General features: G+C 43.4%; 3 protein-coding genes across 10 annotated transcripts in view; 1 reads left to right on the top strand and 2 right to left on the bottom strand.

Annotated features, from left to right (window-relative positions):
* The first annotated feature begins 10,404 nt into the window (after positions 1-10,404).
* RBM15 (RNA binding motif protein 15) lies at positions 10,405-18,130 on the top strand. Of its 2 annotated transcripts, none has more exons than XM_066246409.1 (2): positions 10,405-13,826; positions 17,769-18,130. In XM_066246409.1, exons 1-2 carry the CDS (start codon positions 10,973-10,975, stop codon positions 17,807-17,809), a joined length of 2,895 nt encoding a protein of 964 aa, XP_066102506.1. In that variant the 5' UTR covers positions 10,405-10,972; the 3' UTR covers positions 17,810-18,130. The 2 variants fall into 2 exon arrangements, with proteins under 2 accessions (XP_066102506.1, XP_066102507.1); XM_066246410.1 differs by having other exon boundaries at positions 17,764-18,130.
* A 13,826-nt stretch (positions 18,131-31,956) lies between these two features.
* On the bottom strand, positions 31,957-61,982 carry SLC16A4 (solute carrier family 16 member 4). 6 transcript variants are annotated; one of them, XM_066247162.1, is made up of 11 exons: positions 61,797-61,982; positions 59,923-60,049; positions 52,694-52,826; positions 51,858-52,001; positions 51,534-51,695; positions 49,210-49,728; positions 46,808-47,019; positions 45,332-45,425; positions 42,322-42,614; positions 34,342-34,523; positions 32,115-32,250 (listed from the first exon to the last, which is right to left on the bottom strand). In XM_066247162.1, exons 2-10 carry the CDS (start codon positions 60,007-60,009, stop codon positions 34,377-34,379), a joined length of 1,791 nt encoding a protein of 596 aa, XP_066103259.1. In that variant the 5' UTR covers positions 60,010-60,049; positions 61,797-61,982; the 3' UTR covers positions 32,115-32,250; positions 34,342-34,376. The 6 variants fall into 6 exon arrangements, 5 of the variants coding, with proteins under 5 accessions (XP_066103261.1, XP_066103260.1, XP_066103259.1 ...); XM_066247163.1 differs by lacking the exon at positions 34,342-34,523 and having other exon boundaries at positions 32,040-32,250; XR_010727515.1 differs by lacking the exon at positions 42,322-42,614 and having other exon boundaries at positions 32,124-32,250; positions 61,797-61,980.
* A 5,899-nt stretch (positions 61,983-67,881) lies between these two features.
* Positions 67,882-70,632, bottom strand: part of LAMTOR5 (late endosomal/lysosomal adaptor, MAPK and MTOR activator 5) — a 3,864-nt gene continuing 1,113 nt past the window's right edge. The window contains exons 3-4 of one of the 2 annotated variants that reach the window (XM_066247306.1): positions 68,744-68,861; positions 67,882-68,198 (exon numbers count right to left, since the gene is read on the bottom strand). In XM_066247306.1, the coding sequence (XP_066103403.1) occupies positions 68,081-68,198; positions 68,744-68,861 (236 nt within the window). In that variant the 3' untranslated portion in view covers positions 67,882-68,080. The remainder of the gene's footprint in view (positions 68,199-68,743; positions 68,862-70,632) is intronic. The other variant, XM_066247307.1, reaches the window with a different exon arrangement.

The following is a 70,632-nucleotide window of genomic DNA, read 5'->3' as shown; positions in this document are numbered from 1 at the left end:
AGCTTCTGCCTGGTTCTCTTGGAATGAAGCCAGATGCTGTGTAGAAGTCGGACAACCCTCAGATGACTCTGCTGGAAAGGCCATGGGGAGATGACAGCTGATGGCAACTGCCAACCATGTGAGTGATCCCATCTTGGATAACCAGCCCGGATGAGATCACTGAAGTTCCAGCCAACATCTGAATGCAACAACGCAAGAGACCATAAGCTTTAATTGTCAGGAGAGCCGTTCTCAGATTCCTGATCTGGGATTGTTTCAAGCTGTTAAGCGCTGGGGAACAGGCTTCATTAGCTGGAAAGATATATGTAAAAAATATACTGCTCAAAAAAAAAAAAAAAATATATATATATATATACACTGCTCACAAAAAATAGGGGATATTTCAAAGTGAATATGAAGCAATAAAATATCTCCTAATTTTGTGAGCAGTATATTTACATATATAAAATATCCCTATAGCTATATATCTCTGTTTCCTATTAGTTTAATTTCTCTGGAGAAATTAGTCATGGAGAACTCTGACTAATAACAGGTGGAGCTCAAAAATTTATATTTTTGGAAAAAAATTTTTTAAAAATTTTTATTGATTGATTTCAACAAGAGAGAGGGAGAGAGAGAGGAATATTGAGCTATTCCTATATGTGCCCTGAGTGGGGATCAAACCAGCAACCACTATACTTCAGGACAATGCTCTAACAAACTGAGCTATCCAGCCAGGGCAGAGTTTGCTTTTTAAAATGAAATCCCCGGGTCATTTTATTGAGGCACTGATCGATAAACTGTAACCTACAAGATGCAATTCGTCACAACCCAAGATTACAGCCCCTCTCTTGTTAAACATAAAAACCTTACTACTACCCTCAAGAGGACATTTTTTTTTTGCTGCAGAATTTCGTATCCTCTTTATCTATCAACTTTTCTAGTTTGCTCTTCAATTCCTATAATTTATATTATAAAAACAATCATGTTATTCTCATTTTGATAAACATATAAAATTAAAGTTCTAAATTAATAATTTGTCATATGCTCTTTAAATATGCATATGCATAACATTTATAAATTAAATTTCTCTCTCAGATAAATGTTACCCCCATCACTACCCCTTCCACGCCCCCAGAGAATCTGATTCCTGCCCCACTGAGCTGAACACCATGACTACCACCCAGTGGTAGTCAACCTGGTCCCTACTGCCCACTAGTGGGCATTCCAGCTTTCATGGTAGGTGGTAGCGGAGCAACCAAAGTATAAATAAAAAGATAGATTTAACTATAGTAAGTTGTTTTATAAAGATTTATTCTGCCAAACAGCGAAAATCCTACATAAAGTACTTGGTAAGTAATTATTATGATATGCTTTAACTTGCTGTAACTTTGCTTTATAAATTTTATAAAGTAAAGTTACTTCCCTACTTTATAAATCACCATGACTGTGGAACCGGTGGGCGGTTAGAAAATTTTACTACTAACAGAGATACAAAAGTGGGCGGTAGGTATAAAAAGGTAAACTACCCCTGCTTTAGCCAGTAGGGCTACCTGAACATTCCCTAGTCACACTAGTCTCTCTGCCTAGCAGGCTTTTTGTTCTTTTGATAAGTATTTATTGAAATTCAGCACGTGCCAGACACTGTGTTATGCAATATATCCCCTGCTTCCAGAGAGAAGCAACTGATTCTTTGTCTGAGGGGCACAGCCCCTGAGTATGCACTTCTGTCGCAGCCTCGTGGTTCCATGACATGTCAGTTGTCTCTTCCACGAACCGTGAGGCTTCTCAGGCCAAGGATTCTCTCTTGTTCATCTCTGTATCAGTCACTGGCACCGTGCCCGATCCACTAGGAACTCAGTTAATGTTGATGAATGAGTTCATAAGCGAACGATGATAGCCTGGTGTCTGGCACGTCACAGATGATCAATAAATATTGGTCAAAATGCAATGGAATTGAAAGTGCAGGGCACAGAAACAAGGGCAGAGAGAATTTTGAGAAGGAGGGCTTGTTGAACACGCAAAAGGGGACCAACAGATCAAAGAGGGGGAACACTGTGGGAGGTGGGGGGGAGGAGAAGAAAACATTGGCATTGACAAAGAGAAAGTTAATGTGACATCCTAGCCATTGACAAAATGTTTACCACAAAACCAGTAAGCGAAGGTCAGTCTTTACCTCACCCTCAGTGTTGGTGGTACGTCTTTAAATCCAGTAGTTGAGTAAAAACTCCTTTGATCCCTGAGGTTTATTATGCCACTAATTCACTAGTTAGCCAGTTAAAATGCCACACATTAGCTATCAAGCTTAAATGTCTTCTTCTCACACTTAAATTTGAAGTTTGACTATACAATTATCCTTTTGACAAAAAGATGGCACCACTAGCTGAGGTGTGGTCATCTCGGCTACTTTCTGCCTCCGGTTGGTCCTTGAACATAATGTGCATTTATCAGGTCACAAATGGTGTGAGTCGAGTCCAGCCTTCAGCCAATGGGGCAGCTTCTATTTGGGACTCATGGAATTGTCTATACCGTTTGTTTTAAAGTTTTAAAATTTTCCCCATCAAAGTAGGTACCTGTTCACAACAAAGGAGGAAGGAATGGATATTGGTTAGGCACCAGATAGTAGGTAAGATGACTTCAAATCAAGTGCTTTTCATAGACTGGAAAAAAGGACACATATTCCTTTTCTTAAATATGTGTAAGATATATTGGGCCTTTCAACCTCAGTGTCCTTGCCTGAAAAAAGAAATAGAGGATTATAAGCTACTTACCTCTTGGGGTTGTTGTGAGAATAAACTAATATGAGGAAAGTTTCAGCAAAGGGCCTGGGATGTGGTATGTGCTCAGTAAAGGCTGGCTTTTATTTTTATTATCTACTGATGAATGGGCTGTTCAATATGATGTGTTTGTTCAGATTTCTACTTGTAGGAAGGAGAGGCTCTGGCTGGAGAGCCGTGTGATTTCCAACAACCGGGCTCATACAGAATACAGGGGACGGCATCTCACATTGGCAATCAGTGGACCTGTACTGAGTCCCACGCCTAGCAGATTTAAGTGCCCGATTGAGAAAGTCACAGAACACAGAATGATAGGACCATGTCGATTGTGTCTAGAAATCTAGGACTCCAGAACCGGGAGACGGAGCTTTTCCCTTTGACTCTACTGCCTTGTTCTTTAAAACAAAACAAGCAAACACCATTAGCAATCACAACAAACCGGAATAAAAGACATGCAAAAGTTCTCATGAAATTACAAAAATTTTCTTTAAAAGAACAAATAAGAAAATAAAAATTAAAAATGTTGCTGAAGGAAATAAGATCTAATTAAGTGACAAGGTATCCCTGTTCACTTGAAAGGAAGACTTAATTTCACAAAGCTGTTACTTTTCCCTAAATTAACTCATAGATTTAATGAAACCCCAATCATAGCTGTTCATGGAAATTGATAGATTGATTCTAAATTCTATAAGAAGCCCTGTACAGAATAGCTCAGTTGGTTAGAGCGTCGTCCGGAAGCACAGAGGTTCCTGGTTTGATCCCCAGTCAGGGCACTTACAGGAACAGATCAATCAAAGTTCCTGTCTCTGTCTCTTTCTCTCAAATCAGTAAATAAAAATTAAAAAGAAAATATATGAGGGAGAACATTACTACTATAAGTGAAAAGACATGGTGAGTTGGGGGAAGTGAAGAGGATGTCTTAGGATACAAAAGTGCTGACTACACAAGGTTGTTAAACATAACTTTATTTAAATTAAGAATTTCTGTTTATTAAAACACGTCCTAAACTAAGTGAACAAACATTTGCCATATACCCTGCAAAAGATAAGAATTAAGACTATATGACCAGGGGTCCCCAAACTTTTTACACAGGGGGCCAGTTCACTGTCCCTCAGACCATTGGAGGGCCGGACTATAAAAAAAACTATGAACAAATACCTATGCACACTGCACATATCTTATTTTAAAGTAAAAAAAAAAAAGGGAACAAATACAATATTTAAAATAAAGAACAAGTAAATTTAAATCAACAAACTGACCAGTATTTCAATGGGAACTATGCTCCTCTCACTGACCACCAATGAAAGAGGTGCCCCTTCCGGAAGTGTGGTGGGGGCCGGATAAATGGCCTCAGGGGGCCGCATGCGGCCCGGGGGCCATAGTTTGGGGACCCCTGCTATATGACTATGAGACACATATGAGAAAGAGCTATTTTAAGAGATAAGCAAATGATATTAAGAGATACTTCATAGATGACAAAACGTATATTGCCAGTAAACTTATAAAGAGGTACATGACCTCACTAGTAATTAGGAGGGAAATAAAACAGCAAAACCACAGAGAGATACTATTTGACACCCATTTGTTTGACCAAAAAAAAAAAAGAGGTTACAAAATGCCAATGACATAGATCAATAAGATCTCTTATGTATTGTTAATGAGACTGTACATTGATTTTAAAAACACTTTAGAAAACAGTTTGGCATTATCCTGAAAAAGTGACCATTCAATATATACTTAAATGAAGTAATTCCACTCCTTGGTATCCCCTCCCCCCACCTCCCTATCCTATCCCACAGAAATCTTGCTTGCGTGCCTCAGGACACATGAATTAGAATCTTCACATAATAGCACAAAAACAGGAAAGGATCCGTATGCCCATGATACGAAGACTGCATTTATAAATGGTGGTTTATTCAATACAATGGAATATTTCACAGCAAAAGAAATAAACTAGAGCTACCTATGATAACATGAAAGAATATAGTAACATTATGTGTGACAAATGGGAGTCTCAGAAGATTGCAAATACTATATTGTTCAAATATAAATGTATACAAGGGAGGAGCACTTAGGTAGATGTAAATTACTGATAACGTTCTGTTTCTTGGATTGTATGGTATATGTAGTAGGCATTGAATTTATTGGGGTGACACTGGTTAATAAAATTACATAGGTTTCAGGGGTACAATTCCATAACACATCATTTCACTGCAGTGCACGTTCACCACCCCAAGTCAAGTCTCCTTCCATCCCCAGTGATCCCCACTTCACTCTTTTACCTGCCCCGCCCCTCTTTCCCTCCCATAATCATCACACTGTTTTCACTATGTTCTTGATAAATAAATGAAAAGTTTAAAGGCCCATGGATGAACTTTTGATTGTGTGTTATGAACTAAGGATTACAATAATCCAATTCTATGTACTCAAGTGCAAAGAGAAAGTGTCTTAGCAATAACATACACTTACATAGTGCTCACCACATACCAGGCACTGTCCTAAGCTCTGCACATGTTTTATCCCACGTAATCCTTCCTGTGAAGAGATTGTGCTATTTCCTGGTTTCACAGACAAGAAATTCAAGGCCCAGAGAGATTAATAGCAGAGGCCCATAGCAGAGCTGGGATTTTAATCTAGGTTGGCTGGCTCCAGAGTCCATCCTCTTAATCATTGCCCTTTCAGATGTCTGGATAAATGAAAGAGATCATTATACAGTGTGTCCGTAAAGTCATGGTGCACTTTTGACCGGTCACAGGAAAGCAACAAAAGACGATAGAAATGTGAAATCTGCACCAAATAAAAGGAAAACTCTCCCAGTTTCATACCTATTCAGTGCAGTTTGATGTGGGCTCACACACAGATTTTTTAGGGCTCCTTAGGTAGCTATCCCGTATAGCCTCTACAGACTCATCACTGACTGATGGCCTACCAGAATGGGGTTTCTCCACCAAACTGCTGGTTTCCTTCAACTGCTTATCCCACCGAGTAATGTTATTCCTATGTGGTGGCGCTTCGTTATAAACGCACCGATATTCATGTTGCACTTTGGTCACGGATTCGAATTTAGCGAGCCACAGAACACACTGAACTTTCCTCTGTACCGTCCACATCTCGACTGGCATGGCCGTGGGCTGCTCCGCTGTATACACGGTGTTACGTCATCATCTGCGCACATGCTGCCACATCATCCTACAGAAACTGGGAGGGTTTTCCTTTTATTTGGTGCAGATTTCACATTTCTATCATCTTTTGTTGCTTTCCTGTGACCAGTCAAAAGTGCACCATGACTTTACGGACACACTGTATTAGATCTCAGTGACATAGGAGGACTTATAGCAGAGTGCTTTCTGTAATTTTATATATATATATATATATATATATATATATATATATATATATATATATATTGTGTGTGTGTGTGTGTGTGTGTGTGACAAAGACAGAGAGAGGGCAGATAGGGATAGAGAGACAGGAAGGGAGAGAGAAGAGAAGCATCAATTCTTTGTTGTGGCACCTTAGGTCATTGATTGCTTTCTCACATGTACCTTAACATGGGGCTACAGCAGACCAAGTGACCCCTTGCTCAAGTCAGAGAGCTTGGACTCAAGCCGGTGAGCTTTGCTCAAATCAGATGAGCCTGCGCTCAAGCCAGCAACCTCAGGGTTTCGAACTTGGGTCCTCTGCATCCCAGTCCAGTGCTCTATCCATTGTACCACTACCTCGCCTGGTCAGGGAGCTTTCTGTAATAATATTAAAGAATGAACTGCATGCACAGCTCTGGGGGTACATACTAAAAACTGCTGAATTATACAGTCTAACTGGGTGAACTTTATGGTATAAAAATTATATCTTAATAAGGCTGTTAAAAAAAACTCCACAAACCACAAATAAGTGACTCTATGATGCAAACTGACTCCTAAATGATTGTTGGCTATTTTAGGGATTTATTATATACATGTGAGTAAAATATACACTTTTTATTTTTGCAGACCAAACAAAAAACCTCACTATCAGGAGACCATTAATTTTATGAAGAAATGAACATTTTAATCCACTGTCATAGGTGGGAAATTTTTTTCAGTTCCCAGCTTCAGGCCTTGTTGTATGTGCCAGGAAACTGAATAGCTCTCAGCTCCCAAGATATAGTTGCTATTGCAATTATAATTGTCTCTGTGTGTGTTGAAGATACACAAACAATAAAACCTAGGAAGAGGGTAGGAAGAAGACATTTCATTGAAAACATACTGATATGTCTTTTAATTGCACAGTTTTCTTCCACATGCTTACCTTTCCTTTTTTCTTTAAAATTTAAAACATTTAAAGGAGATAGAGAGCACTTCATATAGAATGCTAGTTGTGGCCACTCTCCCACTGGGCCGTATGTTCTAGGGTCTTTTGAGTTGTACAGCTCTAAGGGGTCAAAACTGACACCAAAATGGGTGATGACCTCTTTTGCTCAACACACTTGTTTCTTTGACAAGGCACTGAAAGAAGAGAGAGCAACATGTTGTTATGGTGTTCAGGGAATCTGTCCTAGCTTAACTGGTTTCATGACTGCTGAAAGATCTTCCTTGCCTGATCAGCTGTCCTCACAACTCTGGCCACAGATCACAAGGCGATCAGGTGAAAATTTGGACTGGGCCTCAACAATTCTATCACCAACACCAGAAGAAGGGTTGAAAGTTCTGGCCCTCTAAACCATGGGTCATTTTTATCCTCTCAGCTCTCTCAAAAGCACATGTGTGAAGTAGGCTGATTCAACCTAAGTAGCTTCAGACTTTAAAGACCACAAAGAAAATGAAAAAATTACTTATTTTAACTATAGCATGGATCAAATTAATATGTCATTAGTTCTGTCACAGACATGTGTGCACGGACACACACACCACAGCCTATATTTTGGCTGTTACTGATCATGGCATCTAGGCATTTTCTGTCTATCCCATTGAACTTAACCACAGACAGGTGTCAATCCCTTAGGCATGCCTTCCTGCTGCAGCCAGCCATGTGCATCCATCGAACTTTCTGATTTTTCTGTTCTTTTTTTGTTTATTTTAATATTTTTAGAGAGAGAGAGCATGCAGGAGAGAGACAGAAACGTCTGTTCTTTTATGTGCCCTGACCAGGGATCGAACCAAAAACTTCTGTGTTTTGGGACAATGCTCTAACCAACCAAGCTATCAGGCCAGGGCTCTTGCTGCTTTTTCAAACGGCAAGCCACTAAGCCCAGCAGAGACTCAGGCACTGCTGCACATCCTGGTAGCAGCTCCCTGAATTCCCTCTTCTACTCCCTATCATGAGATTTGGGGAACAATTCTGAGCTGGTCATTATCTTTTTCTTTGATCAGTGAGTCACCTAACCAGATCATTTAAACCAAAAATAGTCACTCTGGAGCCTAGTTTATTTGCATTGGCTATTACTTTAAGTAATCAGATAAAAGTTCAATTTTGTGTTGTATTAATATTAATATAACCTTGAAATAGATTAAAAAAAAAACTCCCTATATAAAGATTTTTCTTTGAGTGCTTTGTGCTTTTAGAAATAATATGTTGGATTTTTATCACCTAACATCCAGATACTTATCTTTAAATATAATTTCCCACTAAAAGGAACCAGAACTCCTTGGAGGAATGACTGATTCCATGTCTGGGGCAGAAAATGTACCAGATAAGCCTGGAACAAAATCATGAAAAGGTGCATGATGGGGAAGAAAGAGTATAGATGAAACAAGACTGATGAGTTAATATTGAAATTGGGTGGTGGGCATAGAGTTCTTTATAGTATTCTACGTTTGTATATTTTTTACTTTTTCCATAAAAATCGTTTTTGAGGGAAGCTAAGATTTGTTGTCCCACTTATTTATATGTTCATTCATTGATTCTTTTTTTTCTTCTTTTTTTTTTCTGTATTTTTCTGAAGCCGGAGACGGGGTGAGACAGTCAGACAGACTCCCGCATGCCCCCCACCGGGATCCACCTGGCACGCCCACCAGGGGGCGACGCTCTGCCCACCAGGGGGCGTTGCTCTGTTGCGACCAGAGCCACTCTAGCGCCTGGGGCAGAGGCCGAGGAGCCATCCCCAGCGCCCAGGCCATCTTTGCTCCAATGGAACCTCGGCTCTGGGAGGGGAAGAGAGAGACAGAGAGGAAGGAGAGGGGGAGGGGTGGAGAAGCAGATAGGCGCTTTTCCTGTGTGCCCTGGCCGGGAATCGAACCCGGGACTTCTGCCTCATTCATTGATTCTTTTATGTGCCCTGATCAGGGATGGAATCGTAACCTTGGCATATCCAGACAACAATCCAATCATCTGAACTACCCGGCCAGGGCAATACCGTGCATTTTTATGCTTTCATATATTGGGCTTCTTTCAAACTTCTTTGATCTAATCAAGATAAGAGGCACACATCTTCACCTCCTCACAAGATTATTTAGGAAGAGCGCTATGGCTAAGGAGGGCTAAACAAGTTGCAGTCCCTAATCTTAAATTTTCAAGTTTAGGTTTCAGTTTGGGGGAATATTATTGCTACATTGAAAAAGGTGTTTTAAAACATCTGCGCTACTCCATATTGGACCTTGAGGTGTGGCTGAAGTACAAGAATCAGTACAAGAATCCTCAGAACCTCTGCCCGCAGGAAAACTGGCGCGGCTGCAGAAAGCCTTAAGGCTGCGATGAACTCAGCAGGGCCAACCTTTCACCTGCGGTGAGCAGCAGGGCAGAGGCTGGACCCGTTCCAAGCTCGGTATCACCAGCACTCCGCACATGTGCTTATTGTCTATCTAACACAATAAAGATCTCTGGATAGAATGAAAGTACGGGTTTGAAGCGGGTAACGATTGAGGGAGCCCGAAGAGGTGGATTTAGAGACAGCACGGTGGTTGTGTTACTGGTTCTAATATATAATAGCCGGGTGGGGTGGGGGAGGGAGGTGCAAGAGGCCCCAGAATATAATATGCGATATGTGACGCATGTGCTTGGAACAATTTCACTCGATTATTTAGCGGAAGGGCGTGTGTGTGTGTGTGTGTGTGTGTATATTTAAAAACCTCTTAAATGCTACAAAGTCTCAAATCCACGTGACTTCGTGGCACAAAAGAGGAAGCCCACCGACAGGCCAGCGGACGGCTTAGCTGAGAGCGTCGGTCACTCCCCAGTGACCCGCGGTACTGGGGCGGGAACTGCGGGCGCCACGGCGAGCGGGGCTCCGGAGCGAGGGCGCTCTCGGCTGCAGAGCTTCCCGGCTGCGGGGCCCGAGCTCCGGGCGCGGCCTCTGCACCGCCCCGGGGCGTTAACGTGACCGGGCTTTGTGAACTGGGAACTCGGGCCGGCCCGACCCGCGGGCTCCAGGGGCCGCACAGGGAGTGGGGGCTTTTTCTGGCCGTTCCCGGAGGGCCAGAGGGACTACCACAGGGTTCGCTGGGCGCCCCCGAACGGCCTCCAGAAGGATTTGCAGACACCGACAGCCGCAGGAACCGAGTGAGGAGCCCAGAAGTTTCGAGCTCCGAGAGCGGAAGCGCAACAGAGCACGCTGCTGGAACGAACAAATGTTTGCGGGCAGAACGCCGAAAGCTCCAAGAGGCGGAGCGCGATTCCGGTCACCATCTCGCGACGTCTACATGACGTCGCACAGCAATCGCGTGTTCTACTCTTTCACCTTCAGTCCACTCCCCCAGTATGTGGGTCTACCCCTTTAAGGGAATGATGGACAGTTATTGCAACCTATCAACTTCCCTGCCACTATCCAATCAGATTTAAACTTCTCTCAGCCGCCGGAGGAGTTGGAAGAAGGGGACGAAAGAAGGATCGCTCTCTGGCGGGAGATCGCTGTGAGGCGGCGTCTCAGGAGAAAACGCCAGAAAAGATGACTCAACTTCCCAAATAGTGGGTTAAAGAACGGAGTCGGAAATCAATAAAAGGGATGAGGAGGTGGGATCATTGCTTTCAAGGCTCTAGAAGTACCGTTACAGGGCACACTTCATGTCCAATCAACGCCTCCAGACTCTGGGTCAGGTGACCATAGAGTGCGAGAGGCGGAGCGACAGCCTGGCGCGAGGAACCGTTAAGATGGACAACGAAGGTAACCAATGAGGTCCTCCGACTAAGGCGTTGAGAACCCAATAACAGTGGTCGGGCGGGCGCCTTCCCGGAGCGCGGGGAGATGTAAAGACAGACAAGTAGTTTTCCCAATGAGACTGTAGAAGAGAAGAACTACTTGACCAATGGAGACTGCAGGGCGGGATCCTTTGCAGCGACGGAGTCCAAGATGGCGGCATGCGGTTCCGCTGTGTGAAACCAGCGCGGGGCGGAGGGTTAGTCAGCTCCGCGGAGACGACCTCCGACGACCCGCAACAATGAAGGGAAAAGAGCGCTCTCCAGTCAAACCCAAACGCTCCCGTGGCGGCGAGGATTCGACTTCTCGCGGGGAGCGGAGCAAGAAGTTAGGGGGCTCCGGCGGCAGCAATGGGAGCAGCAGCGGCAAGACCGACAGCGGCGGCGGGTCGCGGCGCAGCCTCCACCTCGACAAGTCCAGCAGCCGGGGTGGCAGCCGCGAGTATGACACCGGCGGGGGCAGCTCCAGCAGCCGCCTGCGTAGCTACAGTTCCCCGAGCACTAAAAATTCCTCGGGCGGGGGCGAGGCGCGCAGCAGCTCCCGCGGGGGAGGCGGGGAGTCGCGCTCCTCCGGGGCCGCCTCCTCGGCCGCCGACGGCGGCGAGTACAAGACGCTGAAGATCAGCGAGTTGGGCTCCCAGCTGAGCGACGAGGCGGTGGAGGACGGACTGTTCCACGAGTTCAAACGCTTCGGTGATGTAAGTGTCAAAATCAGCCACCTCTCGGGTTCTGGCAGCGGGGATGAGCGCGTCGCCTTCGTGAACTTCCGGCGGCCGGAGGACGCGCGGGCGGCCAAGCATGCCAGAGGCCGCCTGGTGCTCTACGACCGGCCGCTGAAGATCGAGGCCGTGTACGCGAGCCGGCGCCGCAGTCGCTCCCCCTTAGACAAAGACGCGTACCCGCCGTCCTCCAGCGTGGTGGGGGCCTCTGTAGGGGGACACCGGCACCCGCCCGGAGGAGGAGGGGGCCAGAGGTCCCTTTCCCCCGGCGGGGCAGCCTTGGGATACAGAGACTACCGGTTGCAGCAGCTGGCTCTCGGCCGCCTGCCCCCTCCACCGCCGCCCCCGTTACCCCGCGACCTGGAGAGAGAGCGAGACTACCCGTTCTACGAGAGGGTGCGCCCAGCATACAATCTTGAGCCGAGGGTGGGAGCTGGAGCAGGTGCTGCTCCTTTCAGAGACGTGGATGAGATCTCACCAGAGGATGATCAGCGAGCGAACAGGACGCTTTTCTTGGGCAACCTGGACATCACTGTGACAGAGAGTGACCTGAGAAGGGCTTTTGATCGCTTTGGAGTCATTACAGAAGTGGACATCAAGAGGCCATCTCGGGGCCAGACCAGTACCTATGGTTTTCTCAAATTTGAGAACCTAGACATGTCTCACCGGGCCAAACTAGCAATGTCTGGCAAAATTATAATTCGGAATCCTATCAAAATTGGTTATGGGAAAGCTACACCCACTACCCGCCTCTGGGTAGGTGGCCTGGGACCTTGGGTGCCTCTTGCTGCCCTGGCACGAGAGTTTGACCGATTTGGCACGATCCGCACCATTGACTACCGCAAAGGTGATAGTTGGGCATATATCCAGTATGAAAGCCTGGATGCGGCTCATGCTGCCTGGACCCATATGCGGGGCTTTCCACTTGGTGGGCCAGATCGGCGCCTAAGAGTAGACTTTGCAGACACGGAACATCGGTACCAGCAGCAGTATCTGCAGCCTCTGCCTTTAACTCATTATGAGCTGGTGACAGATGCTTTTGGACATCGGGCACCTGACCCTTTAAGGGGTGCGCGAGATAGGACACCACCCTTACTATACAGAGATCGTGATCGGGATCTGTATACTGACTCTGATTGGGTGCCACCCCCGCCCCCAGTCCGGGAACGCAGCACTCGGTCTGCAGCTACTGCTGTGCCTGCATATGAGCCACTGGACAGCCTGGATCGCAGGCGGGATGGCTGGTCCTTGGACCGGGACAGAAGTGAGCGCGATCTGCCCAGCAGCAGAGACCAGCCTAGGAAGCGAAGGCTGCCTGAGGACAGTGGGGGACGGCATCTGGATCGGTCCCCGGAGAGTGACCGTCCACGGAAACGTCACTGTGCTCCTTCTCCTGACCGTAGTCCAGACTTGGGCAGTAGCCGGGACCGCTACAACAGTGACAATGATCGATCTTCCCGTCTTCTTTTGGAAAGGCCCTCTCCAATCAGAGACAGACGAGGTAGTTTGGAGAAGAGCCAGGGTGACAAGCGAGACCGCAAAAACTCTGCATCAGCCGAACGTGATAGGAAGCACCGGACAGCTGCTCCCACTGAGGGAAAAAGCCCTCTGAAGAAAGAAGACCGGTCTGATGGGAGTGCGGCCAGCACCAGCACTGCTTCGTCCAAGCTGAAGCCTCCTTCCCAGAAACAGGATGGTGGGACAGCCCCTGCAGCAGCAGCGTCTCCCAAGCTCTGTTTGGCCTGGCAGGGCATGCTTCTGTTGAAGAACAGCAACTTTCCTTCCAACATGCATCTGTTGCAGGGTGACCTCCAAGTGGCTAGTAGTCTTCTTGTGGAGGGCTCCAGCGGAGGCAAAGTGGCCCAGCTCAAGATCACTCAGCGTCTTCGTTTGGACCAACCCAAGTTGGATGAAGTAACTCGACGCATCAAAGTGGCAGGGCCCAATGGTTATGCCATTCTTCTGGCTGTGCCTGGAAGTTCTGACAGCAGATCCTCCTCTTCCTCGGCCACATCAGACACTGCCACCTCTACTCAGAGGCCACTTAGGAACCTGGTGTCCTATTTAAAGCAAAAGCAGGCCGCTGGGGTGATCAGCCTTCCTGTGGGGGGCAACAAAGACAAGGAAAACACCGGGGTCCTTCATGCCTTCCCACCCTGTGAGTTCTCCCAGCAGTTCCTGGATTCTCCTGCCAAGGCACTGGCCAAATCTGAAGAAGATTACCTGGTTATGATCATTGTTCGTGGTGCGTCCTAAAGTCCATGTGTAACTTGTATTTACTACTTTGACCTGGTTTCTCTTTTGTGATGTATAATGGGATACAGCATCAGACGAAATTTTCTTTTTAATTAGTTGTTTAGTTGTAGCTTCTTTCTTTTTTACATTTTTATAAACCTCTTTAAAATAGACAACAGTTTAGCTATTAAGTGAAAGGGATGCCCAGAAGGTAGCAGGCAGATGATTTACTTTAATTAGGAGTCCCTACTCTATGAGTAACTTTTCTTCCTCTTCGTTTTTTTTTCTTTTTTAACCTTGAGCTTAAAAAATCCTCAGAGTTACAAAAGCAAAATTGTGAAAAGTCAAAATTTAGAGAAAACAGCCCATTGACTGTATAAAGATGGTAATGCAGATCTAAAAGTGGCTTGATTTCCTGTACCAGAAATGTTATTTGAACAGAAAAATTTGATCAGGGACCTCAAAAATATAAGCTGATAAATTGTATAGCAATGTAATTATTCAGGTATTTGAGTATTTCTCTTAAAATAGACGGTTTATGCCCAGAGAGTGCTTTAACATCTGCATTTTTATTCTTGAGTTCTGTATCCCGTATATGCACTTTTGGTTTGTAGCTGTAACTGTTCAGTAAACATTGAGGAGCATGTTACAAACCATGTCTTAAGCTTACACTAGTATGTAAGAAACGAGTAGGTGCTTTTAAAATCAGAATTCTTTGGTCAGTTATTGGTGTGTGGTGGTGTTTTTACCGACTTTTTCAGAGGTGTAGCTGATATAGTTCTAATTGTGCATATTTCAAAACTTAAGTGTTTTTCATTAAAGATGAGTTTTTGTCTCCATTCAAATTCCTGATTTCAATGATAGAAAGAAGAGTTGCCTGCAGGCTCATAAGTCATCTTTTGTTTCAGTACGCATTAATCAGCCATATCTAGATTGCAGAATTTTTTGAAGTCATTGTGAACTGCCTTTGACATGCTCTTATAAAATTTTGCTTGTATTTTTTCATATTTAAACAGTAGCGATGGCATTACAATATTGAAAATGTTTGAGTATCTGAAATCTTGTGTTGAATATTTTAACTGGTGTCCAACCACAGAATTGAAATGTCAGTGAAGGAAAATCCTTTTTTATTGTTTTATTTCCCAGATGTCTGGAATTAATGTAAAATAATTTAACCCATCCTCACATTTTTTCAAAGCTAAAGATTATATTGATTTCTGGTTCTTACAATAAGGGCTTTTGCTGCGTAACAGTAATGGGAGATTTTTTTTTCTTTTTTCCCAATCTACCCCTTAGCCCCCCCTCTCCTAGTTTCTCAGGTCATTAGAATATTTTTCCCCCTTGATTTAAATGCTGAAGACTTGAGCTAAGACCCTTGATATTTAATTATGATTAGAAACTTTAGGACCTTTTGGATCATGGTCATGTTCCAAATTCTTTGAAAGTGACTTATTGAAAGCCTGGCAGAACCCAACTGTTTTCTTTCTGTTATCAAAGCTGGTAGTTTAAAATAGCATCAATAATAACCCAGGGAAATGTCATGTAATTTTTTTATTTTCCGTTATTACAGGTGTCTAATGCATGTCAGCATGAAAGCCTCATCACTGCTGTCTTTTTTTGTTTTGTTTTTATTATGCATTCATAAATTTTCTTTTTAGCTTTGGAGATTTATTTTTTTTTTAACTGGAAAACTAGCCATTTTTAGAGAATGAAAGTACTAAGAGCACTAAAAGGCCTTTGGTTAGCCTGTGGGGAATATACGAGAAGTCCTGCAGTGAAGTCTTTGGGTGCTTTCTGCTTTTATAAGGCCGAGCTTGGCATAGTAAGATGGTGTTAACACCTGTTTAGAACTGAATGCTAGTGTGCAGGCTATGCATACGTGGGGCCAAAGTACAGTTTGGCTTGATACATTTTTCCAGTTTAAATCTCACTAACCATTAACTTTTGAATATCTTCTGATAAGATGCTGGACAAATAATTGGCTCTTTTAGAAAATGAAGTCTATGACATCTAATTTTATGATAATTCAAAGTGTGTGGTTTTTCTGGGCTTTTTTGTTGTTTTTTGCTTTTTTAGTGACTCTTGCTTCATGTTTTTGTGAATCTTTTTTTGACATTGCAGCTTTTGTTAAATCTGGGAAATTTGTGCTTCCCTGTGTTTGAAACAACGGCTTGATACCATTTCTAAATGTATGTGTTATAAATAACTAATAATGTTTAGTTTGGTGCTTACCTACAGAGTGCCATCATTCAGACGAACTTCTTATTTGTGATGCCCATTCCATTGTGCAGGTTTTTAATATTGGTAAACCGTTGACTTAAACCTTCTGAATGGAATGAAAGCAAAAATCTAAAACTATGTGGTTCTAATGCTCATTAGTCAGAATTTCATAATCTCAGCATTGGGAGTTCTTTGTAACAACCAATATTTTTCTTTTTCTTGTACTTAAAATAATTGCTTGTTTAGTTGATGTTTCTGGAACACGATTCAAATGAATGGAAAGAAATTTTCTTCAGTATATCATTTAATGACTTATTAAGTATTACTGGTGAAAACATGAAGCTAATTAAGACTTTTGGACACCACTTCAAAGCTTATGGAAGATTAAGCAAGCCTCCTAGCCAATTTTTTAATACTATTTTGTTGGTTGTAACTGGGATTCTTAAAAAGAGTTTTCCACCCAAAATTTTAAATTCCTGGTTTAAGATGTATACTTTGACTCTTAACTGAGCATAGATAGACTTCCCTTTAAGAATTACATCTTAAAATGTCCATCCTCTGGCTGGTATAAGCTTTTGTCACATTTTGAAGGTAATATTTTCTGGTCCTTCTTAACTCATCATTTGAGGTACAGTAGTAAAAGGAAGGTGTGTGCTTGTTGCTTTCAGAGTCAAACACTGTAGGTTTATTTAAAAACTTTTATGAGCAGGTTTTCACTGACATAGTTTTTTTGTTTGTTTCTTCAATCCACTTTCTTTAGACAGTGAAATTGCTCATTATGCAGGTATAGCTTGAACTGCAGTTTGGGTCCATATAGGAACCATTCACCAAAAACTCCGTGGTAACAGAATTAGGAAATCCTCTTGAGAAGAGGGCCTTTATGACTTTTCATGTGAAAAAAAATTTTTTGGAGAGTATTTCTGGACGTTTTCTTTCTGTCTGCCACAGTGCACAGTTTTGAGAGAGATAGGACTTAGGTATTAGAGCAAGCAGAAAAGTGAATGTGGCCCTATTAACATTCTGGTGATGGTGATGTCCCAGAGGGGATAAAATGATTTCAGGTAACCACAGTGAACTGTCCAGCTTCATGAAAAGTTTTATATGTGTGATATAAACAGCACTGAAAAGTGAAAGTCCTAAAGTGTTCTTTGGCTGTTTAGCATTGGTTTGTATGAGTGTTTTCTTAAAATAACAGCTGCTGTCTTTGATAACTCAGATGAAGGTGGATTTTTAAATGGCTTTGTATCTTGACCCCTTTTTATAGTAACGGAGCAGTTCCGTATTGCTCCATGTAAATTACAGAATGAAAATAAGGGGGTAAAAGTTGGACTGAATTTCACCTTTTTACAGTTTTTCTTTTTCTTTTTTACGTTATCTTGTAAAATACATCGATTCCAGGTTGATTATGAACTTGCTTTCTTCTGAAATTTCAGTGTGTTTTACTCAGTTACATGAGTGTAAAGGGTATTTTCAGACTTATAATTCTCACTTAATTGCAGTCTTTAAAAAAAAATCCACCCTATTCTACTCGTTTTTTGTCTGTTCATAAAGTAAATTCATTTTAAGATTTGTGCCAGTGGGTGTTGTTGGTGCTTTGTGAAGTCAAGGTGAACTATCCAGCAATGTCCTGTTAATGTTATGTTCCTCTATGATGGCATAGGGAAATGTATGTATTTTCAAATTGTAAGCATTTGTACTGAATAACACCTTTCTTTCCCTCCTGCAAGCAAAGCTGGGGAACAGTGGATGAAGATCCGGAAATCAAAGCTCTAATGGACGGACCTTTTCGAAGAGAAGTTGTGGCTTATGTGGAGTTTACATGGGCCTCCTGATGGAAGAAAGCTAATCTGTTTAGTATTTGTGCATTTTACTAAAAATGGCAGCTTAAAGTTGTGTATCTGCTATTGTGATGCCAATGCCGGTGTTTTAAGTGGAAAAAAATGACCTCTTGCTTTGTGCTGTGTACACAAGATTTCTGGAAAAGTAAAGAAAAACCCTTTTTATGGCTCACACAGCTTAAGAGTAGCTGTCATTCAAACATGCGCTCACAGTTGAGCTGCTTTTGTTTTATTCTAAATAAATTGTTTCTTTTGAGGAAAATGTTTTTCTGCCTGGAAGTGAATTGACGGCAAACCTTTGACCCCTTTGTTTGCAGCCGGGGCGTCACTTGCTGCTGCTCAGATCTTGTATGTCTTGAGCAAGAAGCAGGGAGACCATCACTTTGACTTATCACGGTGTGTCAATTCTGAAGGATCACTAGTGTTACTGTGACCCCCTTTGTTTGCAGTGAAGGGGATCGTTCGCTTCTTGGTCCTCAACTTGATGAGGACATGGTGCTGTTGGCTGGCGCGCAAGAAGCCGGGGCAAGCACCGTAAGCCTCACCACAGTGCACGAGTCGGGGGCTTTGATGGTTGGAAGAGCCGGAGTTGCTGAAATTTAAGTTTTGATTTATTTTGTTCACCCATCACGTTTGACCTTAGTTTCATTTTTAATTTGAAGAAAAGTTTGCAATTGCTTTATCTTGCACTTTTAACATTTGCACCAAATTGCCAAAAGAAGGAGAATGCTCCGTTTGCTTTTTAAATGTTAATGATGATGTTAATAAAGCCTTGGCTGACAGTGGAGGAGCCCCTCCGTCTCCAGGGGCTTCTCACCCGAGGTATGCAGTGATGGGTTTAGTTCTGAATGGATGAAGAGTTCCTGAGAGCTAGCGTGTGTAATTAGAGCCGTTACTTGGTATCTGTGCCTTATTTGACCTGTGGTTCCACATGCCTTGGATGTGCACGCACCGTGACGGTTTCGTAGGTCCGAACGCACACTCAGGCCCAGTCACCTCGGTTGGTAGTACAGATGGTGAGGAAAAAAATGGAGGCATCCTTAAAGAGGAAAAAAAGTGTTTGCCTTTAGTTCCTGCATTGTCCTGCACAGGGGGTCCTGAGCTTTGGAAGCTGTTCCCAGTACAGTAGAACAACTCCCCTGTTTGCAGCAGGAGACTTCGGTGCACAGTGACAACGCTGGAGTTCAAGAGGAAGCCAGCCATGCTGCACCAGAGGCTTCAGACACCATGTTGTTTGCCAGTTGTAAACCTAACTAGTTGCAGACGAAGACTACCTTGAAATGCAGGCTTGTTGGGCTTGTTTTGAATTTTAACCTCGGATGGAAGAGCCCTAGTGCTGTCTGTCTCCAGGCGGGATGATGATTACTTAGGCAACAGGTGATTACCAACAAAGGATGCCACGCTTATACTCTGCAAGGTGGTGTTCCAGTGGCAAACAGCTGTGTAAACTCTTGTAAACAGGTAAGAGGGTCTATAGAGGTCAAAAATGCATTATAATTAATAGGGTGAGGGCTTTTATTGTTGGGGGTATGTTTCTTGGGAAATCTTCGGGCAGTGCGACTGTTACAAGCTAGCTCCCTTCACCAAAGTGTTGTATTTATAAAATTCCAGGCCAGAAATTTTGTGCTATTTTTTTTTTGGAAAAAATTTAATGTGGGAGCCAAAGCATGAAAATCTTGGGTATGGATTTGGGGCCTACGGCCTTGACGTTCTTTAAAATTTTGATGTTTTCCATGACCATGACCTTCACCCTTGGTGATACTGGAAGAATTTCCTGCTTTTAAGCTCCAAGTTAACAAAATTATAATATATAGCCCTGCCCCCTCCCCCCAAGAAACAACTGGGCCACCAGACTAGGAATGATAATTTAGCCAAAATGGTTAATTTTTTTCTTGTCCTACAAAGGTTAATTCTAAATTAGGCCACTTCAACTTTAGGGGCGTGAATAGACAATGTTGACAGTGCTATTGCCATCCTTTTTTCATAGTCCATTCAATCTCCTACCAGCAATCTGAGCCCTTTCTGCTCCCCTGACCAGCCCCCTGACATCAGTCAAGGCTGGGGTTTTGGTAACTTAACACAGCACAGTTTTTTAGTGTATAATGCAATTTAGGTTTTCTTGCTCTATTTTAAATGAGATTGAAAATTTTGAGTAGACTTTTTTTCCCCCAGAAATTATTGTTTATTTCTTTCCAAAGAGGAAAAGTGAATTACAGTAGTTTTTTACAGGTTCTCAATGTGTCTTTTACAAGAGTTTTTAATCATTTGCTTATGAGTTGGCTGCCAGCTAAAACTTTGTCTAAATAATCTCTTACCTACATGTGTTTAAACCTTTTATACCTGTTGGGAATGTCAGTTTCCAGTGTATTTTCTTTCTCTGGCTAGTTTGCATTGAAAGCCCATTAAGTAATTTTTTCAATTATTGAACAAGTATTTTAAATCACTAGCAATTTGAGGAAGATTATATTATACTTCACAAATCTCAATGTGTCTAAGATCCGGGGCTTCCTCTCAGGAATAAGAAGGAAAGGTTGCACCAGGGAATGTTATTTATTTGGATGTGAAACTGTATGCAAAATGGAAAGGTACACAGCGTAACAATTTTGAAATAACTCAAGGATTTTATTTTCAACTACACTGGGAAGGAAAAATTATTGAGTTGACTGTTAGATCTACAGTTCTGGTTTCATAAATTGGAAATTGCCCTTTTGAAATATTTGTGTGGTTTCCCAGTGTCTTTCATAGGGTTCAAGTTTAGGGTTCTACTCTAAAGGAAATTGTTCTGTGAACACCTGTGAATTGACTTGTGTTCGTTTTGGAAAGCCTGGCTGTATTAAAATTCAAAGTAGGGATTACCCTGACTATGGTAAAAAAAAACACCTTGATTTTATAAATTGCCATTTCCGTAGCTTAGGTCACATTGTTGTTTCAAAGTTGTTTATCTGAGGCAATAAATTTAGTGCTTATGCAATAGGATATCTGATCATGGCCTATCTGACCACCACCTATATCTCCCAGCTTACTCTCTAAGTTTCTCAGGTTAAAAGACCCTTTTACTTAATAACTTGAATTTATAACCTAGTTTTAAATTGTTAGCAAAGGAATTTGTTAAATAAGTTCCTTCAAACCTCAGACAAGATTGTTCTTAGCAACCAAGAAGAGATTTTGACCTTGAAGTAAAATGATTTAACATGCTTCTGTCTAAATACTATAATAGTAAGCTTTCAAGTAGGGTGTCTGTGTAATCATTTGAATGCTGATTGTATGTATATTAAGAACTTAGGTGCTGGACATACAGAAGAAAGTATCAAATAGTCCCTCCCTTGTCAGAAACTTATACTTTAATTGGGAAAACTAGATATAAACAGGTAACTAGTTAAATATCAGGGGAAAAATTTTGTTTTAAGATAATTATAGGAAAGCTGTCACAGTCCAATATTTGAGTTGCTTTGCTAATGAATTTTTTATGGGTGATACGGGTATATGAATGAGTACGTGAACAGGTTACTTTAAGCTAGGATGGTCAAGAAAGGCTTTTACAAAAGAATATGTTAGTTGGACAAGGATATGGAATGGGGGAGGGAGTTGGGATTTAGATGTCAGGCCGACAGTCATAAATAACAATGGAGCAGCCTGTTGGACGATGGAAAAGATGCAGGCTGAAGCTTGGAAAACAGTTAAAATGGTTGGGTCAACAAAAATGGAATCCAGGGCAAGCCAGTTTGAAGAGGGCCAGGAGTGAGGATGCATAATCAATTGAGACATAAGGATAAAAAGCAACAGTACTTAAAGTAGCAATCATTAAATACCCCCTTCAGACCAACATTCTGCTGAGTCCTGTCCACACTGTCTCATGTCTCACCACAGACCATAATCTGAGAGCTAGTAAGTAATAGAGCCAGGGTTCTACCCAGGCCTTTGTTGTCACTGTACTGTCATACTTCACTACTCTTTCTGGAGGCTGAGATGGAAGTTAAGCTGCAAACTTGAGAATGTGGGCAGCAGATTTCCGACTAGAGAGTGTATCAGCATCGGTCGTCCTTGGGAAACTTGCCGGCCCTTGCCTCCAGTCCCAGACCTTCTGGGCAGCATGGCACGGGAGTCTTTGTCCTTCTACAAGCTCCCCAGGTCAATTCTGACGTGGCAGTCTATGGTCAGTGGCCACGTGTTGAGCAGCACTGGCCCACAGGGTAGAGTGCTGAAGTAGGTATGTACTTGGTGGTCATGTCGTATTTAAGACAGGGGAAGGGAAGATGGATGGTGCTGGAAAAGAGGCCCAGGTAGGAGAGCTGGAATAGCGTTCTCACTGAAGTTAAGAGGAGGTGCTTCCAGAGGATAAATTCAAAGCTGTCATCGAGACAAGCAGAACAGCACTGTAAGTGCAGTGGAATTTATCACTAAAAGTGTCACTTTAGTAACAGTTTTATAGTCATGTAATTATTTCTCCAAGGAGTTTAGTCTTGCTTAGTATTTAATTTCACCTTATAACAGTCTGTGAAGAGGGCCAGTATTTAGTTCATGAAATGCTAAAGGGATACCAAAAAATTTTTGTGACTTGGCTAAGGGATAACACAGCCAGAAACTGATTGAGAGATCCTTGAGTTTTCAGATGTTAATCTAAAAATAACGTGGCTATAGTCTTAATTTAAATTAAAATTGAATATTAATCTAGGATTGCATGTGTATGTACACATAAGTTGTTTTCCATCAATGAACATCACTTATCTACTACTACCTTTTAATTAGGTTGCCAATAGGATGGAGACTGTGGAATTATAGGACAAGTTGGGTGTATCTTTGACTTGTAAATGATCGAAAGATTTCCTTTTTTGAATGATCTATACTGGGTTGTTGTCGATGAATATAGCTAATTCTTAAAATATTTAGGTGCCTTTTATATAGCCAGCATTATTCTAGATCTTGAGGGAGTATATTGGTGAAGAAAACAAACAAGTGTCCCTTTTAAATGTCCCTTTTTTCATGGAACCTACATTCTGATTGACGAAGGGAGGTAGTAAACTCTTAAGTTAGGGCCTTGCTGTCAGGGACAAAGGGTTTGGACTGTGTTCTAAGTGCTGAATGCAGTGGAAAACCACTGCAGGCTTTGATGTGATTTGATCAAGATTTGCTTACCTGTCTCAGGAAAATAACAAATTTCCTTCAAATGCCATTCAATTATTCCCAAGATCTAGCATAATGCCTGGTATCGAATAGGTGTCCAAATATTTGAAGAATTAATTAGCTACACTAATTAAAGGTAAACCAGTATAGATCATTCAAAATAGGAACTCTAAACCATTTACAAATCAAAGATAGTAAAAGATAAATTAGCATTTCAGATTCTCTGTAAGACTATATATTCTTCAGAGACGAGCAGTGTTCTGTATTTAAATACTGTAATAGACATTTTCTTTCTTCTGCAGGCTCATAACTGTTGGCCACCCCAAGGTTTCAGAGCCATCTCTATCCTAGTACCTCATTTTCTCACCATGTTATTATCTATCTCTGCTTTCAGCAGGCTGTCATGACAGTTTCCACTGCAGTAATAATGTAGTCGTGGTGTGTAGTTTCTGCTGTTAACACTGGCCCTACTTTCTATGTTTTATAACTTGCAGTCAAGCCAAACTTCCTTACTAAAAATCAGTGTAGAGGGTCTTTTTTGTAGAACAGCTGTGATCCTGTGCAAACCAGATACATGTGTTTAGTTTGTAAATGCTGACCTTTCCCAGGTGACAACAGATTTCCTTTTACCCTGGAAAAGGACTCAGTGAAAAAAAATTATGCGTAAGCACGTTAATACATCTGTGTCCCGAGTAGAACTGTCATCACAGGCAGAATGAACACTTTGAGGTGCTACATACACATATATTTGTGTGTATGTTATTTATATACAGAAACACTTCATAAACTAGAAACCTTAACAAGAATTTTTCTTTGTTCTATAGCAGATGTCTTAAACACATTAGAATCACCTATGGAACTTTTTAATACCAATAGCTGAAATACTTTCTCAGTGCTTTATTTAAATAGATCGAGGTCAACTGGGCCTCTGCCGAGTTCCCAGTATTGTTTTTGTTGTTTTCAGTGCCCTCGGTGACTACTGTGTAGCTAGGGTTGAAAACCACTGCTCTACACACCTGCGCATGTGCGTGCGTGCGCGCGCGCACACGTAGCTGAGGTTGAAAACGCTGCTCTACACACGCATACACACCCACACACACACACACCCATCAATCTCTTAAGGACTGTTTGAAAATGAAATCCCCAAACTTTCAGAGTATAATTTGAGTTCAGCGCAGTGGGAATATTGCACAGTCTTCTAGAATCCTTGTTTTTAAAAAGTGTGGTCCTCAGACCAGCAGCACTAGCATCACTTGAGTGTTTGTTAGGAATACAGAATGGCAGGACTCCATCCCTGACCTGTTGAGTGGACCGAGACCCCAGGTGATTTGTATGTATGTACTTTGAAGTTTGAGCAGCACTGCTTAAGACATAGGTGCGTGGATATTCCAGGTCATAAATATGGATGACCTGGCCGGTTGGCTCAGCGGTAGAGCGTCGGCCTGGCGTGCGGGGGACCTGGGTTCAATTCCCGGCCAGGGCACATAGGAGAAGCGCCCATTTGCTTCTCCACCCCCTCCTTCCTCTCTGTCTCTCTCTTCCCCTCCCGCAGCCAAGGCTCCATTGGAGCAAAGATGGCCCGGGCGCTGGGGATGGCTCCTTGGCCTCTGCCCCAGGCGCTAGAGTGGCTCTGGTCCTGGCAGAGCGACGCCCCCTGGTGGGCGGAGCGTTGCCCCTGGTGGGCGTGCCGGGTGGATCCCGGTCGGCGCATGCGGGAGTCTGTCTGACTGTCTCTCCCCGTTTCCAGCTTCAGAAAAATACAAAAAAAAAAAAGAAAAGAAAAAAGAAAAAAATATATGGATGATTAGATTCATCCTTTATGCAGAAATGTCTCAGATTTGTGCATTAATCAATGACATTTACTTTTAACGCATTTAAAAATATTTCAACAAGAAAAAACAGGAACAGAAGAGTTTTTAGGTAGTGAGCTTCTGACAGAACATGACCAGAGGTCTCTGCCACCAGGACGGGGAGGGATCACTACTGTGTTTCCTACTTCATTGGTTCTTGATTATTTTTTATTCTTGCTTTTTTCTCCTGCCTATTCTGTTCTCGTCCACTCTTTTCATTGTGAGATAGAACATGCTACTTTTTATAGCTGCAGATGAGGATATTTGTGACAGTAATGATAGGTTTCCCATAATTTAGAAAATTTAAAGTTCACAGTGACAAATAATATAATAAGTGTTAAGATTCATATATATTAAAAAAAGATTCATATAAACAGGAATGGTCCAATATGAATGCTCAGAGAGTATTCTAATTACAGTATATCATTTTAGATACAGGAATGGTATTTTTAATATGTTTTTACAATAAAAATTTCTAACATATATTCGGCAAGAAACCATGTTGATATAAAATGAAAAGCTGCAGCCAGACTGTTCTCACATCCCACAGCTTTTCAATTTTTAAATCAGTGTATGCTTTTTAGGGGGCTTTTTGTCAAACAGCATTGTCAGTGTCTAGAAAACTTTTCCAGGATTAATTTGTGATTCATAGATTTCTCTTGAGACCTGAGAGGTTTGTTTTTAGTGGAGACTTGCCTATATCACCATCTGTTTCTCCTGAGAAATTTCATTTGTGAAGTTTACCCTTTGTAGTGTTATAATCTTACTGAAAATTCATTCTACAGAAGGAATGAATTCATCTGAACTTTAAAGTTTGGTGGTTGAAAACACTTTATTGCCATGTGTTACATGAGTGGTTTTTTGGTTTCATGTATGGGTTTAAAGGTATTTTGAACCTTCAGAGACACTTTTGCTAATGTTTTCTGCTCCCTAAAGTTTAGAGATGTCTGAAGCCCTTTAGTACAAACATTTTTTTAATACACAGGGTATTGGCTCTACCTCCTCTGCTTTAATAATAGCAAGTAGTAAAGGAGGGAGCATTTCTAAGTACGGTGATTGGTTAAATGTCTTTTTTTTCCTCCTGGGTTTCTTTTTAGGAACTACTGACAATCAGAAACCTATAGCCGGCTTTGGGATACGGCTTTCTTATTCAGCAACTAAAAGATGAGTTCTAATTGGCAGACTTCTGGCACAGGTACTTGTCCTCCTGTTTCTATAGAAACTGGGTTGGAAGTCAGAGCTGCACAAAGGGAAAGGGTAAGTTTCTCTTAAACTCCATATTTATAAACCCATATCTTATTAACTGTGGCCTGGTGTCAGTTTTCACAGAAAGGTATCCATCAGAGAACTAGAGCTTAACTATGAACTTTTAATTTTCACTTGAGTGGAAACTGACATCAAGTCATTAAATATAATAGGAGGGTTTAAATATGGATTCATTTTTCTTGTGACTCTGACTTCACATTTCTTGAAGCAATTAACTCAGAATAATTCTCACTTTCAGTTATTTTGAATTTGGAGGGGTCATAAAATTGATTTTTATCCTTCCAGATCTTATTCTGTGGTACTTTTTAGTATGTTAACATTGAAATATAAAATATGTACAGAAGACATTCTAAAAGTCCATATGAATTTTAAGTCTCTTTGGAGCAAAGTCTGATTCTTTACATTGTAAAACAAGTACTGTACTACTGACCAGTTTTTAGTCTCCCTCCTCTCTTAGCCAAGCAGGATGGGGTCATCTGGGCATAAACATTTGTTCTCTCTAGGCAGACACTCATTATTCGTAGAACCTCAGGCACCTGCCAGTTGGTGAGTCATCTTATTGCTATGGCTTCAGAGGGCTCTGCTGCATTGCTGGGGCATTGAGGCTTGAAGTTGTTTAATCAAGTGTGAAAAACGCTGATCTTCAGGTTGGTGTATGTAAGTGATTTTACTACACTGACTAGTTTCGTGATGTTGGAAGGAAGATAGCATTAACTTTTGTCGTTTAGAATATATTTGTCTCATTTCTATGGTCCTGACATACTACTCTTAAGTACGTTGTTATAGACTTCTTTTTTTTGTTAAATGATCGTTAACTTTGATTGACAGAGACCACAGAATGGGGTATCTTAGCTTTTTATTACCTCAGAGTGTCAGTTTTGTAAAATAGTATAAGAAGTGAAAGTTGGCAGTTTTTCCATAGGGAATGTGAATTTTTACATTTTACTTCACAAGTTAATGCTTGAAAGTAGTCTCACTAAAGATGTACGCTTCCCTTTCCTTAACTGCTGTGTGTCCTGTTCATTTCTGTTTGCTCACTGTGGCTTGAATGAGGCAAAATAGAATTGAATTTGTGATTTTTTTTTTTAGGGAGGAAGGTGGTTAGAAAAAAAGCATGCTTTTGTCTGCATGCTATCAATTATCTAGATGGGTTCTTTGGGCTTTAGTGTAAGGGTGGCCAGCTCATCCTGGTTTTAAAATAGGAAGTCTGAGTCCCAGGAGCTCCCTCATTTCCAGCCAAACCCTGACAGTTGGTCACCCTACCTTAGTTTATTCTCTGCATTTCTAACAAGGTTATTATTGATCATTTTGGAGATTTCACAATATACTATATAATAGCTTCTGTTTGAATGTCCTAAGGGTTAGGTTCCTTTTTTTCTTTTTCTTTTTTTTTTTTAAGAAATGATTATTGGCCCTGGCTGGTTGGCTCAGAGGTAGAGCATTGGCCCTACGTGTGGAAGTCCTGGGTTCAATTCCTGGTCAGGGCACACAGGAGAAGCCACCATCTGCTTTTCCACCTCTTCTACCCCGCCCCCTTCTCCTCCTGCAGCCATGGCTCAAATGAGCAAGTTGGCCCTGGGTGCTGAGGATGGTTCCATGGCCTCACCTCAGGCACTAAAATAGTTTGGTTGCCAAGCAATGGAGCAGCGGCCCCAGATGGGCAAAATATCAGCCCTAGTCAGGGGTTGCTGGGGGGGATCCCGGTCGTGGCGCATGCAGGAGTCTGTCTCTCTGCCTCCCTGGCTCTCACTTGATAATTAAAAAAAAGAAAATGATTGTCATATTTGTCTCTAGGTAATACCAGCTTACCTCTCTCATAGAAGTAAGATGTGAATTTAAAAGTTGATTCCAAGGACTTTTGTTATATTATATTCATTTGTCGGCCCTGGCCGGTTGGCTCAGTGGTCGAGTGTCAGCCTGGCGTGCAGGAGTCCCGGGTTCGATTCCTGGCCAGGGCACACAGGAGAAGCGCCCATCTGCTTCTCCACCCTTCCCCCTCTCCTTCCTCTCTGTCTCTCTTCCCCTCCTGCAGCCATGGCTCCATTGGATTCAAGTTTGCCTAGGTGCTAGAATGGCTCTGATTGCGGCAGAACGATGCCCCAAGATGGGCGGAGCATCGCCCCCTGGTGGGCGTGCTGGGTGGATCCTGGTGGGGTGCATGCGGGAGTCTGTCTGACTGCCTCCCGGTTTCCAACTTAGGAAAGAAAAAAAAAAAGAAAAAAAAATATATATTCATTTGTCTATGTTAGTACCATAGGGGATAAATGTGAGACAGTGGGTTGATATTTGTGGCAAATGAATGGCCAACTGAGGCAAATACTATATGTAGACAGAAAGCCTTTATATAAGTTGGGTCTGGCTTAAGAGAAACCACTTAAGGTTTTTTTTTTTTCCGGTTTTTTTTCTTTCTTTTTTGAAGCTGGAAACGGGGAGAGACAGTCAGACAGACTCCCGCATGCACCCGACCGGGATCCACCCGGCTCGCCCACCAGGGGCTACGCTCTGCCCACCAGGGGGCGATGCTCTGCCCCTCCGGGGCGTCGCTCTGCCGAGACCAGAGCCACTCTAGCGCCTGGGGCAGAGGCCAAGGAGCCATCCTTGCTCCAATGGAGCCTTGGCTGCGGGAGGGGAAGAGAGAGACAGAGAGGAAGGAGGGGGGGAGGGGGGGAGAAGCAAATGGGCGCTTCTCCTATGTGCCCTGGCCGGGAATCAAACCCTGGTCCCCCACACACCAGGCCGACGCTCTACCTCTGAGCCAACCGGCCAGGGCCACTTAAGGTTTTTAAAATGTATTGAGCTTTGGTTTATTATTGAAGTCTTCGGAGAAACCCCTGTTCATGTTTTGCATTATGTCTTTCTTAAAAATAGTAAAAATCAAATATTAATACAGTGTGTTTTTTCACTTAATGAAAAAAGTTGATTTTATAGTTAGGCATGTTTATTCACTAAGGAGCTAATTTTTGCAAATATAGCATCATAAATATTAATATGCCTAGGTTATTTGAAAAGATCACAAAATTATCACTCCATTGAAGTATAATTCTTGTTTGTTTGTTTTTTATTTTAAATTAGAGAGTTACTAAAGAGAATTTGAGGGCCATGAGCTAATGAACACTGGAAATCGGTTTTCAGAATTGGCTCTCCCAAGGACAAGCCTCGTTACTTTAGGCAAATAACTTGGACTTAATTTGCTTTTGTTCCTTATTTATAAAATATAAATAATAATACATTTCTAGCTTCCTCACAGGATTCACATGATGATACTGAGGTGATAGGTGAGAAAGAACTTAAAAGTACTGTAAGGTTATAGAGTTCTAGTATCAGAAATAGTATTTAATGACCTATATGGAAAATCTTTTAACACTGATGGTATGGCATTTTCTTCAGAGTAAGAGCTGCAAGAAATACCCCAACAGTTTTAAATATAACTCAATAACTAGCTGAGAAAGTATATTGAACTTTTATGTTCAAATGATCATAGCTCTACTAAATAAAATATATATTTATATGTATTTCAAGGCTTACCGTTTATTGTAAGTTTGTAATAAATTTATTTATAAAAGCTAGTATCTTCATATTAAGGAACTGGAGTGGCTTGTGCTTAGGCATTACCTTCTTTGGTCAGGTTTGGTGACTATTGGAAGACCTAAAAAGGTTTTTTTTTGTTTTGTTTTGTTTTGTTTTTGTGGCAGAGACAGAGAGAGTCAGAGAGAGGGACAGATAGGGACAGACAGACAGGAAGGGAGAGAGAGATGAGAAGCATCAATTATTTGTTGCGGCACCTTAGATGTTCATTGATTGATTTTTCATAATGTGCCTTGAACGGGGTAGGGGGGGGCTACAGCAGACAGAGTGACCCCTTGCTTGAGCCAGCGACCTTGGGCTCAAGCTGGTGAGCCTTGCTCAAACCAGATGAGCCCGTGCTCAAGCTGGTGACCTCGGGGTCTCAAACCCGGGTCCTCCACATCCCAGTCCGACACTCTATCCACTGCGCCGCTGCCTGGTCAGGTGGAAGACCTAAAAAGTTAATTAGTTTAATAGCTATATTATTATTGCATTATAGCAGATGTGTTTGTTTTGGTTCTTGGGTACTTTGCATTTTCATTTCAGTCTGGATGTTATATTTTATGCCAATTTGAATTAGAACAAATTGATTATAAGATAACAGCTTTCAATTAAATTAGCTTCATGAACTTGGGGTACTGCCAAGAAGCCAGGGTGATCTAGAGAAGAAAGAAAGCATAGTGTTTTGGGTTGGTGTATGTTTGAATTGTGACTCCCCCACTTAACTGGGTGTTTAATTTCTTGGACCATTTATTCATTTGTAATCATTGTATCTGCTGAAGATTAAATTAGATGATATATGAAATGTCCCTATTGCAGTGACTAGTATATTATTAGGTGTTAAAATCAAGTTATTCACTGATCTGTCTCCCCAAACACACATACTGGTATGTCTGAAGCCTGATACTTGTTTTCCTCTTTGCTCCCTCGTGATGTCTTACGGGAAAATGAGAATGGAAATTAGTGTACTATTTTGCTTTTCTTGAAACCCTATATACATCTGGGGTAGTATTTCTAGATAATGGCTTCTAAGAAATGTGTTGACATCTTAAAATATTGCCCAAGAACAGTAGTAAATGAAGGAGGAACATCATGAGTTAATTACAGTGAATACATTAGTTAGAGCAGTGTTCAGCTTCCTATAGTCTACAGATTGTTCAGACTTTTCTTAGCCCACATCACCCAGGTTTGGGGGGACTATTCCATTGAGTATGATGAACATCTCTTGCCTAAGAATCACAAATCAGAATTCCAACTTGGAGTTCTTTAGTTGATTCTGCTTAAAATGTAGTCTGCTTTCATCGGAGAAAAGCACGGTTGCCCTAGGAAGTTAAAAGTCTCCTTTGAAAACTGTTATTGCCCAAAAGGGAAAGGGTGATAGAGCTGAATGGTTCCTGGTAGTTTATTGATTTCTTTTAACATAGAGAGCAGAAGAATGAAAATTAGAAGCTACTGTGTATGAAGGATTTTTTGCCTGATTCAAGTGAACTTGCATTTAATCCACACAATATATCTGCGAGGTAGTTTGGGGATATTATCCTGAGTGTACAGAGGGGAAAATTGGGACTTAGGTGGAATATCATGAGGTCACATGGTAACAAGTGGCAGAGCTGAAATTTATTATTAACTTCAATTGCTGTTTGTGTGTGTGAGAGAAGTGGGGTTTCTGTTGTTGTTGTTTTTTCATATTATCTTAAATCTACAGTGTAGAAAGAATGCTAGATATTTGTATTTAAATATAAACCCTATACATTTTAAATAGGACCAACTACTATTTTTGCGATAACAGATTCAGACCCAGATTAATTTGGCCCAGAGTTGATGCTGCTGTGGAGAATACAGAGATGAATAAAACATCATCCATCTTGTTGATCTTGGAGGCTGATGGAAATGATTGACATGTAAGCTCACGGAGAACTCTGTTAAAAATTAGATGGGGTTCCAGTTGAGAGAAGGAATTAATGCTAGGGAAGGTTTTCCAGAGGGATGGCCTTTGAGGGACTCAGATTGGGAAGGACAGTGAGACTGCCTGGTGGTGGAAAACAAGCCTTTGGGATTGTAGCTGGTGGCAGACTTTGCACAAAGGCACCCTTAATGGGAGGGTGTGACATTTTGGAGCTAAAACAGGCTTTCAGTTTAGGATTTTTCTCTATAGGGAATCAATAGCTACTTTAAAGCAGAAAAGAATGGAAGGATGTTGTATGGCCAGTAGTCATAGCCACCATCATAGCTGCCTGGCCCATGCAGGTTCCCATTTAATTCGGACAGACTGTAATGAAACAACAGAGCCGAGAACTGGTGGGCCATTAGCTTTAATCCTAGCTTGCACCCAGCAGGCAAGAAATATACACAGTGGGAAAACACTTCCCTTTCCATTCAGGGCTCCCAAAGCCACTGACTTATCCGAGTTTCCTAGAATCAAAGGTTTCTAGCTCACCAGCCTTATTCACCTCTGTTCCCCATCTCCTTCTCTCTGCACAAACTGGCTTCTCCTTCAGCACTCTGCCATCTTGGCTGCTTCTCCTCTCCGCCATGTGGCCTTTCTCTGCTCTCCTACAGCATGGGCTCCTCTGCCCTGTTTTATAGTGTAGAAATCAAAACCTTTAATCCAATGTACAAACAGGGAAGTCTCTGATACAAAGTCACTTACCTGAGGCATAATAGGATTCCTCATGAGAGTGCACCACCTCACATCATGCAACATTTAATGGTGTGGGGAAAAGCTTAGTTTTGAAAAGATCTTAGTATTAAAAGGGTGAGAAAGGCTTAGTCTTAAAACTAAGCTTTAGGCTATAATGACCCTGCCTGTCCCCCACACCCAATGCAAACTATAAGCGAGCAAACATATATATCATATTTACAAACTTATTTGACGAACAGATGCAATATCAACAACAATAGCTTGAAAAGGAGTGTTTTGAAGTAGATGCTAAGAGATGTTGCTGTTGCAGAAAATTTTAGGTGTTCTTCCTTCTTAAAAATCAAAGAATAGCCTGACCAGGCAGTGGCGCAGTAGGTGGAGCGTTGGACTGGGATGCAGAGGACCCAGGTTTGGGACCCTGAGGTCGCTGGCTTGAGCACGGCCTCATCTGGTTTGAGCAAAGGCTCACCAGCTTGGACCCAAGGTTGCTGGCTCAACCTGCTATGGCCCCATGGTCAAGGTGCATATGAGGGAGCAATCAATGAACAACTAAGGTGTCGCAATGAAAAGCTGATGATTGATGCTTCTTGTCTCTCTCTGCTCCTGTCTGTCTGTCCCTGTCCATCCCTCTCTGACTCTCTCTCTCTCTCTATCTGTCTCTGTCTCTGTTAAAAAAAAAAAAGTCAAAGAATAAAGGGCTTTCTATTGACATGTAATTGTTTAAGTCACATTATTAATTAGTTAACAGTTATTCCATATTTAAGAAACATCGGCCTGACCAGGTGGTGGCGCAGTGGAAAGAGTGTTGGACTGGGATGTGGAAGGACCCAGGTTCGAGACCCTGAGGTCGCCAGCTTGAGCGCGGGCTCATCTGGCTTGAGCAAAAAGCTCACCAGCTTGGACCCAGGGTCGCTGGCTCCAGCAAGGGGTTACTCGGTCTACTGAAGGCCCGCGGTCAAGGCATATATGAGAAAACAATCAATGATCAATTAAGAAGTTGCAATGTGCAACGAAAAACTAATGATTGATGCTTCTCATCTCTCCATTCCTATCTGTCTGTCCCTCTCTCTGACTCTCTCTGTCTCTGTAAAAAAAAAGAAAAGAAACTTCGTTTAGTTTAAGAGTATCTCCCATTAAAAGCTACGTATTCAACATTCATAAAACTTATAGTTCTAAAGACACATCTAGATATTTTTTTTAAATTTTTTTTATTTATTTATTCATTTTAGAGAGGAGAGGGAGAGACACAGAGAGAGAGAGAGAGAGAGAGAGGGGAGAGACAGAGGGGAGGAGCTGGAAGCATCAACTCCCATATGTGCCTTGACCAGGCAAGCCCAGGGTTTCGAACCGGTGACCTCAGCATTTCCAGGTCGACACTTTATCCACTGTGCCACCACAGGTCAGGCCAACACATCTAGATATTTAGCTGGATTATTTTAGATAATTAGATACAGTGAAAATAATATTGTTTGGATGGGTAGGGATACTAAGATGATCTTGAGGTAAAGGGTAGTTTAGAACAATTATTTTTTATTACATAGCAATCCATGTTTATTATAGAAAATTTAAGAAAAAAAATAATGCAAAGAAAAAGAATACCGCTAATCAATTAGCAAAGATAAACTTTTTGGGTATATAATATTACAGTCATTAAACAAGGTTTTAATATTCAGATTCTAGAGTTCTAGATACCATTGGCTATATTTAATACTTTAAGAAAAAAGGTTGTCTTTACATATTTTATTGACAATTACAGTACAATTGAGAGTTTGGTTAATTTATTATTACAGTACATTCTGATTTTCATTTACTACTTAAGGTAGTGGCTTTAACTGATTAAAATGACAACCTATTAAATACTAACAAATGGGATAATTTAAATTGCTATTATTTCTTTCTTCCCACCAATTAAACATTCTTTATTTGGTTTGCCTTCTTATTGTACAAGGGAGGAAACTGTTCTCTTCTGAGCTTTGTTTTCAGTGAATTATTCCTGTAGGTTTTCTTTTGTTTCCAAGGACTTACTGGTTTAGCTTTTCTTTTGTTATGCTTGCACTTGATTACAGTCCTTTCTCCTCCTGGTCATACTCTGCTTTTCCATCTCTCAGCCAGTGGTACAAAGAAGAAGGAAGCGGAGGAGAGGAAATAGCATGTGCCAGAGAAGTAGAAAGAGCCTGCGTATGTCTGGGTGTGATCATATAACCAACCTGGAAGGAAGGAATGGTTTCTGTTAGCCAGTATACCTTCCCATTAGTCATTCTCAGCCATGAACTGTCCTCAAAGACAGGAGCCTCCTGTACTTACCCATCTGTATTGTGACCCATGGAAGTTAGTCCAGCTCAGTACCTGTCTTACTTTATACTGGTGGAGTTACATCAGTTCCACCTGAGTTAGGGGTTCAATACTGTCGAGGAAAGTCATTCTTTTTTTTAATTCAGTGAGAGGAGGGGAGGCAGAGAGACAGATTCCTGCATGTGCCCCCACTGGGATCCACCCAGCAAGCCCACAGAGGGCGATGTTCTGCCCAGGTGGGGCATTGCTCCATTGCTCAGCAATGGAGCTCTTCTTAGCACCTAAGCTGGAGGCCATGGAGCCATCCTCAGCACCTGGGTCAACTCACTCCAACTGAGCCATGGCTGCAGGGGTGAGGGGTGTAGAAAGAAAAGTGAGAGGGGAAGTGGAGAAGCAGATGGGTGCTTCTCCTGTGTGCCCTGACTAGGAATCAAACCCAGGACATCCACATGCTAGGCAGATGCATGAGCCATCTGGCCAAGGCTGACAAAAGTCATTCTTGACCCAGAACTCATCTTTGATCTTAGAATGGAAGTTGGAGAAAATTAGGGACATGTACCATTTCATTTTATGATGAATCTCATTAGAAGGCCACCATTCTTACAAAGAAAATAATTGTGAACTCCTGATGTTTTTCCAAAGAAAAACAATGAGAGAACTGACCTCACAGACTCCCTAAAAGAGTGTCAGGAACTTTGAGGGGGGGGGGATGTCTACTGGCCATACTTGATAGCTCCCTTTTTAGAGACTGCATATTATGTTTGGAGACACAGACTTACATTATGGCTTTTATATTTAAATCCAGAAAACCCTTAGAAAGTTAAAGCTGTTATTCTGATCATTTATTCAAAATGTTTTGGTGCTGTATGCTAGCATGGTTCTGGGTACTGGGGATGTGAGCAAAATGGAAAGGTCTGCCCTCGTGGAGCTTACATTGTGTCTTGTGATTTTCGGTTCTCTATTGGAACATGACTTCTCAATGTATAGAGTACATCCTTTCCTTTGGTCTGATTGTATATTCTATCTCCTTTCCTCTTTGCTCTCTTTTTTTTGGCTCAGATACAGTCTTTACATTTTTTTAGATTTGTTGTTTCATTAGCTTTATGTTTCCTGGTCTCAATGTAATGAGTGGATGGAATGTTTGATGGCCTCTTAAATTCAGCTAACTTTACTTTTTACTTATTGACTCCTTGTTTGATCAGTGACCTCAGATGTTTCTTAAGCAAAAGAGTGAAATGAAAACAACTAGGACAGGTCCTTGTATTATTTTGACTGTGATTGACCTTTATCTGACCAATCTATCAACTCTTCTAGAACTCTCTAGAAAGGAAGGAGTATGGAAAGCAGCCCCCTTCTATCCCTTGTCATTCTTGCCTTAGTCCCACCAATACAGCAGATTTACCAGTATATACATAACTTGTGAATTATGCGACAGCAGTATTAGAAATAATACTATGGAAAGAGACTAGAAATTCTTGGCTGTGGAGGTAAATAGTGTTGCGAAATGTTAGGAGAGCACAGCTAAAAATAGTGGAAATGGGTTGTTGTCGTTTTTAAGAAGTCCCAGAGGGCCCAAAACAGTTTAAGAGAAAACTGCTTATAAGCCTTCGGGGTTTCACCCACATACTTGGATAGGGAGGTAGTGTTGCAAAAGGTTAGGAGAGCACAGCTAAAGATAGTGAAAGCGGGTTGTTGTCTTGAAGAAATCTGAGAGGGCCCAAAACAGGTTAAGAGAAAACTGCTTCTAAGCCTTTCATTTCACCACATACACACATTTCAAGACAGAATGTTGCTTTAGAAACATTCAAGATTAAAATATGTTTAATAGCCTGACCTGTGGTGGCACAGTGGATAAAGCCTTGACCTGGAATGCTGAGGTTGCTGGTTCAAAACCCTGGGCTTGCCTGGTCAAGGCACATATGGGAGTTGATGCTTCCTGCTCCTCCCCCTTCTCTCTCTCTCTCTCTCTCTCTCTCTCTGTCTCTCCTCTCTGAAATGAATAAATAAAATATGTTTAATATATTTTCTTACCAGGGTGAGGGATTGTGTTGAATATTTTAGAACCGTTTCCATGTATTTCTGTGCAAAATTTAATGAAATCAGGTTTTTAATCTGTTTCTCTTTATACTTGATAATCGATATATTAATATATGTTTTTGTCCTATCTCGAAGACCCAGGTGCCATTCAATAGAATTATAATGTGCAGTTGAGGAATTTTAGGAGTCTTTATAAATAGCAAATATGAGGCGAAATGTAGGATGCAGGACTAGAATGTGTTATTGTCTTATGAAAGTATTAGCTGCTATAATCAGGCTTAGATTTAAGTGGCTCCTAGGTAAGTTAAATTCAGAACTTGTGTTAATATTGAATTATCTACTGTATTTGGTTGGAATAATTAGTCTTTCCCTGCCACCAAAAGGTTAAAGAACACTGTATATTTGGTCTGATTTTGTCAGATCACTGTACTTTTTTGGTAACAGTAGGAAAAGCTGTACAAAGATGTACTTTCAACCCTAAACAGTTTAATACCTTTAAGTGTATATTTTTAAAATATTTTTGATAGTTCAGAAGCCATTGTATTCCAGCTGTTTTCAATGAAAACACACGCACATAAGTTAACATTCAAAAAAGTGAGTTCTTTTTGGTCATTGCAAAAGCATTGTGATTGGCAGAGAAAGTCGTGATTTGGTACCAGCCACAATTCAGGAAAATGTGTGTACATCTGAGTGTCTGCAGCAAGCTAGTGTTTCTTTTTTTTTTTTTTTTGTATTTTTCTGATGCTGGAAACGGGGAGAGACAGTCAGACAGGCTCCCGCATGCGCCCAACAGGGATCCACCCGGCACGCCCACCAGGGGCGAGGCTCTGCCCCAGCTCCGGGGCATGGGTCCGCTGCGACCAGAGCCACTCCAGCACCTGGGGCAGAGGCCAAGGAGCCATCCCCAGCGCCTGGGCCATCTTTGCTCCAATGGAGCCTCGGCTGTGGGAGGGGAAGAGAGAGACAGAGAGGAAGGAGGGGGGGGGGGAGTAGAGAAGCAAATGGGCGCCTCTCCTATGTGCCCTGGCCGGGAATCGAACCCGGGTCCCCCGCACGCCAGGCTGACGCTCCACCGCTGAGCCAACCGGCCAGGGCCAAGCTAGTGTTTCTGTATGCAGCCGACATGGAGAGGTACACAGGCTGTTGGTGCGGCCCTAAGCTGCAGTCCCCTGTGAGCACCTCCTGTGTCTCCAGGCGTCTTGCATGGGATTCACCTGAGACTCATGTTAAGCGTACTTCATCCTGGATGGCACTCAACTGATTCTTAGGCACAAAATATTGTTCTCCAAGTTACTTCCTTATATCTAGAGCTGTAAACCATGTTTTGGGCAGGAATACCTAATGTTTCCTGTGATAATTTAAAACAACTAAGAAGGTAGGGCTCAGCTTTCTTTAATAGTTTTGCAAACCAGTTTTCTTGCTGTCAACACAAAAGGATTTAGAATGATCTGTCAAATTTGATAAGTAATACAGTAATCTAAATTCTTTTTTATTTTATTTTTTTAGAGCGAGAAAGAGACAGACAGGAAGGGAGATTAGAAGCATCAACTTGTGTGGCACTTTAGTTGTTCATTGATTGCTTTCTCATGTGCCTTGACTAGGGGACTACAGCTGAGCCAGTGACCCGTTGCTCAAGCCTGATGAGCCTGTGCTCAAGCCGGCAACTGCGGAGTTTCAAACCTGGGTCTTCAGCATCCCAGGTCGACACTCTATCCACTGCGCCACCGCCTAATCAGGCTAAATTCATTTTTTTTAATGTCAGCATTTTGGAACTATTTAACGTCATTTTATGGGTTAAGCCGTACATGTTTAAAGATGAATTTAACATCCTGTCTAAAACGTATTCATACCTGTGATATCTCAGAACTTGATTGAGCTCAGTTATGAATCCTTTTTATTAGGATTACTACTGTAAGTTTACTGTTGGTCATCTTGTGAAAACTTGAAGTACATCCAGATGGCCCTTAATTCAAAGTCCCTTGATACTAGTTCAAGTTAGTGGCTAAGCATTCAGCAGGTGACTAGCTGGTGTTGAACCAGAACTTGCAGCTGATGGGCTATAGCACAGGGGGCCTTCCAAGGTGTGCCGAGGCAGTGGTATTCTCTCCTCCCTCGGTCCCCAGAGCTGCTGGCTGCTGTTAGCAACCTGTCGCTTTACTTCGGGTGTGCTATACAAGTATTTTCTATATGTGCCATGATGGGAAAATACATATATTTTCAGTAATCTTGGGAAATGTGGTTTAGCACATTTAAACCTCAATGCCTTTTTTATTTTTTATTCAGTGAGAAGAGACAGACTCCTGCATGTGCCCCAACCGGGATCTACCTGGCAAGCCCACTAGGGGTGATACTCTGCTCATCTGGGGCATTGCTCTGTTGCTCAGCAGCTCGTTTCAATCGAGCCATGGCTGCAGAGGGGAAGAGAGAGAGAGATAGAAAAACGAGAGGGCGAAGGGTGGAGAGCAGATGGGTGCTTCTCCTGTGTGCCCTGACTGGGAATCGAACCTGGGACTTCCACATGCCTGGCTGACGCTCTACCGCTGAGCCAACCGGCCAGGGCCTCGGTGCCTTTTAAGACCAGAACTCTCCCAAGGGCCCGTGATGGAGACTTGCAGTAAGATTTATTAGGAATGCTTTAGGCGCTAGCTCTGTGCTGTGCGTTTTATTAAAGGGTTGTGGTCTGTGTTGGGATTTGGGAGCTTGACTCCTTGGCCTTGTAAAGGAATATACTTGCAAGGGAAGGATTAACCCCCTCCTCATTTTTAAACCACACTAAAGAGTTATTTGGATTTATTTTTGATTTTTGTTTTTGTTTTTGTAGGGATTCATCAGTCCTGGAAATAATCAAAATCAAACTCTCTAGGGCAGTGGTTCTCAAACTCTTTGAAGTCGGGGCACATTTAAAATCCTACAAGTAGCCTGACCAGGCGGTGGCGCAGTCGATAGAGCATCGGACTGGGATGTGGAGAACCCAGGTTCGAGACCCCCAAGGTCACCAGCTTGAGCGCAGGCTCATCTGGTTTGAGCAAAAAAGCTCACCAGCTTGGACCCAAGGTCACTGGCTTGAGCAAGGGGTTACTTAGTCTGCTGTAGCCCCACGGTCAAGGCACATATGAGAAAGCAATCAATGAATAACTAAGGTGTCACAATGAAAAACTGATGATTGATGCTTCTCATCTCTTTCCGTTCCTGTCTTTCTGTCCCTATCTATCCCTCTCTCTGACTCTGTCTCTCTAAAAAAAAAAAGTCCTACAAATAATTGTAGGCACACTGTATACAAGTTTCTGAGAAATATGTTATAATAAGTCAAATATTAAAGAAAAATATAAAGTCCAAGAGTGCTTTTATAGTAATTAAATGAAATAAATACAACAAAATTAAATTTATTCTGACATTAAAAAACATTTTTATGTTATTTTTTTTGAGTTATGCTTCTTTAGAATTCATAAAAAAGTTAAAAAAAAACAGCACAAAAGTTCTCTCTCTCTCTCTCTCTCTCTCTATATATATATATATACACACACACACACACACACATTCTTAATAAGATTTAGTACATTTGGCAGGTCCTGGCATGAATGTGTTACGTTTTTTCATTCTTGTGTTTATGAGAAACATGAACCTGATGTGTCCTAGCTATTTCTTCAATGTTTGGGCATATATTTGAAAGGCAAACTCTCATTTCCTCATCAATACATTGAAGAATTCCTCTCTTTTTACTCTTAATTGTGTTGAGTGCAGAAAACCCCCACCATACATATCATCTTAACTTTACACTAAACAAAGGATAGAAGAAACTTGCCTCCAGTCTTTCCGGGAAACATGGGGGGTAGTGTAAACAATCCAGCACCACAGCTTAACAGCCTTTTGCAACCTAATCAGGCAATTGAGGTGGAGGGTTGGGCAGACGGTCAGTTTACAGCCTATTCCCCACACCTCTGTCTCCCAAAACTCTAAACTCCAAAAATCCTGTTGGTTTTTTGGTCCCAACAGGCACATATTTCTCTGGACTACCATAGGGTGCACCTGGAAATCGTCTAGTGCCCTGGCACACACTTTGAGAACCACTGCTCTAGGGCATTGTAGGGAAAATCACTAGGTAAAGAAATGATTACAGGGTTTCCTCTGCCTCTTCAGGGTCTATAATATGTCCCTCGGGAATTAGGGGACAGAGGCCTGCGCTATGCATTCTCACCTGTCCCCCACTGACTCCAGCCTCCAGAGTGATTTAAAGCAGACCAAAGGTTGAGTGTTTTGTTTGTTTGTTTTCTAAATACAATTTCAGGCCATAGAGAAATTCTCAACTGATAGGCTAAGATGACCGATAAATGTAGAGGGTGGTTGAGAACAGGTGGAGTGAGGGCTGAATGGAATATTTGTTTAATGTATCTGAGGTGAGGTGGAAGAGAGGTCGTTTCATCCTCACGAATGAGCTATCATTTCATGAGGAGCTGTTAGTGGGACAGAGCAAGTTTAGAGCGATGAATTTCCATCTAGCCTCTGTCTTTTCTTATAAAACACAGAAAAATAGTGCAGAATTACCAGTTTCACTTCATGGTATTTTGATGAGGTGTGAGATCGGCAAGTAATAGCAAAAGAGAGGTGTAATTAATTATCCTTTAGGAACTACTATAGTTAACTTCAACTTATGCTGGTGTATAATCGACCTAAAATTATGTGGCATTAGAAATGGCTTTTCTGCCTGGCCTCTGGTGGCGCAGTGGATAAAGCACCAACCTGGAACACTGAGGTCCCTGGTTCAAAGCCCCAGGTTCAAAGCTCCGGGCTTACCAGGTCAAGGCACATGTGGGAGTTGATGCTTCCTGCTCCTCCCCCCTTTCTCTCTCTCTGCTCTCTAAAATGAATAAAATCTAAAAAAAAAAAAGAAACAGCTTTCCTTGAATTTGTTGGAGAAAATCACTTCTGTGAAGTACCTCCTGGAGTGAATGAATCTTTAATATAAGGTAAGGTCGTTAGGTTATCAAATACTTGTGTTTTAGGGAGTTTTTAGATGGTAATTTGATTGATTTAAATATATTAGCATTATGCACATTTAAGGTTGGGAATGGGGGTTATGTGGAGGAGAGGGAGGCTGCATTCAGTTTTATTTTATGGACCCTTGGTTTTATTTTTACAAGAAACAGCCTTCAGCATGTTGAGCTCACACGTCAACTGCTTTTGGGTATAAGATTAGGAATTTCCCATGAGTAGCTTTATATCTCTGATTTGTGTGTTGGAGAGTATGATTATATATTTGCTTTTTTTCCCAAGGCACTATTTTTGTATTTCTGTTGCTTCCTGCAGGGTTTACCTTTGTTAATAGGGCCTACTGGAAATATAATAATGTTTTAAAAGAGCAATAGTTTTTATTTTTCCACCACTGTTTTAGTTTCCATCCTGGTGCCAGCGTGTAGATCTAGATGCCAACTACCAGCAAGAAACAGCAGTTGGGTTTGGACAGTGATGACATTTGACCTTCACTTGGGTCTTGGTCACCTGAAGTCGGGAAACCTATAACAGCTCTAAAACTGCCCTCCCCTGCAGCAGGCCATGTTATCTCTATGAATTTGTCACTTAAGTACTGGAAAGCAACAGGAGGGACGGGCTGTGGGCTACCGTGGGTAAGGGTGGCTTGTGGAGGACCTGTGTGTTGTTGGGGAGTAATTTGAAACTTACCCATGTCAGTCCTTGTCGGTGTTGAAACAAAGATTTGATGAGAATTTGGAGTGCACTCCCTCCCAGGAGCACGTCTGCACCTTTCTTCCTCAGCAGTACTCCCTTCCTCAGTCCTAAGGGTCCCTGTGAGACTCGCAAGCAGGGGAGTTCTTCCCGGGCTGACCCTGGCACCTGTCCCCAAGGCTCCTTTGCCTGCTTCCCAGCGAGCTGACAGCAGCCACCGCCAGCCTCTCCTGCTGCTGCTTCTGTCCTAGGCCTTCCTGTTTCACTGTCCCCAGCTTTAATAAACGTACCTCAAAGTTAAAAAATAGAAAATAAAAAATGTTGTTGCTACTATGTTAGTATAATCAACGTTTTAAAAGTTGTATAAATTTCTTGCCCATGTGCCTTATTTACATTTTTTAAAAGAAAAATGTGTAATTTTAAGAAACTTAGTTATGATTTCTATGGGTTTTCTATGCTTATTTTTCCCTTTTTTTTGTTTTATTAAAGTATGCTGTATAAGACTAACTTGTTTTTCTTTTTTATTTCTATACAGGAAGGAGAAAAATATTGTTTAGGTAACCAGTGTTACCATTATTAAAGTGTTTTGACTGTGGATTACTGTGGAAAGTTTTACTGTTTACTGATGCTAATTTAAAATGCCTGTAATCTTTTATAGGAATTTCAACTTTTGCTATTTGGTAATAACAGTCGAACAGGTAAGTAAAAAAAACCAGAGAATCTCAGTTTTGAAGGTCTAAGTTGGTTGAGAATTTAGTATCGTGTAACCAGCAAGCCTGCTGATTTCTTGAAAGCTAAGACAGTAATGGAGCAACTGCCCAGTCCTGTTGCGAACAAGCCTGTCTGTGAATCAGTGTTTCTGACGTTTCTTTGGCAGTTGGTGCTGGAGTCAGAATTTAGAAACAAATGTAATGGCCTCTGTTAAAGTCCTCTGTTGTTTCGCAAGGAGTGAGTTACAGAGGCAGAGGCTTTCCGGAAGCTGCTTCCGCTCATGAAGTGTGCAGCGCAGCGGCGCAGTCAGTGAGAGCCTGGGACGGAGAGGGAAGCCTGACTTATGTACACATCGACCCTCATAATCTTGTTTAAGATTCTGAGAGCGACTTGCAAACTAAAAAATCTACACATAAGCTTTCAGTGGCAGCCTTAACACTTCTTTTGACTTTTTTTAGAACTTATATTTGTAGTTTCCTACATAATATTCTCAGAATTAGCAGGTAGAAAGTTTATCATGAGCTTTCTTTTTCCTCACATATTGTGCTAGGGTATTGTACACTTTGGTTAATAAAAGGCTTGTAAATTTTTTTTTTACTCACAGTAAGAAATGTACTTTACATCACATATTCTTAAAATACATAGGTTTGTGTAAAAAGTTTCACAATAAAGTGATGCAATGTTTTCTAATCTGCTCTGTTGTAGTCGATCCTTTTTCATTAAAAAACAAATAAAAAGATCATGACCCAACCAATTGATTTCAAGACGACCCCCCCACACACAAATATAGCTTTTCCTTTTTAGATAATGGTTGTCACAAAACTTGCCTTGTCTTCTCATATACTGAACTCTGAATATTTTATTTTAAAATATGTACAAAGACACGGAACATAAAATGTCTAGACATGTTGTAGTTTTGTTACTTGCCTTATCATTTGAATAAGATACTCTGCACTGGGGTTTGCTCCCTCTTTATATTTTTGGCTTGTTAGCCTGGAAAGTTCCCAGATATCATTGGACAGCCAGTGAAGAAGGAGCAAAATGGAGAAAAATGCATCAGCAAACTGTATTTGGGCTCTGTTCTCTGTCCCTGGCCTGGCACTAGCCAGAAAGTAGTCCTGCTAGGCATCTCTGGTGTCTGGTCACCTTTTACCAGTCCCTATATAACAATTCTGGCTTGACTTAAATTCCAGCCTGCTCTCCAGTACAGGCTGAGTTTGGCAGTATGTGAAGATGTGTGTCCATACACGCACAGAGGGGTTTGGTTATAGATTTGTATCTAGTTTTCCTTTAGAATAGGTATACCTAAGCTAAACCTCAGAGAGTGGTGCATTTTTTCCTTCCAGTAATAACCTTTGTTATTAGACTTTTTACATTTTCTTTTGCTATGTGCCTTTTCTAAGTCTTGAGTTTATAGAGGTGCAAGCCTAATAGATGTAACTTAATTTTTAAAAAATGATGGTGGGCAAGATCAGATCCTTTTCCTGTCTCACTTCAGGACGGAAGGAGGCCAAAGTAAGTTTTAGGTGGAATTCCTTTTTTTGGGTGATTGGAAATGCTGTAGTAGTTTGTATGTTCAGATATATTGAGAACTAAGGTGTGGAAGACTAAAGTTCAAGTCTGTTCCCTGGAAGTATTTCTGTGTGAGTAAGTCAGCCTTTTAATAGTCTTGGATTCAATGTCCCATTAGGTTAAAAGTGAGTGAAAAACACCACACTTCAGTCTGAAAGCTAACTTAAATGGTCAGAGCTCCCCCAGTTTTTATTCTACTTGTATTTAATGTTCCCCAAAGGCTGCGCCTATCCTGTCCACAGAGCTCTGGCCTTTGGCCTGCCTTCCTCCCACCTTAGCTACAGAGAGAGAATGAAGAATCTCCATCACTCTGACGTAAGAGATGTTGAGAAGTCCTAGACACGGCTAAAGGGCAGAGGGGTCAGGCTTGCAGTTTCAAGCTCTATAAAAGTGGCTCCTGTTTAGGTAAAAATGGCAGTGTTTCTTTTTCTTTTAAGCATTGTAGGTCTTTGGAAATCTGATAAAGCCTGGTTGTCTTCCCAGACAGACAGACATATAGCCCTAGCTCTTAAGACACCCAAGAGAACATAAGAACCTGCTTAATGCACATCTGTTGGGTTAGCCCTCGGATTCTCCTGGCCCTGTGATGGAGTGTGGGGGCTGGTACAGGAATTGCCCAGATACCATCAGTTTGTTTAAACTTGACATCATCATTCCATGTTACTATGTATCAATCATAGGTCAGCGTTTTCTTTCATTGCTCAGAAGATGGCTGAGCTGTTACCTGCTATAGGTGGTCCTGAAAGGATTGCTATCCCAGCAAAGAAGCTGGTAAGTCCCATAAACCTGTGTACGACAGAATTCCCGGACAGGTCCACCTGTAGGGTTAGAGTTCAGTGTTAGCTGCGTTGAGGTTGAAATTCTGTGGAAACCTCTGCCTACAAAGGGACACGTGCTGCTTATGTCATCTCAGACTGTGAATGAAGAGTTGCCTTGAGGGGTGACGTGGAAGGCCTGCCTGACACTGAGGTGGGAGGGACAGGAATTCCACCAGGCAGGCTGTGCTTTCCCCTTGTTAGCAGGGGAGGGGACATGGGGTTTTGCTTTTTCTAGGTGGTTCAGGGTACTTTTTTTCTGAACTTTACTGCTATTCTTTGTTAGGAAGTGGTATTACATTCTAGCCGACAATGGTATTGAATCTACCTGAGTTTGAGTACCAGCCATAGGTTTGTAAGAAATCATGTTAGGAGTTTATTTCAACTTTAGAAAGTGGCTTTTGCCTAAGCCTTGTATAGTATACTACAGCACTTAGGCTAATAGTGACCTGAGGCCAGAACTTGCCCAGGGATTGTGTTCCCAGTATTTTGGGGACCTAGTTTTAAGAACCCAGAAGTTTATATTTCAGTTTCTTTGGGGTCCAGGACTTTAAGTCAGTTGGTAAAAATGGAGAGTTTTTTTTTGTATTTTTCTGAAGCTGGAAACGGGGAGAGACAGTCAGACAGACTCCCGCATGCGCCCGACCGGGATCCACCCGGCACGCCCACCAGGGGCAACGCGCTCTGCCCACCAGGGGGCGATGCTCTGCCCCTCCGGGGCGTCGCTCTGCCGCGACCAGAGCCACTCTAGCCCCTGGGGCAGAGGCCAAGGAGCCATCCCCAGCACCCGGGCCATCTTTGCTCCAATGGAGCCTTGGCTGCGGGAGGGGAAGAGAGAGACAGAGAGGAAGGGGGGGGGGTGGAGAAGCAAATAGGCGCTTCTATGTGCCCTGGCCGGGAATCGAACCCGGGTCCCCCGCACGCCAGGCCGATGCTCTACCGCTGAGCCAACTGGCCAGGGCCGGAGAGTTTTTTTAAATCCCTATTAAGATACATAGACTTTGAACAAGAGAGAGAAGCCACAGTGGGTAGGAAGGCCCCTTTTCTCTCAGGAACTCTTTGATCTTGTCTTAGAAGGTGTCAAGGAAATTTCTGAAGTTGAAGGGACGTGAACAGAAGCCTACCTTGGGAAATTAATGAGCAAAACGAGTCCTGCTGGCCCTCTTTCATTTCTTTCCTGGGCCAGGAGGACAGTCCTCTTGCCATTCCCACCCCCAAGGTAAGATGAATAACTACCGGAATACAGCTACAGGGTTTCTGAGGCCTTTGGTATGATGTTTTAATTACAAAATTAACACAAAGTATGTATTCTCTTCTAGGGAGATGGTTATTAATCCTTGCTTTTCCTACATGGTTTAACAATGTTAATGAGGGTGTCTACTCACCATGATAGGAAGTAACAGTGCCAGGTAGCCCCCGGAGAACATGGCAAAGAAGACGGTGTGGGTCATAAGGAGTGGGAGTGTGGTGGCCAGGGGAGCAAGCAGGTTAGTGACGCCGCAGAGGATGAGGAAAGACACGTAGTAGTGATGCTTTCTGGTCCAGTTTTGGTCAGCAACCCATCCAGAGACAATCTGACTGACTGTCTCAGTGATACCTGGGATAATTTTGAAACGCTCTCATGAAATCCTAATTCCATTTCCCTAGCTCCTCTGGAAAATGTAAATGCCTAAGGCATCTTTTCCTGAGTCATAGTACTTCATCCTGAAGTTAGGACATATGAGGAAAGAAATGGTTTCGTTTGTCTGTCAGTAGATGATACGTTTACCTAAGTATTCCAGATACATCTAATAAAATGCCAGAAAGTTCATACCACCAAGCTGAAGTGCAATTTCTTAAAGACTGGTAGGCGCTCTGGTCAGTGTCTTGGAGAAATCATAGGGTGGAGAATGGAGTATAAATAATAAAGTCTTATGTTTAAATTTTTCCATTGATTTGAGAGAGAAAGGGAGGGGAGGGAGAGAGAAGCATCAACTCATTGTTCACTTTGTTCCATTTAGTTGTGCATTCACTTGTTGCTTCTTATATGTGCCCTGACCAGGGATCAAACCTGTGACCTTGGAGCACTGGGCCAGCACTTGATCCACTGAACCACCTGGCCATGGCCAATAGAGTCTTATGTTTCAAAAAGAGAGAGCCTGACCTGTGGTGGCGCAGTGGATAAAGCATCGACCTGGAATGCTGAGGTCACTGGTTCAAAACCCCAGGCTTGCCTGGTCAAGGCACATATGAGAGTTGATGCTTCCTGCTCCTCCCCCCTTCTCTCTCTCCTCTCTCTCTAAAAATGAATAAATTAAAAAGAGAGAGAGAGAGAGCCTGACCTGTGGTGGTGCAGTGGATAGAGCATTGACCTGGAACGCTGAGTTGCCAGTTTGAAACCTTGGACTTGCCCGGTCAAGGCACATACCGGAAGCAACTACTATGAGTTTATGCTTCCTGCTTCTTCCTTGACCCCTTCTCCTCTCTCTAAAACTCAATAAATATAATTAAAGAAAAAAAGAGATGTTGGAACTCTTATAATTGCATATGAGGTTTTGATAATTAAGTCCTCCTCCAAAACTTATGCTTAATTTGAAAGTATATGGGAAGTCGAGAAATGGAAAATCATATTTTGAACATTAGAGCTATCATGTAACTTTAATAAAATGTAAGAATCACTTTTTTGCTCAATTGCATGATAGAACATTCATATCTGTTATCCTGTTATAGCTAATATAGTGTTTAAATACCAAGAGATTTTCACCAAGAGTAGCATGAGCTACAGTGGTGTTCTACTTTAAATCCGTCCTGCAGTTCAAGCTGCTCCACACACACAAAGGAGATAAAAATACAGAATGAAATACCATGTGTGTATTTTTAGTTACTCCCTAGGATACATATTGAGTCTTCATGTTACATTCTTTTGTTCCATTTGGTAGCCCTAATTTGATCTAAATTGATAACTGACCAGACAGTTTAGTAAAAACATTAGTTTATCTTTTTGTGTGTATGTACATACAATTTATTTGACTGAAGCAGAGGACCTTTGCAGTTGGAAGCGGAGTGCAGTGGGTTTTATGAGGGCTTGGTAAATAGTCTTAAAACAAATAGAGAAAAGTCATGTTGAGCTACTGAGAATTTCCAGATAACTAGAGCAAACCAGTTCCATTCCATTTCTCCCCATTTTTTTTTAGACTTCCTCTTTTGTCAAGTGTGACAAATTCTATGTTCTATATAAAATATCCTGTTTTTATATATTTTTATACTCAACTAAGTGATTAGTTTTATTTTTTAACTTACATTCTAATTTATTTTAAATATCAGCCAGTTCATTAGTGACTAGCCTCAACAGGCATATTGATGTCTTACTATGAGTTCAAGGGGGGAAATACTTAGCTACAGATATTAGTAGAACATTATTGAATGATTACAGCGGGCCAGGCACCATCCTAAACCTTACACGCATTACTTGTTTAATCCTAATAACCTTATTGGGGTAGGTACTATTATCCCTGCATTACAAATGAGGAATTTGAGGCACAGAGAAGGCACATACCTTGCCTAAGGTGACACAGCTTGGAAATACAGAGCAAAAACTTGAACCCGGGAAGTCTAGCTCCAGAGCCAAAGCTTTCAGCCACTGCACTATGCTGACTACCTAGAATTTCTTCTGTTTCTTCGAGTGGCAGTTACCACTAAGCACCAGCTTTTAAAAACAGTATTTTCCAACAAATACTTAATATCTACTGTGTCAGACAGACACCTAGGAAAAACTTTTATGTTTGGGAGGTTAAAGTAGCTTTCTTACCAGCTACGGCAATGAGGTAGGAGGCGTCCATCATGTCAATACTCAGTGTTCTGGCTCTGGCTACCAGGTGCAGAGTAGGGACCACATGTGCCAACTGACTGAAGAGAAGAGACCAGGTAAATATGCAGAAGAAAGGATTCTTCAAAAGTGAGAGATCACAGAGTTTTTGTTTACAGCTCCACAAAGTAGCCTTTTGCTTGAAACGTTCTTCCTTAGTCACTAAGAACAGTCTGTTCCTGTTCAGCCCACTGTTGGCCTCTTCATTTTGATTTTGCAAGTCGATTAAACTTGGGCCTGCTTGTCCAGCCTTCTGCATGGTACTGTCCCTGATTGGAGACTCCAGTGTCTCACTGTAGTGTGAAGTGTCTGTCCCACACACGGCTTCTGGGCCACCTGCGGACAAACTGCTACCTTTCTCTTTCACATCAGAATTGCTCTCGCTGTTGATACGGATGGGTCTCAAGAGCATACTGGAAGGCACCAAATTCAGTATGATCGCTCCAAGTAATAGAAGGGCGCCTAAATAGAGACAAATTGAGAAGTTAAAAATGAATGACCTCTTATTTCACAACACTGTGTTCTTAGGCTTAGAAGAACCCTGCCACTAGCTCTTCATAGAGAAATAATTCCTGGAGATACTGCTTTGTGCATCAATTCTTCGATGCTGCACCTTAGTTGTTCATTGATTGCTTTCTCATGTGCCTTCACTGGGGGACTCCAGCCAAGCCAGTGTCCCTTTGCTCAAGCCAGCGACCTTGGGCTTCAAACAGGATGAACCCGCGCTCAAGCTGGCGACCTCAGGGTTCAAACTTGGGTCCTCCGTGTCCCAGTCCGACACTATCCACTGTGCCACTGCCTGGTCAAGCTGCCCTGCAATTTTACCAAAGTATTTAAATCTGATGGCTTGTTATCCGTACACACTGCTGTATCGTGACGATGGTGCCCTTTGTAGTTACAGTACCAGGAGCTGCACTAATAGACGGCATCGAAGGAGAAAGTATTGTTTTTGCTAAAGGAAAAAAGGGCTGGGGGGGGGGGGCGGATTTCAAATGGTAGAAAATTACATTGTGTTTTAAATAGATTTTAAGTATTCAGAAGCGGGTATAAATTGCAGTATGATAAATATAGAATTTGACAATGGGATCATTTGGAAACTGCCCTGGAAGAGGGCTCAGCCCTACATCTCATGACATTGTTTATTTAAAAAAAGACAGGTGCTAGTTTTGCCTTTGGAGCCGAGTGGTTGCTTGACCAAAGCTGCGATTTGTGTGGGGTGCTCCTAGTGATAGACTTGGCTGCAGGTTCTGCTCGCCTGTCTTAGGATTCGACAGCCAGTCCTGATCATCATGAGACTACTGGTAGTTTTGTACTTAGAAAAGGACAGAGTCAACAAAACTGCTCTGTGAATTTCTGACTATTTCTTAAGAAACGGACATACACATACATATGTGCATATTACTCTTTTCCAGTAATGTAAGATTAATACAAATACGTGAAGGCACAAAGAAAATTGTGGAGTGAATGATACTCATTTGTGAAAATTTATAATTAACAGTATATAAAAGATTAAGTATCAAGGGGAATAATCTTCCTTTTGCTCAGTTTTCTTTTTCTGTGTGTGTGTGTGACAGAGAGAGAGGGACAGTTAGGGACAGACAGGAAGGGAGAGAGATGAGAAGCATCAATTCTTTGCTGTAGCTCCTTAGTTGTTCATTGATTGCTTTCTTATATGTGCCTTGACCAGGGGCTACAGCAGACCCAGTGACCCCTTGCTCAAGCCAGTGACCATGGGGTCATGTCTATGATCCAATGCTCAAGCCGGCGACCTCAGGATTTCAAACCTGGGTCCTCCATGTCCCAGTCTGACGCTCTATCCACTCTGCCACCTCCTGGTCAGGCTACCCAGTTTTCTTGTTTTGGTTCTGTTTTAGTGAGTCTGATGGAAGAGGCTTTTTTTTTTTTTTTTTAATGTATATTATTTTTTTCTTAAAAATTTTGAAGAGTTCTTTGATAGTGGGAGGGGAGGAGGGCTCCTATCTCCCAGGAGTATTGCTCTCCCTGTAGGGTGCTTCACAGCCACAAAGAGTGCCCCCTATGCCCTCAGACAGGACCCTGTAGTGAACTCACAGGTGCTCATGTGGCTGGCAGAACCTGCAAAGGAGTTCAAGGTCTCTTCTGCTGTGTATTCTCCAGGGAGGAGGTGTGCTGCTTTTAGAAACCATTTCCACTCTGGCTCCAAACTTCTTCACTGCCAGCCATCAAAGGGAGAAAACTGAACATGAAATCTAGCAGAGTTGATAGGTCAGAACCTTACAGTGACTCACCTGTCCAGTCATACAGATCTATCAAGACTTTTGTGAAAGGTGCTAAGAAAAATGTCAGTCCCGTCCCTGAACGGCCAATAGCTGTAGAAAGTGCTAATCGATTTTTGAAGTATTTGCTGATTACCACCATAGCCGATTGGTACAAGAACGCAGAACCCAAACCTAAAAAGAAAAATAGATTGGAATCACTTACATGAAGTGCCCTGTTATCAGACCAGACAGTCTCCAGGAGTCGAGATAATAAAAACAGGCCCTTTGGACCCATGGACCGTAAAAGGGAAGGTGCCTAGTTCCCTCTTTATACCCTCTGTGCCGTGGACTCACCAGGTAAAACTCCCATGGTCACACACAGAAAAGGAATGCCTGTGGCCCAGCTGCTGATCAGATATCCACTAGCAACAAGGAAAGCCCCAAGAATAGAGGCAGTTTTCTCTCCACACAAGTCACAGATAATGGCAACTAGGGGACCTTAGGGAAAGAAAGAAGAGCCCGTACTAGGTGATGTGCTCTGGCATCCCTTACCTTCCTGGTGTGCAGTTTAAATGAGCAGCGGAAGGAAAACGGAGTGCTCTACAGAGGATTGTGTCCTTCCGAAAGGTGTCCGTGTTGGGTTTCTTACCATCCCCAGGCCCACGTTATTTTGCTTTCTGGAAGAAGAGTCTTGTTTCTCAAGTTTTTAAGGAAAGGATTGTAAATAAGCAGGTTTGGAGGGGAAGCTTATTGAAAGTGCATTGTAAAACTGCAAAATGAAACTGCATCTGGTGATGTATTACTAGAACAAGGTTTGCTCCCTAATCTCCACCACACTAGCTCCAAATAGAACGGAAGGAAGAGGAATCCGTTCTCAGTTGGTTCTCAGCTGGTTTTCTGTATGCTTAGACAATCGGATCAGAATTCCATGCTCTGACCTTCCAGCCGAGAGGCTGGCTTACTGTGGAAATAAGGCATGAAAAACCCAATCACGGAATTAAATAGTTGGATTTTTCAACTTTCTTTGAATTCTTATTTTTTTCCAATTTTATCAAGTGGAGGCTAAATACCGGAAGTCTGTACTTTTCCCAGTTTACATATTAATAAGTGAAGCTGACTTGAGCAACACTTTCTGACTGACAGATGAGTCTTCTTGGAGTTGACTCAGGAGTGCATCACTGGCTCCGTACCTGCAGAAAAAGCCAGGAACAACATGATGGAGCCAATCCAGCCAGTTTGCTCTGCGGTGCCTTCAAATTCTTCTTGAAAAACCACAAAGAAAATTGCAAAGGTCTTGATCATCCCCAACACAAATATGTTGACCTAAACCAAAGCAGACCAGAGTCCAAGTCAGGTGACGGGCGGGCCGGGACAGAGGAGTCCCAGTTGCTCGCAGCCCGGTTTGCTCGCGCTCCCTCCCCGGCGTTGACCAGCTCATTGGGCAATTCCCCATGCATTTTATATTTCATGGGCTGCTCATCCCTAACTTCTACCTGAAAGCATCCCATTGAATCATTCCAAGACTATATAGAACAGGCGTGTCACTATTATATTATCAGGAAATTAAGGTTTAGAGAGGTTAAAAGTTGCTCAAGACAGAGGTAGTTGCAGGAGCTGAGGCTTGGAGCCAGATAGACTGACTCCTGACCAGCCACTACTTGACTGTTCTGTTACAGTAACATCTGTTAAGCACAGCCACGCCCAGCTACCTTTGTGAGGAAAGTGTTGGTCCAAAAGTGAATTGTTTCTATCAGTTCTTAGGTTAGCTTTGCTTTAACTCAGCTCTTGAGCAGAGCACCCTCCCTCACTTGATATATAAACAGGATGACCATAAAATTTATCCATATTGAAGCACTTTTGAGAGCTAAAGGGAGTGCTTTTAATTGTCCCAGGACAAGGGTAAACCAGGTCACCTGGTTGGGTTGTGCATGTACCTTCGGTTTTCTTGTTCCCCACCTAACTCTGCTTTCCTGCACCACCACCTCCGGTCCACTAGGAGGAGTGCTCCTTTGAGATCAGGTTTTCTTTGGGAGTGCTGTGTTTCTTGAATTCTGATAGCTTGGGGCAGTGAGGAGCAGGGCTCCGGAGGGGGAACTCAAGGGAAGCCACCTAGTCAGAGTCTGCACCGTGTCTCCAGGGGCTTCCTAGCTTCCATTTCCTCTTAGTGGCTTGGTTTCTCAAGGTCACTTTCTCTGCTTTCAGCCTGGCCAAACCTTGCTTAAAAATCGGTTCCTTTTCACTGATTGCACTTTCTCTGTCTACCTAGTAAAAAATTTTCTCTTGTGTTTCTGTATTCATCTCGCTTTATTTTATATCTGCCCCATAGTCATTCACTGTCATGGTTTTAATTGCCCCCCACATACTCTCATGGTGTGGTGGTTACAGGATTGTTCTGCATAGTCAGCCTCCTTGGCTGGAATCCTGGCCCTACTGCCTACCAGGGGTGTGACCTTGTTAAATGACTTCACAGAAGCTAAGCTTCCTCTTTGGGTAAGTGGAGATGAAGTAAACAGCTGGTTCACAGGGCTCCGAAAATTGAGCAAGTTCTTGTAAAGTACGGAACACAGAGATTCCTCATCTTATGCTGGGGTAGCACCCCAATGAACCCATCATAAGTTGAAAATGTATTTAATAAGCCTCAACTACTGAACATCATAGCTTAGCCTACCTTAAAGATGTTCAGAACACACATTAGCCTACAGTTGGTTAAAATCATCTAACACAAACACTTTCATAATAAAGTGTTGAGTATCGTGTAATTTATTAGGCGTATCACTTTTGGACCATCAAAAAGTAAAAAACTAAGTCAACCCTTAGTTGACTAAGGTCCCCCCTTGGGGACCATTAAGTAGCACTTAAAACTCAACTGTTAACTATGATTTTTATTATCTTGTATAACCAGTCTGCTTTCCCAAGAGTTTCAGACCCATTTATATAACTGTCTACCATAGCTTTGTAACTTGTCAACTCATCCAAAATGAAAAAAATCTTTTCTGTATCCCATGCCTACTTTTCATTTCTCTTTCGATTGTTACCATCTACACACTCAGCCAAGTCAGAGCCTGACTCTCCTAGGCACCTCATTCCCTTAACACCTGCCTGCTGAATAATCAAGACCTTCTCCCTTTATCCCCAGTTAGACTCTTCTTTCCACCTAGTATTCTCTTGTCTGGAATAAGGGACTAAGCATCGGTGGTGCTTCAAGGTCGCAGAAGTTGGGGGTGGTGAGGAGGAGGCCCCTCGATATATATTTCCCATTCTGATTGGAGAGAAACGCCAATTTTTCATTATTTTGAGTAAACAATGCATTGAGGACCAAGGCTATATATTCAAAAGTGAAAAATATTTTATCAAGCCCTCATTCAGACAGTTTAATCAGAATGTCCCCAAAGATGTTTCTGTTGTGAAACAGGGCTAGAGAACATGTAAGAACTTGAAACAACCCAGACTTGTTTCTATCGGTTCAAAATACAGAGTGGTGACTGCGCCCTGTCTTAAGCAAGGAACAGCACAATGTGGCATCATTCCGGGAAATATCCTTCCTCTTTTTCTGTGGACGTGGGCTCTGTGCTGGCATCTAAAGGATGCTGACCCCTACACCCTGCACTTGGCTAGCTACTGGTCCCTCAGTTCCTCTGTGGTTCATCAGTGATGTCTGAGCTTAGCAGCATGGAGTGTATAGGACTTCTGAGTTTGCATCTTCCACTGTGGGTGTCAAGAAGGCCAGGGTCAGCCTCTGCATCCACCCTGCCTCCCTCCCTTAAATTGTAACCATGCAACTTTGTTTCTTTGACTAAAAGATGCTGAAAATCTTTTCCCCAAGGTCAGGATTGTCCCTCAGGTAAGAGACTAGGTAAATCTGTATATCACCCCATGCTTTGGACCAAGGTAGTTGGGTTTCAGTCGCGTCCCAGAGTCTATCAGACCTAGTAAATGGGCTCACCCAAGACTAAAGGCTTTAGAAAGTCTCCTGTGGCTGATCCCGCCCTGTCAGTTCCTTTTTATCTTAAAAAGTATGCCGCCACCCCCACCCCCATAAGAGCTTCCTCACCCAGACCATCTTAATTAGAATATTGGTTTGGGGCTGGGTCAGCCACAGTGGCCCCTTTTGAATACAGAACATCAGACTTTGTCGGAAATTATTATTGTTTAGTAGCAAATTTCCTTCTACCCTTTGGTCCCTCTCTAGCATCACCTAGCTTTTCCTGGCCTTAACAAACGGAAGAATAATAGTCTGTTGGCTGTCCACACTGCCTCCCATCCCAGCGCCCCGTGTGCTGCCTCTTCCGAGATTATCATCCATGCCTTCCCAGTTGTTACCCTAACAGCCCATTGTCATTTCTATGAGATCTGACTTTGCAGCTTTTTCTGTTCATCTCTTTCTCCTGGGCATTTCTGCCTTCTCTTCTGTGACACTGAATTTATGGATTGTGCTTTTTTTAAAAAAAATTGACTTTATTGGGGTGACACTGGTTAACAAAATTATACAGGTTTCAGATGCACAGTTCTACAACGCATCCACCCATTGTTGTGTGTCCACCCCCACAAAGATCGCTCTTACTTCTGACTGCTCAGTTTCCTCTAGGCAGCTCCACCTGTCCCCTAGACATCGATTTCCCCAGGGTTAATGGCTTGCAGTTGCTCTTCTCTGTCTCCCTGGAGATTTGACCCATCCTGCCCCATTGTTCAAACCACCGTGGATGCTGGTGACTCAAATTCCAGGGTGCAGGTCCCGAGCTCCACAAGTCCACAGACTATGCTGAACGCATTGGTTGTGCCGCGTGTCCCTGATTCCCTCTTTCTGAATGTCAGTTACTCTCCAAGTCCTACAGATCTTCCGAGGCGCTCCGATCCTTGTTCTCTCCACCCCATCGCTGCTTCTACAGCTCAGGGCCTTTCTGTTTTCTCACCTGGATTACTGAACCCTCCCTGCTTCCAGGCCTACCTCCCCCCTCAGTCTCCACTATCCACCCTGCACCCACAGCTATTTTCCTGGGGGGCAAATCTGATCCCATCACTCTCCATTTTTCATTTATTTATTTTTTTGTAACAGGGGGACAGATAGGGACAGACAGACAGGAAGGGAGAGAGATGAGAAGCATCAGTTCTTCGTTGTGGCACCTTAGTTGTTCACTGGTTGATTTCTCAAATGTGCCTTGACCGGGGGCTACAGCAGACCAAGTGACCCTGGGCTCGAGCTGGTGAGCCTTGCCCAAACCAGATGAGCCTGCGCTCAGGCTGGTGATCTTGGGGGTTTGGAACCTGGGTCCTCTGCATCCCAGTCTGACACTCTATCCATTGCGCCTCCCCCTGGTCAGGCTCCATTTTATTTTATTTTTTTTATTTTTTTTCATTTTTCTGAAGCTGGAAACAGGGAGAGACAGTCAGACAGACTCCCGCATGCGCCCGACCGGGATCCACCCGGCACCCCCACCAGGGGCGACGCTCTGCCCACCAGGGGGCGATGCTCTGCCCATCCTGGGCGTCGCCATGTTGCGACCAGAGCCACTCTAGCGCCTGGGGCAGAGGCCACAGAGCCATCCCCAGCGCCCAGGCCATCTTTGCTCCAATGGAGCCTTGGCTGCGGGAGGGGAAGAGAGAGACAGAGAGGAAAGCGCAGCGGAGGGGTGGAGAAGCAAATGGGCGCTTCTCCTGTGTGCCCTGGCCGGGAATCAAACCCGGGTCCTCCGCACGCTAGGCCGACGCTCTACCGCTGAGCCAACCGGCCAGGGCTCCATTTTATTTTATTCACTCCTTGGGGCCTCAAGATAAAAACCAGGGTTCTTAACACGGCATACAAATCCCATGCCCATCTCTGTAATGTGAGCATTTACCACCTTGTTTATTCATAGGTAGTCCATCAGTCCATCCATCCGGCCACCAGCAGGTATCAAGTGTCTACTGTGTTCCAGGCTGTTTACTAGGGTCTGGGCTTACAGCGGTGAGCATGCAGTGGTGAGCAAACAGACATGCTCCCTGCCCTCAGGAGACATCCAGTCCAGTGAGGCGGCCTGAATGCCGAAACTCATGCCAATACATGAAGTGTGGCGACTTGGAATGAGTCCCTTTTTCATTTTTTTTATTTTTATTTTTTTTTGTATTTTTCTGAAGCTGGAAACGGGGAGAGACAGCCAGACAGACTCCCTCCCACATGCGCCCGACCGGGATCCACCCGGCACGCCCACCAGGGGCCACGCTCTGCCCACCAGGGGGCGACGCTCTGCCCCTCCGGGGCGTTGCTCTGCCGCAACCAGAGCCACTCTAGCGCCTGGGGCAGAGGCCAAGGAGCCATCCCCAGCGCCCGGGCCATCTTTGCTCCAATGGAACCTTGGCTGCGGGAGGGGAAGACAGAGACAGAGAGGAAGGAGAGGGGGAGGGGTGGAGAAGCAAATGAGTGCTTCTCCTGTGTGCCCTGGCCGGGAATCGAACCCGGGACTTCTGCACGCCAGGCCGACGCTCTACCACTGAGCCAACCGGCCAGGGCCGGGTCCTTTTTTTAAAATGTAGGGAGTTCCCTTAGAACCGCTGGCTGTTGGACTTTTTAGTCTCCTTTTATTTTTATTTTATTTTTTAATTTTTTTAAAGAGAACTTTATTTTTTATTTTTATTATTTTTTTAACAGAGACAGAGCGAGAGTCAGAGAGAGGGATAGATAGGGACAGACAGACAGGAATGCAGAGAGATGAGAAGCATCAATTATCTGATTTTCGTTGTGGCACTTTAGTTGTTCATTGATTGCTTTCTCATATGTGCCTTGACCATGGGGCTACAGCAGACAGAGCAACCCCTTGCTCAAGCTAGCAACCTTGAGTCCAAGCTGGTAAGCTTTGCTCAAACCAGATGAGCCTGCGCTCAAGCTGGTGACTTCGGGGTCTTGAACCTGGGTCCTCCACATCCCAGTCCAACGCTCTACCCACTGCGCCATCGCCTGGTCGGGCTTTTTAGTCTCCTTTTAAAGAGCTCATCTGTTGTAGGAAAGTATACTTGTAACTCATGTCATCACCAAAGCAGTCACCTGAGTGTCCACATCACTACTGCAGGTGATTAACTGGAGCTCATTGTTAACATTTTGAGAAACTAGTATATTTTTTATGCTTTTATATACAGCATCATACCCTCCCCCTGCAAAAGTGGGACATTGTTTACTAATCTGGTTATGAGGCAGTTTTTCTTACCAGCACTAAATTGGTTAAACAATTTCCTTTCAGAGGATAACGTAGGGAAAGCAAGTAGTTACGGGGGTGGGGGGAATGGAGCGGGGAGGTCATCCTGGCAATGTCACCTCTGCAGAGCCGGTGATTCGGGGAGGTGGCCCAGCCTCGGGAGGGGCTGTCAGACTCAGGGCATCCTCTGCTTGCTTACTAGGAACGCTGAGATTCCGCGTTTTTGGTAATGAGGCTAATGTTTCACAAATCGTCTGGTAAGAGAGTCTGTATTTCTGTCCGGGCCAGGGACCTCTGCCCTACTTTCCCTTCTCTGTTGGGAGGGAGGAGGCATGCTGTTTTCCCATTGCCCTGTCTATAGAGTTCTTAGTTGTCCGCATATGGACTACAGGATTATCAGCAGCAGCAGTCACCAGGACCCACACTCCGGGCCCTGTGAGCCATGGGGGGTGGGGGGTGGGGACCCGAAGGGAAGGTGTGTCTGGGTGGGGACACAAGAGGACCTGTGGAGCTAGTGCCAGTCTGCAGGGTTGTTTGGAGCGAAACAGGGATAGGATTCACCAGTATTCTAGAGTGACCATGCTGGCCATTCAGATTGCCACTTAACCCCAAGAGCTTCTGGGAGGATGAGGGAGGAAGTTCATTGAAAAACAAATGCCCAGTCCAGTTGCTTATAAATGAATGAGAACACAGGCTCCCGTTTCAGAATCTACACCCTCGCCCTCCCCAGACATATCGGCAGTACACGTGGGGTCCAAGTCTAGCATTTGTTGTACTGGTGGGGAAGGGTGGGGAAGGGAGGCAGGCAGAACATGGAGGAAATGTCCCCGTCCCCTGTGAGACAAGGAGGTGCTGCCAGCCATGTGGGTGCGGGGCTGAGCTGGGGACCAAAGACCCTTCAGCACTTCCCAGTGCTGCTACTTCGGGGGTGGTTATATGTATGACTGTTCCCAATTTGAATTGCCCTGCAGCCAGGGCACAGCTGTTTGTGGTGACTGGAGCTTTCTGTGGTTTGAGGGACAGGAGGGGGGAGGAGGAGGAGACCGGATGGGAATCCTTCTGCTTTCACTCAAGGTGGACATTCCCAGCCTTCTGGGTTCATTGTGGGCTGCTGACTTGAGCAGTTCCTGGCCTTGCTCTGTCCCCCCTTAACATTCACATGCGAAGGACTTCATAGATGATCTTGTCAGGCTGCTTGGAGCCTTTCTCCAGGGTGCCGTCCTCTAGAGAGTAGGAGAGGGGATGTAAGGCCTTACCAGGAAAAAGTGAAGCACGATCACCCATCCCCAGCCTCCATCCAGGGGCTTGGAGTAAGGCTGGGCCTTGCCCGCCCTCTTCAGCATGATGCTTCGTCCGTCTGTCCGTTTTAAGTGTGGAAGATCCCTGTGACCAATCCAAGAAACAGATTTAAACTTTTAAAGTTTATTTTTATTTGTGATGTAAAACTACTTGTGCTGTAATTCATTATTTTAGCCTTCATATATATAAATATATATATATATATATATATATATATGTATATATATGAGGAGGGGAGACAGTGAGGTAGACTCTCGCATGTACCCTGACCAGGATTGACCCGGCAACCCCATCATTGGCCGATGCTTGAATCAACCGAGCTATTTTTAGTGCCTGAGGCTGATGTGGTCCAACAGAGCTATCCTCAGTGCCCGGGTCCATGTTCAAACCAATTGAGCCACTGGCTACGGGAGGAGAAGAGTGAAAGAAGGGGGAGAGGGAGAAGGGGAGAAGCAGATGGTTGCCACTCCTGTGTGCCATGAGCGGGAGTTGAACCTGGGACATCCATATGCTGGGCTGACGCTCTATCCATTGAGGCACCTGCCATGGCCAGCAGCCTATCTCTTTAAAAGTAGATGATTTCCTTGTTTCTGAAGTTGTTTATAGACTCTCTAATCTCAACCTCAGAAATGCAAGCAGGACTTTGTACCGTCTTTGGGGATTTTTCTGCAGGTCTGCTGCCTGGCTTCAGCTGCCAGGTTCACATGGCTTTGACATTCTTGTGAAGCATGTCTTTAGTTACATATAAAGTCTTCCCGGCTGTAACATCCCATCTCCCTGCTTGTTCTATAATCACGATCTAGGCAGAATCATGAGGGAAGGAAGGAGAAGCTAATGATAGGCTGTGGTTTGAAGGACTTTAAAGATGCCAGAGAAAGATCTCTACCATCAGTTTGAGTGGCAGCAAGATGACCACTCAGTTTATTTCAGGCAGGAATTTCAGAGGAGGTAACTGCAAAGGCTGACCTCACCGAACGTGGGGTGGCCGCCCCTGGCACTGTCCTGGCTCTTCTACCCCCACGTCTGCAAGCCAGATCCTAGGGGAAGCTGCGTATCGCCCTCCAGTCCTCTGGGGGAGCTCTGGGCTTTAGAGAAATAAAAAAGTGTGGGGTGCCTCAGGTTTAGGAATTCCATTTACAAGGCACCCACTGAAATAAAAATATTCTCAGGGGCTAAACAGACATAATAACAAAATGCAATGACTGCTCCTTGAATGGACCCTGGACCAGAAACGAGTTGTGAAGGACATTGTGAGGTCCAGAGAAGAAGTTTGAATAAGGACTATGTAGCAGATAAAGCTAAGCCTCTTGGGTGTGATGGTGGCCTTGCGGTTCTGCAGGACAATGCGCTAGAAAGTCCTCAGCAGCGAAGCGTCATAGTCTGCTACCTTCTCACAAGCGATATAAAGAGAGAAATAGCAAAAAAAGAAAATGTAGGTGTGTGAGGGAGGAGTCTGTCTGGCATTCTTTATTTCACATGCTCAGGTGCAGGCAGGCTATTTCTTACTGGAAAGGATAATCCACTGGCCGGGCACGTGGGATGGCCATGTGGTGGGCATCATAGGCTAGGAGAGAAGCTGGTGGGTCATTCAAAACATTATAGAGCCGTGGCCAGGTGGCTCAGTTGGTTAGAGCGTCATCCTGATGTGCCAAGGTTATGGGTTCGATCCCCCATCAGGGCGCATACAAGAATCAACCAGTGAATGCACAAATAAATGGAACAACAAATTGATGTCTCTCTCTCTCTCTCCCCCCCCCCCTCAAATCAATAAGTACAGTTTTAAAAAATTATAGAAAACCAACCCCAACACGCAATCCTAGTCTTGTCTTACCTTTGGTGTAGTGCTCAGCAAAGGAATCCTCCACAGATGAAACTCTGGGAAGATAAATTCCACAGTTTTCTAGAATGTTACTTTTTCCCTGAAGGCAAGTTCATAACACTGTGCTGCGAAAGCAAGTGAGCATGTGAGTGCCCAGGGTGTCAGAGCCAAGGCCGGCTGCCCTGCCAGTGGACTTTACTTCCTGAGGAGAGGGGGCAAGACCAGGACCTCACCCTGGGCCCTCCCACCACCCACCTGGCTCAGAGACAAGTGTTTCACCTTAGGCTCAAAGCACGCATTGGAGTAAACCAAGCAGAAAATCCTCTTGGTAACTATGATGAATGAATTAAAGTAGGAGGTCATTAACAGAGGTGGCTGGTGTGGCCCTATATAAGCAAACCAAAATCTGAGCCTGCACATGCCTCAAGGTGAAGAAGAAGTCCAAACCTAAGGACAGCCAATCACAAACAGCCAACCAGGCTTTAAGGCAGGGGTCCCCAAACTACGGCCCGCATGCGGCCCCCTGAGGCCATATATCCGGCCCTCGCAGCACTTCTGGAAGGGGCATCTCTTTCATTGGTGGTCAGTGAGAGGAGCATAGTTCCCATTGAAATACTGGTCAGTTTGTTGATTTAAATTTACTTGTTCTTTATTTTAAATATTGTATTTGTTCCCATTTTGTTTTTTACTTTAAAATAAGATATGTGCAGTGTGCATGGGGATTTGTTCATAGTTTTTTTTACAGTCTGGCCCTCCAATGGTCTGAGGGACAGTGAACTGGCCCCCTGTGTAAAAAGTTTGGGGACCCCTGCTTTAAGGGATAGCCAGCCAATCATTCCCTTGCTTTGTTTCTGCCTTTTCCCTATAAAAGCCTCCCCCAAGCCGCTGTTGGTGAGCGTGCTTAATTACTTCCGGTTTGATGCTCCCCGATTCAAGTCGATCTTTGCTCAAGTAAATTCTTACAGTTTTTAATATGCCTCGTTTTACCTTTAAACACTATGCTCAAGGCAAGAATGGGGCCCCAGGACTCTCTGCCCATGTGTCTGCTGTTCCTCATGGGGGTCTCAGGACATGATTCTTTTATAAGACAACAAACCACTCTCCCAGAGTCAGGAAGTCCATTTCCTGGGCTGTAAACGGCCACCCTCAGGAAGTTCAGCCCATCCGTGTGACCTTTTGTGTACTGACTAAAAAATCTGGATAGTAATGCCTTATTCTAGGCCATATATATATATATATTTTTTTTTAAACTTGGTTTTAGAGAAAAGGAAGGGAGATCGAGAGAGACAGAAACTTCGACCTGTTCCTGTCTGTGCCCTGACCGGGGATTGAAACCCCCATCCTTTGCTTATGTGGACGATGCTCTAACCATCAAACTACCGGCCAGGGTGGACCCCGTTTTACTTTTTTTATACTTGATTACCTCACCACCAAACACCTCCCAGCGAGGTTGTATACTTGAATTTTAAGGAAACTTGTTTTCTTACTGCATTTTGGAAATGGTTACGGCTAAGTCTAGAAAGTTACTGGGCTGTTTCAGCTTTCTTGTCGCATTTCCTTCTTCTGTTCCACCCTCCACCTAAAAAAAAAAAAAAGTCAACAGATTTTCCGCTTTCATCTCCCAGTGCCAACCTCCCTCCCAGGTGTCAAACCAGAGTGTATTTTAGGCCAAAGTGTGTTTTTCTTGTTTTATCTAGAAAATCTGCATATATTTAAGCACATTCTGGTTTTATAGAGAGACTTCTCAGGCACTTAAAACCAAACTCCCTCCTATGTTTTGACGAAAGCGCTAGCAGAATCCCAGCCTGGTGGTTTGGGAGACGCTGTGAGCACGGTGGTAGGAAGGATTGTGCAGTCGGAGTGCTGATGGTGAGGATGGAACAATCCTGCCGTGGAAGGCAACACCCTAAAAGAGAAAAGGTGAACACTTTTCTAGTGCTGTTTGTTGTTACGAACATACTCTGGAAAGCATTGTTTTACTGTACATCTGGAGGACTGACTTAAGGTTGGGTGGTAGCTCGTGTTTTCAGAGCAGGGCTGTCTGTGACTCTGATCTCAGGATGAGACGGGGCGAGGCTTTGTATTGATAGGGAGCTCTGATGCCACGCTGAGGGCTGGTCAGATTTGCAATGTGGCAAATAATGAGTCATTCAGAGGCGAGGCGGGCTGCAGAGCCCTCGGAGATGAGCCCCTTGAAACAGTTTTTATAGAGGAAGCTTTGCGGAGCCGCGAGAAATGCAGAATTGGGTAGAATCTCAACTTTGCCATCTTTTAAGCCTGCAGACTTTTGGCCGCTTACCCATTCTGAGTATGTCTCTGTACCTGTAAAATGTGGTTAATACCATTTTGCAAGTTTGTTGTGAGGACTGACTATATGTAAATATGACAACTACACATTATTAGACCCACGGTTGGTACTTAGTTCAATAAAAATGGTTCTTATTAATCAGGTGGGGCCGAATATCAAGAGCAAAGAAGCCTTGGGTCACCACTGGGAGATAGAAATAAGTCCCTTAACCTCTAACCTTCTAACGGTTGGCCTGAAAGCTATTCAGCAAGAATTGCAGCTTGATTCCTAAGTCACCACCATCGACCTCCCTCCACTGGCAAATATAACCCAGGAATAATTTTTAGCACTTAGGGACTTAGTGTATAATACACCACTACCATCTAGAATTAAAAGATATTATTTTTAGCTGAAGCTTTCGCTGTCCTCATCCCATCCTGGTACAGAAAAGAGGTATCATACTAGCGCGAGACTCATCCTCTGAAAGGCTTGCTTACGATCCTGCCCTTTGATCTGGGATCACAGATCTTGGGTTTCTATAATTCCCTAAATTGTAAGAGCAGATCACTGTGCTCAATTATTTGTGCAAACAATATGGTTTATGCTGAACACTTCCTTACCCTCTGGGAGTCTAGACTTTTGGGCAAATTCCAGGGAGAGGATGCCTATGTGATCAGCCTCTAATAGAAAGCCTTGGAGATTTATGGGGGAGTGGGGGGTGGAGACAGGGAGGGAGGATTTACTCTAAGGAATAGGCTCATGTGATTATGGAGGCTGCGAAGTCCAAGATTTGCAGTCAGAGCTGATGGTGTAGTTCCAGTCTGAGTCTGAGTCCAGACGCGGAAGACCCACATCCCATCTTAAAGACACTCAGCCACAGACTGTTCTTACTCAGTCTTTTGCTGTGTTCAGGCCTTCAGTGGACTGGGTAAGGCCCTTCCACTTTGAGGGCAATCTATGTTACTCAGTCTGTGATTTAAAGATTAATCTCACCTAGAAACTCACCTAGACATCGTGTTTAACCGAATAGTTGGATACCCTGGGGCCCAGTCAAGTTGTCACATAAAATTAACCATCACAGCCTGACCTGTGATGGTCAAGTGGATAAAAAGTCAACCTGGAAATGCTGAGGTTGCCGGTTCGAAACCCTGGGCTTGCCTGGTCAAGGCACATATGGGAGTTGATGCTTCCTGCTCCTCCCCCCTTCTCTTTTTCTCTCTCTCCCCTCTCTATAATGAATAAATAAAATCTTTAAAAAAAATTAACCATCGGCCCTGGCTGGTTGGCTCAGCGGTAGAGCGTTGGCCTGGCCTGGCATGCGGGGGACCCGGGTTCGATTCCTGGCCAGGGCACATAGGAGAGGCGCCTATTTGCTTCTCCACCCCCCCCTCCTTCCTCTCTGTCTCTCTCTTCCCCTCCCGCAGCAGAGGCTCCATTGGAGCAGAGATGGCCCGGGCGCTGGGGATGACTCCTTGGCCTCTGCCCCAGGCGCTAGAGTGGCTCTGGTCTCGGCAGAGTGACGCCCCGGAGGGGCAGAGCATCGCCCCCTGGTGGGCAGAGCATCGCCCTTGGTGGGCGTGCCGGATGGATCCCGGTCGGGCACATGCGGGAGTCTGTCTGACTGTCTCTCCCCGTTTCCAGCTTCAGAAAAATACAAAAAAAAAAAAAAAAAAAAAAAAATTAACCATCACAGGGTGGTCTTCTGAAACCCCCACACGCTCCTACGTCAGCTTCAGCTCTGCAGACTGAGACCTGCCTTTTCCATCCCTGATCTCTCCAGCACAGGTCTGACTGTTTCATCAGAATTGGGTGCCCTAACCTCAACAGACGTGAAGAACAAAGAGGAAAGGACGTGCATGCATTCCTTTCACTCAGGGATGCTGCCTCCTCTGTGCCGCACTGTGCTAGACAGAGGGGTGTGTGCAGGCGGAGGGCGGCATGAGATGGGCACAAGGTGGGCAAGGCCGGATCGCGCAGGGTTTGGGAGCCCTTGGTAAGAACTTCGGCTTTCGTTCTGAATGCAGTGGGTGGGGGGCCCGAAGGGAGGTCAGCCCGTGTCTGGTTCCTGGTGGGCACCCAGCACGTTTGTTGTTGAGCACTGAGGCCCTGTCCGCAGTTGTTCCGACAGGTCCAACCTCACACCCAGCCAGCTTTTCTCTGCAGCCCTTCCTCTGTTGACTTGGAAGGCACGCGGTTCCTAGCTTCTAAACTAGATGATTCGGTTGTCTTTAATCATTGCCTTTTGTTCCCATTCTGCCAATTTGATTATTTTTAGTCTCTCGGATTTGATTCTGAGCTAATTTATCTTGCAGAGGCTATTTCTTCCTCTATGAAAATGAAGAGACTATCCCCTATGATTAAGACTAAATGAGCTAGGCTGGTCTGTGGGGGCCCGGTGGATAGAGCACTGACCTGGAATGCTGATACCACCGTTCAAAACCCAGGGCTTACCCAGTCAAGGCACGTGTGACAAGCAATCAATGAACTGAAGAGAAGCAACTATGAATTGATACTTCTCACTACCCCTCCCTCTGTAAAATCAATAAATAAAATCTTTAAACTAAAAAAAAAAAAAAAAGATTAAATAAGCTAAATGCATGTAAATAGCTTAACATGTATCTAGCATGCAGCAAAAATTCATCAAGGTCATTACTGTGGCCGAGGAATTGGAGAAATATAGATAAACAAGAGAGGAAGTTTTTCTTTTTGAGAAAATAAACTCGGTCTGCCTCAGATTAATCTTAAAGCTGAACTCTGACTCACCTGTTGCAAACCCTATCCTTCTAATAGGGTAAGGCTTAGGATCCTTAAAAAAAAAAGGAAATGTTCAAACTTCTTGAGGTAGCGGCCCTCCCTTCCAGCTCCTTCACCTTTTCCCTCACAGACCAAACTAAAGCCTTTGGTTTTACTAACTATTCCCTTTGGTCTACCACCTGTCATTGTCACTCCCTGCGCCTGGACAGGCCCCACCGTACCACAAACTCCGTGTCTGCCATGTTCGTCTATTCAGCAGGTATTTATTCAGTGGCTGTGTTTGAGGACTGTTCAGGTGCTTGGGACACATCTGTAAGACAAAGAGTGGGCCCTCAAAGAACCAGGCCAGTGGGGCAGACAATAAAACAGAGGCTGCGTGTCCGGCGTGGTGAAGACAACTTCACGCATGTCCGTTTCAGAGTACAGCTCAGAAGCTGGGGCCACGTCTTAGTCAAACCTCTGCATCCTCACGTAGTATTTTCTAGATGCTTGGTATTTCTGAATAAATAATAGTAAGAGTCTAGAATTTTTTATACTGTCAAATATTAAATTGCTAACGAGCAACAGAAGCTGCATTCAAGTTCAACAAAGCGGGGCCTTCCCCGCGTGCTTGGGCAGCACTCAGTGGTGGAGAACTGCAGAGGGTCAAGATCATGTTCTGTACTTTCAAATACTAGCAGATTGGTTTTCTGGCCGGTTTCCCAGCGGTCTGCGCTAAGAGTACAGGCTCTGAGCTGGACTCTCGTTGGCACGGCACGGTGACCGCTGATCCCCTTAGCCTTTGCTAGAAATGAAAACGGGGCAAAGAGGGCCGACCATGGGGGTGCTAAGTGAGAATGAGTTCCTGGCGTCTAGGAAGTGCTTCATGATAGTCACCGTTATATTTTACTATGAGGTAGGAATATGCTTGATTTGTTTTAAATATCCACAGACACTTTTGTGAGAATATATCAATATATACTTCAGGAAGATTCTGAAAAAGAGACTAATTTGGAGCCAAGACCTTTTTAAAAAAATTACAATTTGATAAAGAGTTTAAAGAATGCAGAAAAGATCCAAACTTTCCTCCAACCAGATTTATTGAACATGACAGAATTCTATATACAGAGTCACCTGGACCCAGCACTTAACCTAAGCTTAATACAAAAGTGCGCAAAGCTCACTCAGGGAACAGCCTAACTACTGCCACGTTTGTAGTGTGTAGGCCAGTCCGCACGGACAGCGCGTCGCTCCGGCAGCCGCGGGGCGCACGGCGTCAGGAGGCCATCTTGTGCACGGCCACCGTGATGCCGTCGTGCCTCTGGATCAGGATGTTCCTGCAAGGCGAAGCGGAGTCCGGGGAGGTCAAAGCTGCGGTCTGGTTGAGGACACAACTAAAAACATATTTATCATTTTCCTGTGTGTAACAGCAATATATGAACACAAGAAAACATTTGGGAAATACAGAAAAGTATAAACAATAAAAATGAAACGAGTCCTATAACCCCCCAGACAGAGACAACCACTGTTAACATCTCCCTGGTTTTATCTGATCTGCATGCATACTATTTATTGTACATTTTCTCTTTACAAAACTGTGCTGAGAGTGTACACAGTTTGTCTTCTGCTGTGTTGCCGTTACTCTGTGCACACTCACTCGGAATATCTTTAGTATTCTACTACTACAGAAGCAGTTTCTGTTCTTTGATTGACCTTCCTCTATTTCACTTTCTTTTTCTTGACAGACACTTCTTCAGGACATTTCTTTCTCTTGATTTAAATGTCACTGTGGTCTGAAAGCCCATTAGCCTCACGGGTCACTCCATGTGTGTTTGGAAAGGGCGAAGACTCGCCAAGAGCACAGGGCAGGCCCCAGGCAAGCTTCCCAGGGACTCTTCTGAATAAGAAGGAAAGCAAGGTCCAGCTGACTTCTACTCACCCATTATCTGATTCTAGACACACCACAGGAATATCCGTGGGGTCTGAGGTTAGCTTAGCTGCCTGCTGGGCTAGAACAGATATCACCCCGGCGTGCTCATCTGACAGGGTGCCCCGGCCTGCAAGACAGAGAGGGTATCATGTTACCCGAATGTCCAAAAAATGTGTAGAGCTGTAGCAGTGTCTCTCATTGAATTATTCACAACAAGACTTCAGTTCATGGTCTCTTCGGTTCGTTCCTGACATGAAATGATTTTTCTCTGGTGTACTCAGCTGGTTACATCAGTGAGAAAGCCAGACATCAGTTCTTAAATCAACAAAGCCATAAGAGACACTCCATTTCAAAGTCCTTCCCATCACCATCTCTAAACACCTTCTCAAACATGTAAGGAAGCTGTAATTCAAGTCAACCTGAAAGTCATAAATCCCTTTTATAGGAACCTTGCTGAAACCAACAAAAAAATTCAGAAGTGAGATCGACAAAAAGCAGTCAGCGAGGGCAACAGACTTGTTGAAACTAATTCCTCATAGGAAATCAGATTTCCTTTTCCTGAGCTCAACCTCAAAGCACATAAAAGTCTTGGAGGAGACCACCTTGACAGCATATGTGGATATTCTGTGAGCAATTAGTGCCCCTTGAATAAGCTGGCCCTTTTCCACTATCCATAGAATTGGCTTTTTATTGTCTGTTTTAGCCTGTAGATAATAACCAAATCTTGGCTGGCAGGTACAAAAATGACTAAGTGTACATATTTGCATGTATAAAGGCAACACCAGCGTACCTGCCTAAAACGAAGTCAGGTCCCAGACATGCTACTACGGCAGAGCTGACGGGTTGACTGTTGTTACACAGGAAGAGCATTAACTGGACAGACAGTGCCGTCCTTCGGGCCTTGAAGGTTTCTCGAAGGAACTCACCTAGTTTTATGTTTCCTCACCTGAATGTCCACTAGCGAGCCTGGCAAGCGCCCTCATGCCCCCTCCATCCACCTTTCTTCTCCCAACCTCTTTGCGTGTAAAACCTGAGTTGCAGGGACAGGCTCCTTTCAGTCACCTCTCAGCAAATCTTCAAAGCTTTAAAAGGTTCTGCGGCGAACAGGAGTAAGGAGCCCTGGACTTACTAGTTCTGACAGTAATCAGCCGAATGCTTTAGTTATTTGCCTTTCTGGATATGTTTCGTCATCTGTAATTGCTGCCGTTTACTGAGCATTACGTCCGGGTCGTGTGCTCCGATCTACACATATAATATAGAACCTTGTAGTACTGTGATTAAGAGGCTTTGGAGCCAGACTCAAATCACAGCTCAACCACTTAATTTCTTTATTTACATCATGTTATGAGGAGTAAATAATATAGATATTATAAAGCACTAGAATGGTGCCTGGCACATGGTAAAAGCTCAATAAATGCAATTCAATCGTTATTATCATTATTAAACAAAAACCCAGTCAAAACAAAACAAAAACAAAAAACAAGGCTCAGAAAAGTTCTTTTTGGTCCAAGCAAATGGAAGAGCAGAGGGTTGAACCCAGGAGGGTCCAACCGTGAAGCCCCATTTTACTGCCCACTTGCTTACTGTTAAGTGTAGTTAGACTGAAAAAGTGTTTGGCAGGCCTAATGGAAAAGTCAGAAATGAGTCTCTGAAGCCTAGCAGTCTGTGCAGATGGTACATATTTAATCACTGAAACCACTATCATCCTTTGAAGTCCTTTCTTGACCCACTTTAAAATGAGTCCAATTATTTTAGTAGAAACAACTGTGTAGTTTAAGGAATGTTCTACCTTTATAAATTTCAATTTTCTAATCTCCTTATTTGGAGATAATCTTTACTCTCACAAAAGTAGCCAGAAAGTAGCGAGGTATGAACACACTGACTCCCAGTCAACATCA

Source organism: Saccopteryx bilineata, chromosome 11 (genome assembly GCF_036850765.1).
Source record: "Saccopteryx bilineata isolate mSacBil1 chromosome 11, mSacBil1_pri_phased_curated, whole genome shotgun sequence".
Classification (NCBI taxonomy): Eukaryota; Metazoa; Chordata; class Mammalia; order Chiroptera; family Emballonuridae; genus Saccopteryx; species Saccopteryx bilineata.
Note: the sequence above shows the minus strand (reverse complement) of the source record. Positions and strands in the feature narration are given on the sequence as shown.

Bases quoted from the DNA above. Each gene is read 5' to 3' on its own strand.
- SLC16A4 (XM_066247162.1), bottom strand. From the start codon at position 60,009: ATGCTGAAGAGGGCGGGCAAGGCCCAGCCTTACTCCAAGCCCCTGGAT. The intron at 52,002-52,693 runs GTACGGAGCCAG...TCTTTCCCTAAG, and splicing joins GTTCCTGGCTTTTTCTGCAG to GTCCCCTAGTTGCCATTATC. The intron at 45,426-46,807 runs GTGAGTAGACAC...CTAACCCTACAG, and splicing joins CACTGTTACTTCCTATCATG to GTGGACCTGTCCGGGAATTC.
- RBM15 (XM_066246409.1), top strand. From the start codon at position 10,973: ATGGAGACTGCAGGGCGGGATCCTTTGCAGCGACGGAGTCCAAGATGG. The intron at 13,827-17,768 runs GTGCGTCCTAAA...CTGCAAGCAAAG, and splicing joins GGTTATGATCATTGTTCGTG to CTGGGGAACAGTGGATGAAG.